Source organism: Phyllobates terribilis, unplaced genomic scaffold (genome assembly GCF_046119375.1).
Source record: "Phyllobates terribilis strain yellow unplaced genomic scaffold, ASM4611937v1 Scaffold_39__1_contigs__length_11870865, whole genome shotgun sequence".
NCBI classification, from domain to species: Eukaryota; Metazoa; Chordata; class Amphibia; order Anura; family Dendrobatidae; genus Phyllobates; species Phyllobates terribilis.
The window spans coordinates 6,759,460-6,831,548 of NW_027362799.1; the positions used below are offsets into that span (position 1 = coordinate 6,759,460).

Sequence of the window (72,089 nt, forward strand, 5' to 3'; positions counted from 1 at the left end):
TCAGCAATTTCTCTTGGTTGTTATCCCTTTGTTAGTCACTTTTTTATCTTCTTCCCCCTTCTACGAATGCTGTAGTCCGTTATTCTAGAACTGCTCTGAGAATGGTTCTCTCTGGAGTGTTGGGATTTGGGTTTAGGGTGGGTTATGGGAACTGAAGTTCAGATACTTTGTGCATGTTTTATACTATGGAATTACTATGTCATGTATGTTATTTGAAAGATGGAAAATTTGTATTTGGAGCTTTTCAATAAAAATTATTTGATTAAACAAAAATTATGAAATTAAAATTCCCCCCGTTCTTGAGAAAGAATAGGATTTTTACTAAGAGGTAAACTGCAAGTTGCTTGTTTTACTGGCACTTTACATTTTTGCTAGTTTTGTACGATTACACAATCCCTTGTAAAGGCCAGTGCCAGTTGTACATCTCTCCCTAACTCTTGTTCAGCACTATATTTTATGCCCGTTTTATTATATGGTTTCTAGATTTTGTCCAGCTTTGATAAATAATTAGTATTTATACTTTTGCTTTTAGATAGACTTGAAGAATGCAGATCCGGAGAGGGTGGAGAAACAAATTGAGAAGATGTTTGACATTCCCGCTAGTGACTGTATCCGGGTACAATGCGCTCCAGATCAAAATCATTCCTGTAGGCAAATTTAACTTCGCTGTCTGTACCTTGTCTTTTATTTTTTTTTCTACAAAATTTGGCTGGAAAAGGGGCAATGTAGCGAGGAATTTACATCAATTTTTGGTGTTAAAAAAAAAACGAAACTATTTTGTGACGCATCATTTTTGCGCAAAAATGTGCAGCTTCCTATTTTACAGCACTCTTGCAACTTTTAGAAATTGTTCTTGGTAAGCTACACAGGTCTAAGAATGACTGGTGACGTTAAAAGTGGATAAAGATACACGGTGGCTCAGTGGATAAAGATACACGGTGGCTCAGTGGATAAAGATACACGGTGGCAAAGTGGATAATGATACACGGTGGCTCAGTGGATAAAGATACACGGTGGCTCAGTGGATAAAGATACACGGTGGCAAAGTGGATAAAGATACACGGTGGCTCAGTGGATAAAGATACACGGTGGCACAGTGGATAAAGATACACGGTGGCACAGTGGATAAAGATACACGGTGGCTCAGTGGATAAAGATACACGGTGGCTCAGTGGATAAAGATACACGGTGGCTCAGTGGATAAACATACACGGTGGCACAGTGGATAAAGATACACGGTGGCACAGTGGATAAAGATACACGGTGGCTCAGTGGATAAAGATGCACGGTGGCACAGTGGATAAAGATACACGGTGGCAAAGTGGATAAAGATACACGGTGGCTCAGTGGATAAAGATACACGGTGGCACAGTGGATAAAGATACACGGTGGCACAGTGGATAAAGATACACGGTGGCTCAGTGGATAAAGATACACGGTGGCTCAGTGGATAAAGATACACGGTGGCTCAGTGGATAAAGATACACGGTGGCTCAGTGGTTAGCATTGTTGCTTTGCAGCACTGGGATCCTGGGTTCAAATCCCACCAAGGACGACATCTGCAAGAAGTTTGTATGTTCTCCCCGTGTTTGCGTGGGTTTCCTCCAGGTTCTCCAGTTTCCTCCCACACTCCAAAGACATACTGATAGGGAATGTAGATTGTGAGCCCCAATGGGGACAGTGATGATAATGTCTGTAAAGCGCAGCAGAATAGGATGGTGCTATATAAGTGAGTAAAATAAATAAAGATGGAAGTGCTACATAAACATTTATCAAACATCGTGCAACTCTTTGATACATTTGGCAGAAATAATGGTAACACAACCACAAGCAAAACTGACCTGAGGAAGTCCCTTTATGATACATTTTTCGGAAAGAATTTGAAAGATTTAAAGCGTTAGAAATGAAGAAGATTATCCAATATCACAGAAAAAGGAAAAGTCTCCAGATGTTTTTATGCCGGATGCCGGTATGTGTCCATACCTAAAGAAGAGCTGTCAAAAGAATTGGTAAGGAATCCTTTAGTAAACATAAATATCCATAGGGGTTTTGAGTGTTAAAAAAAAAAAGATCTTACGAAAGATTTTGTGATCTGCGTTTACATGAATGTAATAACATTACAGCCCCATTCAGACTTACAGGTTTTACCCATGAGAAACTGAGCAGAACGATATATAGGTTTGTGGGAGAAGATTGAGTATAAATTGTAATTCATTCATTAGATTTGAGAGTCCTCAGTGGTTGATACCTTTAATGGCTAACTGAAAAGATGGTAACAAATTGCAAGCTTTCCAAACTGCTCAGGCCTTTTCATCAGGCAGACCTGAGACCTGAGTAGTCTGGAAAGTTTGCAATTTGTTACCATCTTTTCCGTTAGCCATTAAAAGGTATCAACCAATGAGGACTCTCAAATCTAAATACTCTTCTATCTACTGGCTAACACAGTACAAAGATAGATATTTTTCCTGTATCAATTTATTCAGTGGAATCCTGCTGTTTGTATAGATGAGTCCAGTGGGCGGTCATGCTAGTGATTGACAGCTATCTTTGCCTGCATGGTCATACAGGGAACTGTCAATCACTTAGGACCGCCCACTGGACTAGTGTACATACGGCAGGACTTTCTCTGCATAAAATGCAAGTCTTACTGACTCTCTTCCCACAGATATGTCTATCAGTCTGATCAACTTCTCTGCTCTACAACATCCCCCTACAGATCTTATACCATTTCAACATGACAGGTTCCTTTAATCACCTGCAGACGACATAAGTAGCCATGTTCTGTGTGGCTTACGGAGGGGCTTGATTGCTTGTCAGCTTCAAACAGGTTTCATTTCTTGTGATTCATTGGAGCCGAGTTCTAAACTGTATTAAGAAATTAATTTCTCTGTTTATTTCTATTAGATCTCGGCGAAGCTTGGAACAAATGTGGAAAGTGTTCTTCAAGAAGTTGTCAGGAGGCTTCCACCGTGAGTATGCACTAATGCGGCTCTATCCATCTTCTCTTTATTAAAGGGAACCTGTCACCTTGAAAAATGCTATGTACCTGCAGGTATAGGGTTAATCTGCAGATAAATATTGTTACAATGTTGCCCGGCCGCCTTATTGATAGTGCAGGTACCGGGAGAAAATTAACTTCTTTCCTCCCTGCAGCTGCCGGCCTTCACTCATCGTTGTGCACGGAGGGGCTACAGTCTTGGATCACAGCACCGCTCACTATATGGGAGGTGACGGCTGTAAACCTGGCCCGTATTTTGATTGACAGCTTGCTCTGCACAGATGCGCTGCAGAACCACTTAGAATCTGAGTGAAGGAGAGTAGTATGTTCACAGATAGAGAATATGGCTCATCCACGTGCAGATCTGCTCCACATCCGATTACATATTTGTGGGAGAAACCCTAGTGGCAGCCTCATATTTCTGACATGGATCCTCTAGCACTATTTGTGAAACTGCGGCTCCCAGAATAACTTGATGAGAGACCGTCAGCCTGCTGGGATCTGTAGTTTCACTACAGCAGGAGTGTCATAAGCTGCGGACCTCTGCTCACTCCAGCACTGGTCGGCATTTTCAGCACGTGAACGTACGCTATGCTTTCCGGAGACACAAGGGTGTAGGTAACTTTATCAAACCCTTGACTGTAAGTTTGCTGAACCCTAAGTGGATTCGATTGTTCCCACAGTTTCAGTTTCGGACCATTTAAGGGGAATTTACAGGGTTCTGGCCACTGACCAGGGGGATCAGTATCCCTGTATGTCTTTGTATATACTTGATAGAGACCTAGAACAGGTCGAAACGTTATGTGATGGCAGAATAAACTTTGTCTTTTGGAATTCATCACCCCGGACTGAATGCGGTTTACTTACCTTTATACCTCTTAACAGGATGTCTTATTTTTGTGTTTTAGTCCCAAGATTGAAAAGGGCAGCCCTCTTAAAGCCCTGCTGTTTGACTCAACGTTTGATCACTACAGAGGCGTCGTAGCCAGAATCGCCCTGTGTGGAGGTGACGTGTGTAAAGGCAATAAATCGTGTCTGCCCACTCTGGCAAGTGCTATGAAGTCAATGAGGTTGGTATACTGACCCCAGAGGAAGTACCAGCTGAAAAACTAAGGTTTTTTTTAATAATCTTATTAGCCTTTCCCTCTGTCTTCACCAATCAGCCCTCTGTATTGATGATCAGATCAAAGATCTAGACAGGGATTGTCTCACGCTGCATCTCCTTCCTGATTGTATCACTGAGAAGACAGAAGCTGCCCCATCCCATTCTCAAAGAAATGCAGAACCCAATGCATCTGCTGTCCGTGATCCGCTTATTGTCAGAGGACATCATTAGGGACTGCATTTTCTCATTTCTTAAGAAATTGTTGGGGGATCCTGCTAATCGCTGAATAATAAAACTGCAGCACCGCTCCATTTAAGGCAGTGCTTCCGAAACTCCAGTCCTCATGGCCCCCAACAGGTCAGGTTTTCCCCCCAACAGGTCATGTTTTCAGGATTTCCTCAGTATTACACATGTGATGAAAGTATCATCAAGGAATCAGGAATTCTCTCACCTGTGCAATACTATAGAAATCCTGAAGACATGACCTGTGGGGGGCCGTGGGGACTGGAGTTTGGGAAACACTGATTTTAAAGGGACTGTCAGCAAAGAATGACTGTTGAAACCAAGTACAAGCGCTCCATGGATCACGGCGTGGGCCAATCATTTATATACACCTTCTCACCTGCTTGTTTTACCTCTGTCTCCTTCCTTCTATGGTTCTATGAAGCCAGAGCTGTCAATCAAGGAAGAGGAGGGTGTGGATAGAGGGAAAGCAAGCAGGTGGGAAGGTGTATATAAATGATTGACCCCGTCATTAAGCACCGAGAGTTGGGACTAAGTTTGAACAGTCATTCTGTGCTGACAGTCCCTTTAGGTGGACGAGATAAAGATGCAGCTCATTTCACCGCGTAAGGTTGTTTGCCCACTATGCGCTCTCCACGGCGTCTCCAGACTCTGTCACGTCTGTCGCATGAGCTCAGTTTGAACCTGCTTTCATCTATGAAGAGCACAGGGCGCCAGTGGCGACTTTGCCAATCCTGGTGTTCTGTGGAAAATGCCAAGTGTCCTGCACGGTGTTGGGCTGTGACCGCAACCCCCATCTGTGGACGTCGGGCCCTCATACCACCCTCATGGAGTCTCTTTCAAACATTTGTGGCCTGCTGGACGTCATTTTGAAGGGCTCTGGCAGTGCTCCTCCTGTTCCTCCTTGCACAAAGGCGGAGGTAGCGGTCCTGCTGCTGGGTTGTTGCCCTCCTACGGCCCCCTCCACGTCTCCTGGTGTACTGGCCTGTCTCCTGGTAGCGCCTCCAGCCTCTGGACTCTACGCTGACAGATGCAGCAAACCTTCTTGCCACTGCTTGCATTGATGTGCCATCCTGTATGAGCTGCACTACCTGAGCAACTTCTGTGGGTTGTAGAGTCCGTCTCATGCTACCACGAGTGTGAAAGCACAACCAACATTCAAAAGTGACCAAAACATCAGCCAGAAAGCATTGGTACTGAGATGTGGTCTGTGGTCCCCACCTGCAGAACCACTCCTTTATTGAGGGTGTCTTGATAATTACCAATAATTTCCATCTATTGTCTATTCCATTTGCACAACAGCATGTGAAATTGATTGTCAATCAGTGTTGCTTCCTAAGTGGACAGTTTGATTTCACAGAAGTTTGATTTACTTGGAGTAATATTCTGTTGGTTAAATGTTCCCTTTATTTTTTTTAGCAGTTTACTTTTTTCCCCACTGTATATAGACAAGATGCACAGCCCAAAAAGGGTGTTCTGTGTACCTATGTTCCCTGGAACTTGTAGGGTTTTATTTGTGGACCTAGGAAGGAGAAAATATTAAAAAATCCCCAAATCACCTCCAAATCACCTCCCAAACCAGTGCCCTCTTATACTCATTGTTGTGTATCCCGCCATTATTCTGACATCAACATCAGGCAGGGGTGTCATGTGAGTACTACTTCTTCTGGCTTAGATGAAATATGAATGCTGCAACCAAACAGAAGCTGCAACACTCTTGCGTTGCCCCCACCGGTTGTTAACCTCATGTAACCAGTGGGGTATGCAGCGCTGGTCTGGAGATATCAATTTCTTTTAGATTTCTCACCTCCCTTGGCCCATCAATAGTTGGTGTCTAGTAGTGGATAACCCAATTAAAGGGTTATTTCCCTCTCAGATATATCCACCGAATAAGCCATAAATGGCTAATAGATGTTGGCTCCACCTCTGTAGCCCCCCACAGCTATCGAGATAAGGCTGTATCTCTAGTTAATATGAACATAGAAGTGGCTGTGCATGATAGGCTTTCTCCATTCACTTCTATGGAGGTTCAGAATAATACAAAGGGTTGTAGATGTGTTAATAAAGACTACAATGGAAGTCTAATAACAATACATGGGCACTGATTCCCTGTGGGCACCTGAGATCAGCCACTGAAGCTGTAGGGGGGCAGTGTTAGCTTATATATGCACATTTATATGGAGGGTGTTTGTACATATCCCTATGGACCTGTCCCACATCTATGGATTATTTTACATAAATGAACACTGTCCCATTGTGCAGCAAAGGTCTATACAATAAACTGTGTACACCACTGTCTAATGAGGATAATAGAACTGTACTGGTTATTGTATCATTATGGGATGTAATTGATGGCTGTCGTAGCGCAGTGTTTTAATAATTAATTTACTACATCTTTTTACAGAAAACCACATTGGCAGCACGGCATATACAGTAAAATGTTACATGCATATCACATCAAGTGAAAAATCCCCATGGAAATGCCTCTACTAAAGCACGCTGCTATAAAAAACACTCTGTAAAGTAAGTCCACACTGCAGCATGAATATAACGTGCAAGCTAGAAAACAGGTTTGGCCAAAAAATGTATCCATCAGATAGATGTCAACTGTATACTTTTATAATATAGATCTGGACAAGGGTATATATAGCATAGACAGGATTGGGTTTATTAAGGATTGCATTCATACGACAACCCTACAAGGGAACCTGTCACGTGAAAGAATGGCTATTGACCTGCAGATATGCAGTTAATCTGCAGGTTATTTGTCAAATTTATATAGAGGTCTCAAAAAGTCAGAAATCATAAAGGGATCTAATAATAAAATGTAACCTTTATTTATACAATGCTAAAAAGTCATAAATATGATCTAGGACATAAACAAAAACTGCACCCAAAACGTGAAAATATATGAAAGAAAAATATTATTTCTAAAACCAATTCAAATTGCTGTATGTGAACCTCTCTGATGACCCTCAAATGCTCCCATGAAGGGAGGAAAAAAAGCCCCATGTTTAGGAAGTTGGTGAAATGACGTTGAAGGGAAAGGATCTAGGCTGAGATCCTGGATCCATGGATGAATGGCCTATGGAGTTTGAAGATCGGTTGATCACTGGGCTGGATAAATGTGCTACAGTTGTGGAATCTGTCGTCTGGATTTGATGAACTTTCTTAAGGACTGTTGCTACTGGATACCTGTGTTTCTATCGTTTTATCTTGTCGTCTGGAGGAGCGAGGAATGTGAATACAAACTATACTGGTTGACGATACGAAATCTGTGAGCCAACCAAAAGTTGGGAAACAGTGAGTATCGCCTGGTACAAAGGCAGTTGAACTACCGCCCCAGGAAGGGTATCTTGTGCACTGGGGACAATGTATTTTGGCCATTTACCTAGAGTCGTAGTAAAACCTTTGATGTAAGTGTAGCACCCCGAGGGTTCGGCCGCTACAGGGGTATTGCACCTCAAACCAGAGGTGTGATATTCCACTCCCGGGTAAGGATGGAGTGTGGACCAGGACTCAGTAAGCTGCATGCACCACACACACCCCATTTCCGAGGGACAGCTCAACGGTGCTCCCACTAGACAGAAGTGCAGGCACGACAGCATCTGTCCCTGGCTGGAGTGGGGAGGGGGAGGAAAACCCAGTGGTGTAGGAGCAGATAGGGGTGGGTCTCTGGGCATAGGAAGGAGCCCATTGGTTGCTGGTCACCTGGGCTCATGGTCAGAGGGAGGTATAAAAGGTGGGCACCATCTTAGGTCTTGGTTCAGTTCAGTCTGTGAGGAGAGGTTGAGAGGAGAGCTGACAGGGAGCAGCAGCTCAGGCTGAGTGCTGCTCCAGAGGCAGGCCTAGAGAAAAGGCCAGGGCCTGAGAGGAGAAGGAGAAGTGGGCCTGGAGAAGAGGCCAAGGGAAGGAGAAGACAGAACAGGAAGGAACAGAAAGGGAGAAGAAGAGACAGAGAAACAGAAGGGCTCAGGAACAAGAAGGTGGAAGGGACCCTAAGAACCCACGAGAATACAGGGTGAAGGGTCAGGCAGATTAAGGGTACCGGATCCCAAGTTGGTGGAGGAGAAACTACCCTCAGCCAAAGACCGGTCGTCGTGATGATTTATTGGTGCAACACCTCATCAAACCTGCTAGGAAGGCACCATATAGGACAGCGGAGGACGGGGCCCACGTTTAACCGCACAGGTCCGCGGCAGCTGGACAAAAGTGGGTCACTGGTGAGGCAGGCCAGAGAAAGGACAAAAGGGGGTCCTGAGCCATACTTCTGAACTGCCTGGGAGTTGACCGAGCCCCACACCTGGTGGACGCAGCACGGCTCGGGCGGTCACTACTGGTGCCGAAGTGACCCGGAGCACATGAACTGTGAGTAAAGACCCTGGACAGTAACTTGTTGTCTGTGTGCTCCTTTGCGCCTCCAGCACTACCGGTACTGGGACTCTCACCACCATCACTCCCACCATTCACTACACTGCCCTGGGGTCGCACTCTTCCCATGGGGAGTCACACCATCCCAGCTGCATATATCATCAGCCCCAGCGGACTGCCTTGCAGCGGCGGTTCCTAATAACCGCAATCCACGGGTGGCGTAGTCGGACATTATCTAAAGTACGGTAGAAGACTACCATTGGTCTGACCACCCTGAGCCGCGGGACCAGGCCGCCATTACTACTCCCAGCGTCTCCCTATTGCCCGGTTCCGCGTGCCCCACGGCCCAGGGGGCGAGTCATAAGAGATGAACTATTGTTGCATCGTTAACTTGTCTTAGTGATTATTGCAACCCACAACCTCAGATCTTCACATACAGGATTAGAAAAACATTATTGTTTTCTTTCAAAAGCAATATCACATCTGTCCATAGATTGTGACTGGCATTGGACTTCAGCTCTACTGAAATAAATGGAGCTGAGCTGCAATACCACACAGAACCTGTAGACAGGTTGTGGTGCTGTTTTTAGACAAAAAACACAAGTTTCAGATCATGGACAACACCTTTGAAGAGTTAGGCTGCGTGCTCACTATGTGTTTTTCAAGCGTTTTTGCCGCCAAATTTCCGCAGCGAAAACGCTTAAAAAAACGCTTGGTAATACCTGCCCCATGGTCCCCAATGATAATCCGCATGTGCTGTGCACATGCTGCGGAAATTTCCGCTGCGGATTATCATTGCGGAAAAATACGCAGCATGTCCATTAATTTTGCGGACACGCAGAGTAATTGCCGCCATTGACTTGCATTGAATCGCTTAATATCCGCATGACTACATGTGCACATGCGGATATTAAGCGATTCAATGTGCGGATGTTACCCGGGTCTGGAGAAGAGGGGACTCGGGTACCATAGAACGTCGCGTGACCTGTCACATGACTAAATGACGTCCTGAAAGGTCCTTTCACACCACCGCGAGCCGTACAAGAGACAGGACGCAGCGGAGAAATGACCGGGGGCCATCAGAAGGTGAGTATAATGTTTTTTTTATTTTTTACCATTGTTATTCTTTTTTTTAACTATTAACTTGGCCACACTATATAAATTCATGCCGGTTGCATGGATTTACATAGTGTGACCAAATTGTCAAGCACTTTTATAAGCAATGCTAATATCGCTTGGAAAAGCGCTTGATAACCCGCATGCAGAAATGCATGCAAAAACGCTTGACAAACGCTTCTACCTGGCAAGAAAAACGCATGTAAAATCCGCATCCTTTCTTCCTGCCAGGTAGATGCAGCATTTCTGTAGCATGGGCACTTAGCCTTATGCAGTACTTCTCTCTTTTGTCAGATATTCAGGTGTAAAGAAACACTGCTGTACTCCCAGGAATAGGATTCACATTTTTACAATAAGTTCCCAGGGTCCGCCCGTGGTGTAGAGCTCCAGAGACATTTTTTTCTCCATATTATTAATTAACGCTTACAATATTCTAAATCCAGATGTAGCAGCCACTAATAAGACAGCTGTAGTCCACTACTAGCGCACAGTGATGTGGTGCGCTCCACTATTAACATAGCACAGCATATGGCGGCTGCTATATCAGTACTCTAGAATATAAAAAATAATTTCCATATTCTAAATATACATGAGTGCAAATAATAATTATTTTATAGCACCAACATATTCCGCAGCAATTTACAATACTTGTAAAAACAATATCAGACATTACATCGTAACACATAATTCAACAAAAACTAAAAGGAGTGAGGGCCCTGCTCGCAAGAGCTTACAATCTATTAGAAAATAGCAGGATGAGCAAAAGGGGCTTGTATTGTATAGTCCAGTCGTCATTCTAATAAATAGGGGTATTCACATAACGCTTCATGAACCAGTCATCAGTCAGTACCTGTATAAGGACAGATACAAAGTGCTACTGAGTGCACGGATTGTTGAGAATAGATGACAGAAGGTACAAGATTCTAAGAATTTAAGAAGAGAGAACGGGCAATGATTAGATTAGTGAGGTACTGTGATAGGCTAGTCTAAAGAAATGTGGTTTTGGAGCACATTTAAAACTGTGGATACTGGGAATTAACCAGATTGTTTGGGGTAATGCATTTCAGAGAACTGGAGCAGCATGAGAGAAGATTTTGAGTGGGAGGTTTGGATTATAGAGCATGTCAGGATACAGTCATTAGCATAACAGAAAACGGAGATAGGGTGGTAGACAGAGGTGAGGGAGGAGATGCAGGGTGGTACAGAACTGTGGAGAGTGTTGTGGGTGATATTGATAAGTTTATATTGTACTCTTTAGCAGATGCAACCAGTGCAATGACTGAAACAGGGTGGAAGCATCGGTGTAACAGCTGGACAGAAATATGAGCCCCGCTGACGCATTTAGGATGGATTTGAGAGGAGAGTTTAGTAAAAGGGAGAATATTTAGTAGAGTTGCAGTAGTCCAGATGAGAATGAATCAGAGCAAGGGTTTGAGCATACGACCTATTATATCGGACGAGTGTTATCCTTGGTTTTCACGGATAGCCCTCGTATCCATGTTATTATATTGGGCTGTGCACTTGACCCAGTCATCCGAGGGAGAAAAAAAAATAAATTGGTGACATGTCATATTTTCATCCGAGTGTTGGATCAAAATTGGCAATGCAAGTCTATGGGTCCGTGGAAAACATCTAATCTCACTCGGTAGACATCCGAGTTCAGTCCGATGTCCACGGACTGCCATAAATCGAGAAGGGTGAACAATATATTTTTTCCCACCTCTTAATGTGACTGGAAAGCCTAAATGGCAGTGGATCAGGCCTTCCCTTGGCCTCCGGCAGCTTATCGGTACCCCACAATCGCTTTAGCAGTAACTTCTCCATTTAAATGCCGCTGTCAGAAATTGACAGCATAATCTAAATGGTTAACAGCTGCATTTGATGCTTAGCGCCGGCAATTGCTGTTTGAGACAGATGCCAGCTGTGTGACAGTCAGCGTTTACTGTGTGTGAACCAGGTACAGCTCCTGATCCCACTTCACACACTCGGTCCCATTCTAAGGCAGAATTTTTAGGCGGGCATCTCACAGGGCAATATTTTGCCACCCATTGAGATAAACTTCTGACCGTCACCTGAAACGAGATGCTAATCTGCAGTATATATATAGGACCAGCGACGGACAACTGATTGGTGCAACCTGTGCAGCTGCACAGGAGCCCAAATGATAAGGGGGCCATTACAACCTCCAAAGCAGCTTCTGTCAGGCACATTGAGCCATATACTTTTTTTGTGTTTGTGTGACAGTAATGGGGCATTGCCTCGCACCACTATCAGAGGAGAGATGGTCGCACATGTGCAACTCACTCTCTTGTCTGCTATGACCTATGGAATCTGATTGGGCAACTGCTAAACTTTTCCATGGCACTGGGTGTGACGAGTCACCCTAAGGGTGTGTGCACACATCATCATTTTCGGGTGGAAACTAGAATGTATTGGCTCCTTCCAGGTCCTGACTGCAGGACCTGGAAGGAGCCCATGCATTCTAGCGTCTTTACTAGTGAGCCAGCCAGAATGTATGGGCTGTAGTCAGGACCTGGAAGGAGCCCATACATTCTGGAAGATAGCAGAATCTATGGGGTCCTGTCAGATTTATATTATTGGAGGCAGCAGAATCTATGGGGTCCTGTCAGGTTTATATTATTGGAGGCAGTAGAATGCATGAGCTCCTGTCGGGTATATATTATTGGAGGCAGCAGAATGTATGGGCTCCTGTCAGGTATATATTATTGGAGGCAGCAGAATGTATGGGCTCCTGTCAGGTATATATTATTGGAGGCAGCAGAATGTATGGGCTCCTGTCAGGTATATATTATTGGAGACAGCAGGATGTATGGGCTCCTGTCGGGTATATATTATTGGAGGCAGCAGAATGTATGGGCTCCTGTTGGGTATATATTATTGGAGGCAGCAGAATGTATGGGCTTCTGTCAGGTATATATTATTGGAGGCCGCAGAATGTATGAGCTCCTGTCGGGTATATATTATTGGAGGCAGCAGAATGTATGGGCTCCTGTCACGTATATATTATTGGAGGCAGGAGAATGTATGGGCTCCTGTCAGGTATATATTATTGGAGGCAGCAGAATGTATGGGCTCCTGTCTGGTTTATATTATTGGAGGCAGCAGAATGTATGGGCTCCTGTTGGGTATATATTATTGGAGGCAGCAGAATGTATGGGCTTCTGTCAGGTATATATTATTGGAGGCAGCAGAATGTATGAGCTCCTGTCGGGTATATATTATTGGAGGCAGCAGAATGTATGGGCTCCTGTCACGCATATATTATTGGAGGCAGGAGAATGTATGGGCTCCTGTCAGGTATATATTATTGAAGGCAGCAGAATGTATGGGCTCCTGTCGGGTATGTATTATTGGAGGCAGCAGAATGAATGGGCTCCTGTTAGGTATATATTATTGGAGGCTGCAGAATGTATGGGCTCCTGTCGGGTATATATTATTGGAGGCAGCAGAATGTATGGGCTCCTGTCAGGTATATATTATTGGAGGCAGGAGAATCTGTAGGCTCCTACCAAGTATATATTCTTGGAGGCAGCAGAATGTATGGGCTCCTACCATGTCCTGACTACAGCCCATATGTGGCGTCCTGCTACGCCTAGGTGCCACACAACCCAGTTGGGTGCATGGATTGACTTCTCCACAAGAGGCCCTCACTACATTCATACACTTCCACCCTTCCACCTCACACCAGCTGAGGGAGCCCATTAGGGACATATACATAGGGAAGGTGAAGCCAGGAGCTGAGTTCGGAGTTGTGAGAGAGTGTGCTGGCACTTAGACCAGTGAAGAGGCAGCACGCTGGCTGCTGTGCTTAGGCGAGCCAAGGCCTACGGCACGAATGAGGAGTTAGGGCCCCGAGTGTGGCTGACGGCAAAGAGAAAAGTAGAGAGGAGTTGAGGGGGCAGAGGAGCGTACCAGGCTCACCCCGAAATATATACCGGACATCGGGTCCGCGCCTTCCAGGTTCCTTCATACCCAGTAGGGATCACCGGACACCTGGAGGACTACAAGTCCCAGGTCGATCAACGCTGACTACAGCACCAGGGCTAGGAGTCACGGAGGCCCCAGTGTCCAGGGAGAGTGATCTCCAAGAGAAGGCCCTACCACCAGGTCAGCAGGTGCAAGAGAGAGAGACAGTAATTAAGCCATGCCCTGCTCCAGGCAGGTCAGAAGCTTAGCAAGTGGAAGCGACGGATCAGGAGGCCCTATACCCGCTCACTGGGGAGAGTCCAGAAATGCACCCTGCCTACCGAGTACCCTGGACCATACCACACCGACACCAGTAAAGGTACCGAAGCGCACCCCCGTGTGAGTGTCTGTCATTTCTTCCTGAACCGCCCTGGCTGTCTCTCCCCTGCACTGCTAAACATTACCCCCCACGCTGCCCTGAGGCCCGCACCACCTGTGGGGAGCCGTTCCATCATAAGCTGCCCTAACATCTGCCTCAGAGGACTTCTCCGCAGCGGCGGCTCCCTTTAGCCGCAATCCACAGGTGGCGTCACAAACTCTTATAATCCCCTGTAAATATTTCCCCTTTTGTTGACCTCCCTGGGCCACGGACCGGGACAGCCACCATAATATCCCCCGCAAGCATCCATAGGCCCGGCTGCTGAGTACTCCACGGCTCTGGGGCCCTGAAACAGGTTAGTCCAGCCAGCATGCAAGATAAAAATAAAATGCTGACGGAACAGTTCATCCGGGGGTTGAGGTCCCAGGAGGAGAGCAGAACTGTACGGTGGTGGGCCTTAGATCATCCAGATGCCAACTTTGACACCCTTAAGGACATGGCTATAAAGGGTCTGCAGTCCGTGGAAACAACAGATACTGCTATCCAGCGCTACCAGGGTGGGGCCACCCCAGTGCCCACAGCGCCCACTGCTCCTTCATTAACGGCTGAAACAAAAATGCAAACAGTGCCTCGTAGCGAGCTGGACAGACTACGCTCTGAAGTGCGCCAGTTAAGTAAAACCCTGGCCACTGTCCTGAGCACCCTGCAGCTACAGACGGAGCCTGAGCCGGAAGGAAGGATCCTACTGGCCGACAGCCCTGAAGATGTCCCCTGGATGAGGAGAAGAAGGAGGACAAAGCCACCCCGTAGGAGAACAACGTCACCCCGGAGGAGGACAACACCACCCCGTGGGAGGACCAACGACCAACGTCGCCCTACAGGAGACTTCATCTGCTACCGCTGCCACAAGGCAGGTCGCAGAGCGCAGAACTGTCCTTTAAACGAGCAAACCCTGGGGCCGAGGGCCGACACCCAGGAGTAAATCAACCAGGCCTATGAAACTGGTACCATCGGTTCGTGTGAGGAAGACCTTTCCTGTCCATTGTGCTGGATGGCATTGCGACACCTGCCCTGCTGGACACCGGCTCGCAGGTAACCATCATACCTGATGTCCTCTACAAAAGGTACTGGTCTGTAGATGAACTCCAGCCACCAGCCCGAACCTCTCTGTGTATCCCTCTAACGGCCTTTCTCTTAACCTAGTAGGGTTTAAGGATGTGACAGTGAAGGTGGGGAGAGCGGAACTAAAAGACCAAGGACTGATTGTAGTGGAGTCTAATCCTGGTGATACAGACTTGTATATGATACTTGGTACAAATATTGTTGGTAACTGGGAGAAGTGTTGTTTTTGCTCCAACAGATTGCTGACACTGCCAAACCAGGGCAGAGGAAGGTGCTCCAGAGAGAGATACGAGCCCTCCTGTACCAGCAACAGGTAAAGCTAACAGGTGGTGAGATCGGTAATGTACGGGTGACAGACCCGATACCCATTGTGATTCCCCCGATGAGTGAAATGCTGATTTGGTGTAGGGCAGCAATAGGTCTCAAGGACAGAACTACCAGGCGGTAGTGGAGCCCATTGGCTCAGAGCACAAACCTACACTCTTAACTGCCAGAGGGGTGGTTGATGCACGCAATGGGAGGGTACCCGTACGTCTCCTAAATTGTGGGGAGGACGAAGTTAAATTACCAAGATACGCCACTGTTGCCCGGTTGTATACTGTGAATGATGATGCCATACACACAGTATAGTTCTTGACCTCATCAGACACTGTGGAGGACAATGACTCCGAAACCCAGGTGGATTGGTGTCAACAGCTCCATATTGGGACTGACGCCACTCCTGTCCATCAAAAACAAGGTGTACACAGGGTGGTCCAGGAATACGAACAGGTATTCAGCAAACACCCACTTGATTTTGGGAGGATTAAAGGGGTACAACACCATATACCCACAGGTGACCATCCACCCATCAAAGAACGTTACAGACCCATACCACCAGCACACTACCAAAAAGAGATGGAAATGTTGCATGATATGAAGAGAGCAGGGGTAATAAGAGATAGTTGTAGCCCTTGGGCAGCTCCCCTGGTCCTGGTCAGGAAAAAGGATGGAAGCATGAGGATGTGTGTAGATTACAGACAGGTAAATCGCATAACACATAAAGATGCATACCCTTTACCCCATATAGAGGAATCCCTGGCTGCACTAAAGTCTGCAAATTACTTTTCTACCCTTGACCTCACTAGTGGGTACTGGCAAGTAGCAGTTGCTGAGGAGGACCGGGAGAAGACGGCCTTCACTACCCCGATGGGACTCTGCGAGTTCAACAGCATGCCGTTCGGACTCTGCAATGCCCCTGGAACGTTCCAGAGATTGATGGAGTGCTGTTTGGGACACCGTAACTTCGAGACCGTGCTGCTATACCTGGATGACGTAATAGTTTACTCCAAGACTTATGAGGACCATTTGAAGCACCTGGCGGAGGTATTTGAAGCATTGTCCGGTATGGGATGAAATTGAAACCTTCCAAGTGCCACCTGCTTAAACAGAAGGTTCAGTAGCTGGGGCACATCGTCAGTCCAGAAGGCGTAGCACCAGACCCGGATAAGGTCACAGCCATCCAGAAATGGCCAGAACCGAAGAATCTCAAGGAGGTACATCAGTTACTGGGACTGGTCGGGTACTACCGGAGATTTGTAAAGGACTACACCAAGAAGGCAGTGCCTTTGCAAGATTTCCTGGTAGGACAGTCCAACAGAGGCAAAATCCCCCTTCCAGTGGGGTAAAGAACAGGCTGAGTCCTTTGCAGTGATGAAAGAGATCCTGACTGGCAAACAAATCCTGGCCTACCCTGACTACAGCCAACCTTTCCTGCTGTACACTGATGCCAGCAACGAGAGACTAGGAGCTGTGTTAAGCCAGAAGCAGTATGGCAAAAGGAAGGTGATAGCCTATGCCAGCAGGAAGCTTCGTCCTACCGAGAGGAATCCAGAAAACTATAGCTCCTTCAAGTTGGAGCTCCTGGCCTTGGTCTGGGCCATCACTGAACGATTCAAGCACTACCTGGCCTCCACTAAGTTCACGGCCTATACTGACAACAACCCCTTGACGCATCTAGAGACAGCCAATTTGGGAGCAATGGAACAGCGTTGGATGGCCAGACTGTCAAACTATCAGTTCACCATCAAATACCGGACAGGCCACAAGAACGCCAACGACAATGCCCTGTCCAGAATGCCTCACCAGTCGGACAATGAAGAAGAAGTGGATGACCTGGAGGAGATTGAGCTACCTGCCTTCCACAGAAATGGGATGGTACACGAGCAGCGCACCTCCAGGAGGTATCGCGGTAAGACACTAAACCCGTTACCTCATTACAGTTGGAAGGAGACCCAGGACAGCGACCCGGTTGTCAGCCGTATCAAAGAACTGATAACCCAGGAAGGTTACTCCCTGGAGAAGGACGCTCCTCCACAAGCCAAGCAACTGTGGAATGAGAGAAGCCGGCTGTTCATCTATAGAGAGAAGCTGTGCCGGAGGTATGTCAACCTTAGGACCCATGAGATGGTATGGCAGATCGTAGTGCCCAGGACAGACATCCAGATGGTGTTGGAGGCCTACCACGATCGAGCAGGGCACTTTGGCTGGAAGAAACTGGAAACCCTCCTGAAGAGTCGGTTTTATTGGGTTGGTATGCGGAGCTCCATAGAGAGATGGTGCCGGGATTGTGGACCTTGTAGCCTCAGAAGAAAAGACTACAGCAGCCAGAAAGCACCCTTGCAGTCCATCAAGACCACCCAGCCCCTGGAGATCTTTGCCCTGGATCATGTCAAGCTGTCACCCAGCAGGTCAGGATACTCCTATGCCCTGACCATGGTGGATCACTACTCCCGGTTCCTGGTGGTAGCCCCCATCAAGGATCTGATGGCAGAAACTGCAGCAAGGACGTTTCAAGCATACTTCTGCAGGCCCCATGGATACCCAGATAAGATGCTGACGGATCAAGGCCCTGCTTTTGAAGCCGAGCTGTTCAAAGAGTTTTACCATCTGTACGGGTGTAAGAAGATTCGGACTACGCCGTAACATCCTCAAACCAATGGTCTATGTGAAAAGATGAACAATATCGTCATAGACCGGCTGAAGACTTTACCTCTAGAAGAAAGGAATCAGTGGCCAGACAAACTACCTGACCGGGTAGATTTGTACAATCACATACCTGTGATTTCCACCAATTGTGCTCCAGCGTACCTCATGAGAGCAAGACGGGAAAGTTGCCCATGTGTATTGCCAAGTTTTTAGCAATAAGGTTCGGATATGGCTTTAAAGAAGGCAACCATTTGTAATATAACGCAATTTTATTTATAATAGATCATTTGAAAGATTAAATACAGAATCAAAGGAATAGTATGATATTATGATATTGCGTACACTTTTGTAGATTAAAGGTTACTAAGGTTAAATACTTATAAAGGTTACATACTTACTATTGGATAGAAGAAGAAAAAGATTTCCCTAGTACCATATACATCATCTGTCCGGAAACTTCAGCTGGAGAAGTGCTCAGCGATGGGCAGAGAATGCGTCCTAGGTCCTACACTTTGAAGAGCGTCTTCTTCAAAGGCCCACAATGCTTCTGCCATAACTGAATTCTTCAACAGCTTTATACTTTAGAAAAATGCTTACCCAACCTAATATTACGTAAGCATGAAAGTTCATAGGTTGTTGTCCAACATTCAAATCCCTCGACAGTGGCCAGCTATCACAGATGAGCAATACTGGACAAGACCTGTTCACGGACCATTCTACTTCTGTCATAATGTTTACATATGATAAGAGTAAATCCTACAGCGGGTTATAAATCAGAACAAGGTTTTCTTTCCAGACAGTATATTGTGCTAAGAAGCTATGTATCAGTGAGATACATTCACAGATAAAGTATACCTTAACACAGAATATATAATTAGAATATTGATTAAAGGTTGGATACATCATAATGGGTTTCAGATAGCCACTTATATTTTTGGTACTACAATAAGCTTCTCCATCTTAAGCCATATGTCTGTAGTTTTATTTACAATTTTGTGCAATCGTCTGTCTCTGGTTCTAGCAAACACAGCGTATACAAAGAGCTAATTCCCTTCAGTAATAAAGATTAAACCTCAAACTTAACCTAATGCTTTAGTATGTCTGGACTAATGACCCCTACTCTACTGAGGTAAGACACCTACAAATGCTGAGATGTCTGGTTTATATTTCAATATGGATTTGAAATATAAAATAGCCATTTTTCATGTTCATACTACAATCCACCCTCAGTTATCGGAAACCATATATTATTTATATCCAACGCCATATCCCAAAGGAATAACTTCAACAGATGAGCGACATAGAGATAACAAAGAAGGAATACATTGTATACAGCAACATAAAGCAATACATGCACAAATTATTGCAAAAATTACTCCTAAAATATAGCGTAAGTACCCAAAATCAGGCAGCTAGGAAAATAACCAGTCCCACCATTTACCATCACTTCGTGTGATGTGATTAACATCATCCTGTAACTGATCTATTTGAGACTGCAAATCTTGGCTGTGATCAGACAGATTAAAACAACACATCCCACCAAACTCTTGACATCCATGATTATGAATTAACAACAAATAATCTATGGTTGCCCTATTTTGTAAAATTGCTTTTTGGTAACTTTGTATATCCAATAATATATTCTCTAAAGCTCTACTAGTAATATTTATTGATCTAGCCACAAGAAAAGATAATCTACCTACAGTATGGGCAGCATATACCGCTATGACAGGGGATCCTACCATTGTCAAATATATTCCTAGAATTTCTGATTCAATTAGTAAGTTTACGTTATAATTACAATTTTCTGATAAGCGAAAAAAATCCCCTTTTTGAAGGCTTAATTTTACGAGATGGGAAAGTTATATTCCCACAAGAAAACATCCACCCCTTGGGCAATTTTGCATGTTGTATGTATGAGGGGGAAGTTACTGTATTATTACACTTCATATTTTCCCCGACATTATTTTCTTACAATCTTTACCTGTACGGGAACTACAAATAATATCAATCTCATTATTCCCTGTTTTTCTTTCTATTTTCATTTGCTGGCATTTACCTATTTTATTTTGGTCGCAAGTCATTTGATAACATAGCTCAGCAGATGCAATCTTTTGAGTCTTTATAGTGATCATATCTTCAGTAATAAAATCTTCTCCAGTACAGTTTATACAAGCGTAATACGGGTTGTATGTATAATTCTGAAGCACATCTCCTTCTTCTACCTTCTCAACTTGGATAAATCCCCCTATCAATTTGGTCCACAGTCGTAAGGGGGTTGGTATAGCTACCATACAAGTTTCCAACACATTTGTAGCTGTAGCAGTCTTTGCCATACAAAAATGGCTCATGTTTGTCAGTTGCGCCAAGTAACTCCATAAATTCTGCTTAATTTTCCATAAAACCTCATTCTCCTTCTCCGGCGTTTCTCTTTCCCTTCTGTATAACGGTTGGGTAGTGACAGAGACCAAAAGGACCGTGCCTGTAACACCGATCATCCACCATCTCCAATTTTGAGTCTAAAATGGAAATATATATACATTAGTCTCTGAGATAACACCTGTCTGCAGGAACATGTTCCCACTTCTCTTGTCCTGGCTTCTTCACTTTTAACACATTGTCTGCCCCTAGGGCGATCACCTCTGCAGGTTCTGGAGGACCTTAATCTCCAGGTTGCTTCACCAAGATTTTTGCACCATCATTCAGAAAATGAGTGGAGCCAAAACCTCTGTCTCCTCCAACTGTTATTATTGTAGGAGCTGTTCCCTTGATTATTTTCATTTTCTGAATAGACAAAATTAATAATTGAGCTATTCTGTCTCCTTTTTGGATCAACAAGTCACTATCCCCACTATTCAACAGGAGTACCTTGATTTCACCTTGATCATCCTGATCTATCACTCCTCCCATCACTTGAATTCCTCTCAGGGCCAAACCTGATCTTGGAGCTATAAGACCAAAATGCTCAGGAGGCATTTGTAATCCTATAGCAGTTGTGAAGGAGACCCAGGACAGCGACCCGGTTGTCAGCCGTATCAAAGAACTGATAACCCAGGAAGGTTACTCCCTGGAGAAGGACGCTCCTCCACAAGCCAAGCAACTGTGGAATGAGAGAAGCCGGCTGTTCATCTATAGAGAGAAGCTGTGCCGGAGGTATGTCAACCTTAGGACCCATGAGATGGTATGGCAGATCGTAGTGCCCAGGACAGACATCCAGATGGTGTTGGAGGCCTACCACGATCGAGCAGGGCACTTTGGCTGGAAGAAACTGGAAACCCTCCTGAAGAGTCGGTTTTATTGGGTTGGTATGCGGAGCTCCATAGAGAGATGGTGCCGGGATTGTGGACCCTGTAGCCTCAGAAGAAAAGACTACAGCAGCCAGAAAGCACCCTTGCAGTCCATCAAGACCACCCAGCCCCTGGAGATCTTTGCCCTGGATCATGTCAAGCTGTCACCCAGCAGGTCAGGATACTCCTATGCCCTGACCATGGTGGATCACTACTCCCGGTTCCTGGTGGTAGCCCCCATCAAGGATCTGATGGCAGAAACTGCAGCAAGGACGTTTCAAGCATACTTCTGCAGGCCCCATGGATACCCAGATAAGATGCTGACGGATCAAGGCCCTGCTTTTGAAGCCGAGCTGTTCAAAGAGTTTTACCATCTGTACGGGTGTAAGGGTGTAAAATTAATAATTGAGCTATCCTGTCTCCTTTTTGGATCAACAAGTCACTATCCCCACTATTCAACAGGAGTACCTTGATTTCACCTTGATAATCCTGATCTATCACTCCAGCCATCACTTGAATTCCTCTCAGGGCCAAACCTGATCTTGGAGCTATAAGACCAAAATGCTCAGGAGGCATTTGTAATCCTATAGCAGTTGTGATTGCCTTTACCACCCCTATTTCTAATCTAATTTCCTCATGAGAGTGTAAATCTAGTCCTGCTGCCTGTGGGGTGGCTCTATAAGATCCCAGAGCCCCTGGCTCTAGTTCCCAATAGAGAACTGTCTGTCCTGTGGTAGTAGCTTTTAAAGGCATGATCTGTAAATTGGGGGTAATCATTCTTATTAACGGTGTTTCCTGTTCTTGAAGTGACTACCATTGTCACTCTGAATTTGCAATGGAATACCGTAATATAATATTATGGTTTCCATGGTTTTAATGGTACTGTTAGCATTGGCCGTTTTACACGGACAAGCCATCATATACACTGAGTATGTATCCACAGCCGTGCATACATATACACACCCTCCATCTTGTGGAAGGGGGCCGATGTAATCTACCTGCCAAATTTGTCCAGGTAGTTTACCTCGGGCTATTTGACCCCTAACAACATGGGGGACAGGTCTTTGTTGTGAATGTTGGCATACTGGACATTTCATAATTGTTTCCTTGATTACATCTAACCTGATGGGCACCCTCTGGTCTGTGCCCATTGAGTCAGTCCGAGCAGCTCCTCAGTGGTGTCAGTCCGAGCAGCTCCTCAGTGGTGTCAGTCTTTACTGCATTCAGTGACTGATATTTTGGACTGTTCGTCTGCTACTGAGTTGAAGAATCTTTCCACGGGATCTGAAGCACAAATAGCATCAACATGAAACACAGTCACTTTAATTATTTGTACAATTGCCCAGATATCTTGCCACAACTCTTTTCCTCATACTTCTTTGTTATGTATACTTGTAGTCTGATAGCCCACTGCGTTCCACACACGGTTGTTACCTTGGTACCTAGCTGACCCTTCTGTAAACCACGCTTGTTTCCTCTGCTCAGGAATCAATTGTTCAAAGGGCATCTCCTGCTGCTGAAGTCCCATAGCGACTTTGCTTACCTTCTCATACAATGTGGAGATTCCACTAACTCCTGGTTTTGCTCTGTCCTGAATTGCCTCAATTTGCTTTCCTCCTAATTCTGTAGTTATAATCTTGCACTCACTGAATTGTTTTGGAGTTCCATTAATCAAATTGGCCTCCGCCCCTGTATCTACCAATATTTGTGGGGCGTGGCCAGCATGTCAATCACTTTTATCTGTCTCCCTCCATCGATCCCCCATTTCAGATGAAGACATCATATTAGAAGAAAATGATGCCCCCTTCTGTTGGGCTTTGAATTCCTGTATCAAGGATTTAACTTCAGCATAAAGATCCTCAAACCCCAGTGCTGTGGGCTTTGCTGGCGACGAGGAGGAAGTGGGCCCTTTCTCTCCCCGTGTCCCACCCGCCCCCTGCTGTGGGGATTCAGAATCTTTTACTGTAACCTTTCTATTATGTGAAACCTCTGACTTTTTATTAAGTCCTCTATTTTGATACAACTTCCACATCTCGTCAGTACCAATCCCATCTATTTTATCCCTGTGGACACCATCCCATTGATCAGGGCTACACTCTATTCCTGATTTGGCTATGGCCAAAGCAACTTTCTTTTTATTAACCTTCCCTCGTCTCCTTCTGTATTTATACTGCGCTACACATACCGCTGCCTTTTTTGCTAAATGCTGATATCCATCACATCTGTCCATTAATAACTTATTCTGACACTGTGCTATAACCAATGCATTCTGGGCCTCACACAACTGTCTTTCCAATTCCTGAACTTTTGTTAATATACATATTCTTTCCTCAAGCTGTTTTCTACATGCATGTAACAAAATCCATCCTCTCCTGCTCACAGCACCCAATTCCTGCTTTTTTTCCACTCTCACTTTTTGCAAGCATTCAATGACATCATCAGGTTCAGCATCATTCAAACATTTGTCCCATGATTCACTTAATCCAACACATTGCGACCACTCTTTGGCCAAAATATGGTAAGGAGCCTGCTCCCACCCTGGAATTTCTACAGAAACACTTACAATCTCTTTTTTCTTAAAGAGAGGCATGTTTTACGCAATATCACACTATCACACAGAGTCCCTTCTACTTTCCAATAAAAAGAACTTCTGTGCCTTCTGCGTATCCTGCTGACTACGCCAAATTATGTATTGCCAAGTTTTTAGCAATAAGGTTTGGATACGGCTTTAAAGAAGGCAACCACTTGCAATATAACGCAATTTTATTTATAATAGATAATTTGAAAGATAAAATACAGAATCAAAGGAATAGTATGATATTATGATATTGCGTACACTTTTGTAGATTAAAGGTTACTAATATTAAATACTTATAAAGGTTACATACTTACTATTGAATAGAAGAAGAAAAAGATTTCCCTAGTACCATATACATCATCTGTCCGGAAACTTCAGCTGGAGAAGCACTCAGCGATGGACAGAGAATGCGTCCTAGGTCCTACACTTTGAAGAGCGTCCTCTTCAAAGGTCCACAATGCTTCTGCCATAACTGAATTCTTCAACAGCTTTATACTTTAGAAAAACGCTTACCCAACTTAATATTATGTAAGCATGAAAGTTCATAGGTTGTTGTCCAACATTCCAATCTTGTGACAGTGGCCAGCTATCACAGATGAGCAATACTGGACAAGACCTGTTCACGGACAATTCTACTTCTGTCATAATGTTTACATAATAAGAGTAAGATAAGAGTAAATCCTACACTGGGTTATAAACCAGAACAAGGTTTTCTTCCCAGAGAGTATATTGTGTTAAGAAGCTATGTATCAGTGAGATACATTCACAGATAAAGTATACCTTAACACAGAATATATAATTAGAATATTAATTAAAGGTGGGATACATCATAATGGGTTTCAGATAGCCACTTATATTTTTAGTACTACAATAAGCTTCTCCATCTTAAATCATATGTCTGTAGTTTTATTTACAATTTTGTGCAATCGTCTGTCTCTGGTTCTACATCGGATGACAAACACAGAGTATACAAAAGGCTAATTCCCTTCAGTAATAAAGATTAAACCTCAGACTTCGCAAACTTAACCTAATGCTTTAGTATGTCTGGACTAATGACCCCTAGAGTCTACTGAGGTAAGACACCTACAAATGCTGAGATGTCTGGTTTATATTTCAATATGGATTTGAAATATAAAATAGCCATTTTTCATGTTCATGCTACACCGCCCCAGGAAAGGAAGACCAAGAGTCACCTCTGCTTCTGAGGATAAGTTTATCCGAGTCACCAGCCTCAGAAATCGCAGGTTAACAGCAGCTCAGATTAGAGACCAGGTCAATGCCACACAGAGTTCTAGCAGCAGACACATCTCTACAGCAACTGTTAAGAGGAGACTTTGTGCAGCAGGTCTTCATGGTAAAATAGCTGCTAGGAAACTACTGCTAAGGACAGTCAACAAGCAGAAGAGACTTGTTTGGGCTAAAGAACACAAGGAATGGACATTAGACCAGTGTAAATCTGTGCTTTGGTCTGATGAGTCCATATTTGAGATCTTTGGTTCCAACCACCGTGTCTTTGTGCGACGCAGAAAAGGTGAACGGATGGACTCTACATGCCTGGTTCCCACCGTGAAGCATGGAGGAGGAGGTGTGATGGTGTGGGGGTGCTTTGCTGGTGACACTGTTAGGGATTTATTCAAAATTGAAGGCATACTGAACCAGCATGGCTACCACAGCATCTTGCAGCGGCATGCTATTCCATCCGGTTTGCGTTCAGTTGGACCATCATTTATTTTTCAACAGGACAATGACCCCAAACACGCCTCCAGGATGTGTAAGGGCTATTTGACCAAGAAGGAGAGTGATGGGGTGCTACGCCAGATGACCTGGCCTCCACAGTCACCAGACCTGAACCCAATTGAGATGGTTTGGGGTGAGCTGGACCGCAGAGTGAAGGCAAAAGGGCCAACAAGTGCTAAGCATCTCTGGGAACTCCTTCAAGATTGTTGGAAGACCATTTCCGGTGACTACCTCTTGACGCTCATCAAGATAATGCCAAGACCGTGCAAAGCAGTTATCAAAGCAAAAGGTGGCTACTTTGAAGAACCTGGAATATAAGACATATTTTCAGTTGTTTCACACTTTTTTGTTAAGTATATAATTCCACATGTGTTAATTCATAGTTTTGATGCCTTCAGTGTGAATGTACAATTTTCATAGTCATGAAAATACAGAAAAATCTTTAAATGAGAAGGTGTATCCAAACTTTTGGCCTGTACTGTATATATATATATATATATATATATATATATATATATATATTTTTTTTTTTTTTTTATTTAGAATCATTTATTTTTACTTCAGACATGTAGTTCATACACAATCTAAAATATGTAGATCTATATTCTTTCCATTTGAACAAAGGAAATGTTTGACGCCTAAAAGGAATTTTCATAAGTGATCTCTTGAGCAGCTCAGAGCTGTGCAGTCTCCCTACTTCCTGATTTCTGGCAGGACGGGCTCTTCTCCCTGAGTGATAGCTCTGATGAGCAGCAGAGCTGTAGTATTATTAGAACTATAAAGCTCAGCACAAGAGCCAAAAGGGAGAAGGCAGGGAGCAGCTAACTGGCGTATAGAAATGAATGGGCTGGACAGAGATAACGCTATGTTAGGAGTTAACTTTTCTCCTGGAATGTGACTACTGCACACTCTCTACCAAGGTCTACTAGTGGCTGAACTCCATGGAAATGAGCTTTACACTATGTAAGATAAAAGCTCTCATTGAAGGAGAATGACAGCAGATAGAAAAAGCTAGTCAGTGGCAAACTTGCGTATGTTCATGCTGTTTAACTAATTAAAGCAACTTAGTAATTTGAGAATACCTGTTTATTGACGAAGGTGTTATGAGACTTAATGAGGTTGTCTGGTTTAGAAACCACTTGCACATACTTGGGGCACTATACAGGTTAATAGTGGGGATTCTCCGTTGTAAACCTGAACCCATTTTATGCAGACTAGAGAGCAGTTACATGGAGTAAGTCCCACTTTAAAGGTCCCAGTACTTCATTCATTACATACTCAGCTTATTGATTTCAATGGAAACTGTGCAGTACCTCCTGTTTCTTTTGGTGGCAGTGCAGGAGAATTAAATGCTTGTTGCCAGATTTTTCAACAAATTGCTTATCGCTGAGATTGCCAGCAACAGATCATACTTTAGTCAGCATATTGGGGCCCTTCTAACAAAAAGACATTAACTAATGCAGAGATTCCCTTTAAGTACAAAGCATATGTCAGTATACTATCTGCAAAGTAAAAAATAAATAAATTCTTAAGTGCTTAAAAGGAACGTGTCATCTGTTGTTTAACCCCTATCTGCCCTACATGTATAGTGCATGTTGGGTGCAAGTGTGTGGAGTGGACTCTGCAACTCAACCCGCAATATACCTGCAGATTCCAGCTGTGTTATACTGCCGGTATTTGTCTGTAAAAGCCGCTATTAGAGCAGCTCTGGTTGCTGCTGTTAAACACTTAGATGCTGCAGTAAATCCCAGACCGTGGTAGTTAAGGTGCGATGTCCCAGAGGTTCACCATTTTGGATGCCCATGGGATGTTGCCTTCCACTCCCCTTCACTAAGTGAAAGTGCTGCTTATGGATTTCAGTGGCAACCATGAGCCTGCTGACCGCCCCCATGGCTGCCATGTTGGTACATGAAAAAGTGGGATTGAAACATCGTATAGATCCCAAAAAATGTTATTAATGAAAACCTCAGCAAATAACAAGCCCTCATAAAGCTCTATCGACCGAATCGCTGAAATATTTTCACCATCAAAATAAAACTATACAAGTTTGATATCTGTTTTTTCAAGTTTGCTCGACGTGAAGAATCATGTTCACAGGTCATTTTCACTGCACAATGAAACCTTAGAAACAAAACCCAAATACGGCAGCAAAAACAATGAAAAACGCAATCCCATTTAACTTCACTTGGAATTTTTGTTCCAGTTTTCCAGTATATTGTAGGGTAAAATGAATGGTGTCATTCAAAACTACAGCTCTCCTCTAAAAAAACTCCCCCAGCCCTCATACAGCTATGTCACACGAAAAGGGAGAAAGAAGGAGAGGAAAAAAGAAAAATGATAATAAAACTGCTGAAAAATCTTCTGTATACAACAGGAAATATGAAACTAATTTTGGCCGGGGTGATAATTGCAAGATCTGTGGGTGTGTTTTTTTAGTTTAGATGGTTACTATAGTAAAAAAAAGTAAAAAGAAAAAAATAAATTTTATGTAAAAACGTAATTTAAACAATTGGTTATTTTTTGATAACACATTCTCTTTAACTGCTCTTCTCTAATAAGATGGCAATATTGCAGCGCTGCAAAAATAGGAAGAAGTAGTTTATCAATTTTAAAGCAGCTTCTTGGAAACTAATGACTTAGTCATTGATATAACATCCTGACAAAATGACTGTTCACTGTCTGTTTCTGAGAAATTAATTCAAAGATCACAACCGATATGGCTGCACTTCCTTTTGTCACTTTTGGAAAGACAGACAATGGATAATGTCACATGACTACATGACGTCATGGAAGGTCCTTTTACACCACCACGAGCCGCCGAAGACACCGGACGCACCATACAGGACACTGGGGGCCATCAGAAGGTGAGTATAATGTTGTTTTTTATTTTATTCTTTTTTAACTACAGGTACTATGGTACCCGGGTCTGGAGGAGAGTCTCCTCTTCTCCAGACCCGGGTACCATCCACACATTGAATCACTTAATATCCACATGTGTACATGTAGTCATTAAGATATTATGCAATTCAACGCAAGTCAATGGCGGCAATTACGCTGCGTTTCCGCAAAATTAATGGATATGCTTCAGATTTTTCCGCAATGCTAATCCGCAGCATAAATTTCCGCAGCATGTGCACAGTGTTGCACAGCTTCTGGATACCCACAGTTGCAGTATAAAACTTCACAGAGCAGATTACATGGGATAACAAGCTTTTACTTCTCAGAACATGAGGTAAAGGAAAAAACGCACAGTCACACAGTACTGCACCAGGAAGTAAGAACAAAATAGAAAATACAAGAGAGACTTTTTTTCTTTTACAATACAGTAAACAAGGAAACTTTACACAACGTCGCCATCTACTGTCAGATGAGCATAAAGTCCTCCTTCACGCAAACAAAGAAGTCCACAACTGTTGCATATACCAACACACAGCACATGCGGGTTATCATTGAGGACCATGGGGCACGCATTACCAAGCATTTAAGCGTTTTCGCTTTGAAAATTCCGCAGCAAAAACGCTTGAAAAATGCATAGTGGGCACGTAGCCTCAAAGTCACTTCAAAACTGAACAGGTCCCTATAAAAATAAGTTTTGTAAATTTCCTTGAAAAAAATGAAAAATAACTACTACAGTTTTAAATCTTCTAAAATGCTAACAAAATAAACAACATTTTACAAATGGTGCTGATGTAAAGCAGACATGAGGGAAATGTTATTTATTACTGTTTTTGTGTGGTATGACTATTGGGATCAAAGGCATAATCATTCAAAGTTTGAAAAGTGCAATTTTTAAAACTTTTTTGCCAAGTTTCTGATATTTTTATAAATAAACGCAAACCATATCAGCCTAAATTTATGATTATTATAAAGTATCATGTGTCACAAAAAACAGTCTCAAAAGCTATGGGATATGTTGAAGCATTCCAGAGTTATTACTACATAAAGTGACACTGGTCAGATTTAAAAAAATTGGTTTGGTCACGAACGTGTTAAGCCACTTTGTTACCATTTTGGCAGTTTGCTTCGGGTCATTGTCCATTTGGAGGACCCATTTCTGCTCAAGCTTTAACTTCCTGGCTGATGTCTTGAGATGTTGCTTCAGTATTGCCACATAATCTTCTTTTCTCATGAAGCCATCTATTTTGTGATGTGCACCAAGTCCCTCTTGCAGCAAAGCAACCTCACAACATGATGCTGCCACCCCCTTGTTTCACAGTTGGGATGGTGTTCTTAGGCTTCTAATCTTCTCCCTTTTTCCTCCAAACTTAACTATGGTCATTATGCACAAAAAGTTCAATTCTAGTTTTATAAGACCACAGGACATGTCTCCAAAAATTAAGGTCTTTGCTCCTGTGTGCATTTGCAAACATTAATCTGGCTTTTTTATCTTTCTTTTGGAGTAATGGCTTCTTCCTGGCAGAGTGGTCTTTCAGCCCATGTTGATACAGTACTCGTTTCACTGAATTGTCACTCTGACAATCTTACTAGCTTATGCCATCCTCTTCACAAGGTCTTTTGCTTTTGTCCTGCGGTTGATATGCACATTTCGGACCAAAGCACGTTCATCTCTGGGACACAGAACCCGTCTCCTCCCTGAGTGGTATGATGGCTGGACATTCCAATCTTGTTTGTACTTGCATATAATTGTTTGTACAGATGAACGAGGCACCTTCAGATATCTTGAAATTGTACCCAAGGATGAGCCAGACTTGTGCAAGTCTACAATTCTCTTCCTGATATCTTGGCTGATTTATTTACACTTTCCCATGATGCTACACAAAGAAGCAGTGTGTTTCAGGTGTGCATTAAAATACATCCACATGTGTGTCTCTAATTAACTCAGATGTTGCCCAAAAAACTATTAGAAGCTTCCAAACACATGGCATCATCATATGGGCAGTCGAGAATTGTTTAAATACATAGTAATCTTAGTATATGTAAACTTTTGACTTTGCAGTAAGTAATAAAAATGCCTTAAAACATTCTCTCTCTCATTATTCTGGCATTTGGCAAATATTAAAAATTATGGTAATCCTAATTGACCTACAACAGGAAAGGTTTATTCTTATTTCATGTCAGATATTGAGAAAAACATGCATATGTGTCTTTTTATATAGTGTATGTAAACTTATGGTTTCAACTGTATATATGTATATATGTGCACATCTCATTGCTATAGCAAATCAGTGGGAGTCATCAACAGTGATAAAGTAATAGAAAAAAAGGAAGAAAATTGAATCCTTAGAGGAAAAGTAAGATGATTTGTCTAAAAAATGCCAGTGTAAGGAGGCTCGTAAGCTCCCCGGGGAGCCATTGCATGGTTTATAAGCCTCCTTACTCTGGCATTTCACTCTCCTCACTGGGATCTAAGGGGTAAAGATTTTCCTTCTGAAGTCTCTCACACAGCCAAATCAGATCTCATGCTTTGCACTGCCGAGGGGCAACACCCCGGAACACCATGGCTGCAAATTGAGATTCTAGTTTGCCATTTATCCTAAATCATGTGGCAAGGCTTGTTAAAAGGTTGATATTGAGTTTTAGGATTGCTACTTCTAATAGGTGGCACTGGAAGAGGCAGTTTGCAAGTTTTGGGTGGAATTTCTCTTCAATAAAAATACTTTTTGATTACACCAGTGATTTTTTTCCTTTCTCTACAGACTGGACCAGTCATTGGGGAAGCCCTCACTGTTTCTTTCTGGATCAGGTAACTGATTTCCCTATGTAACATAGATTCCACTGCGTGTGTCATGGGTGTGTCAGAAGTGACAGACAGTCATCCTGCAGTTGGTTGCAGGAGATCTCTTCGTTTGGCCTTACAGACAACTTCTTAGAATATGTATCTCTAGGACCCAGTGGCTAGCTTCCTCTGGCTAATTAACACTCTGGCCTGGATGTATAAATACCTGTTGTGAGACAGAGGGAGGTGCCGGCGATATTCATTACCCCTTGTGAAGGCTTGAGCAAGAGCAGTGCTTCTTCTCTGGTGCTAGAGAACGTGTGCGGATTTGTCTGGAGTCGACTAAAGCTAAGCGATTTTCCCTTGTTTGTCCCCCCTTGTTGTCTTTAGTGTTTAGTGGGGATCAACTAGTGCTCATCCTTTCTGTTCCCTAGCCTGAGCCTAATGCCAGGGAAAGACAGGCCGAGGTACACGTGCGGCGATTGGTGAAGAACCAATAAAGGGACATTAGTGGAGTCAGGGTGACACTAGATCAGCCTAGGAGTTCTCCACTCCCCACTTTCCCTAGTCTGGGTTCCCTTTCCCTTTTCCCTTTGTGTTGCACTTAGTCTTTCCCACACCTTGCATGACAGCATGACATTATGTCTCATGATTCCTTAGGGCAATCAGCGCTGACTTTACTCTCTCCACCTTTGGCCAACTTGCATGCATCCAGAGAAAGTAAGAGCTGTTGCTGCTCTTACTTCCTCCGGATGTACAGGTATGTGATATAACTGGAGGCAAGGAGAGTGAAGCCAGCGCTGATTGGCAGCAGGGATCACTTGACATAACAATGTCACGTGATCCCAAGGAGAGCCAATGCCGAAACGGCTGAAACACTGGAGGGGAGTATAGGTGTTATTATTTTACTGAGGGCAAAAATATATATATGGAGAAGGAGATGTCCGAGTAGTAGAAAACCCCTTTAAGTGTTGGCTACTACTTTCATGGATGTGGACAGAAAGCTCTTTCTGAGTTCACTAAGTAGTTCAATCTGACAAAGGTTTCCAATAGGGTTGGTGCGAGTCAATTTGCAGGACCCAGTCCATCAGTCACATCCATAATCTGTGACCGCTGCATCGGAGCCCTGAGAACCACCTCCTACATGCCGGCATCCACAGCTGTTCTACTGATTAGCCGGCCTGATGCAATGTCACATATGCATCATTCTGTAACTATAAAGATGCATCTAATCAAAAGAGAAGCAGGGAATATTGGAAGGTAGAAGGCAGGTCTTGAGACTCCTGTCCAGCATCCAAAGATTACTGACGTGGCCGATGGACCGAGTGCTGCAAAACGAATCGCACCAACTCTAGTTTTCAATTAAAACAACAATGTCTAAATGGCTAACCAATATTGCATTAAGGGATCTATCTACTTTATTTCTCCCCAAAACTGTGCCTCTCTTGTCCATGTGGTGAGTCTGGTATTGCAACTCAGTGCCCCATTGATTTGGTTATGGATAAGCTACAATATCAGGCAGCGCTCACGGGTAGTGTGAAATGTGTATGGAGTGTGGTCTGTATCTATGCTATTCTCTTTGTTAGAATTTTTTTTTATACATTTGTAGGTAACTCAAATGGATCATAAACTCAATCTCATAACCGATATGATTCACCACCTGATAGCAAACCAACAAAGCGGTCAGTCTACAAACAGAACACCGCACCGGAGCAACTCTCTGAACGACGGGAGCAACCTCTCCAGTACTCTGCCTACAAGACGAAACCAAGATAATGCATCTTGATGAACAAACACAAACTAGTTCTTCTACTGTCCTCAATGCAGATATTCATTATTTTAATGAATGCATTTATAAGCAGAAAGTAAAATGAATGATGAAATTAGACTGAGTATCGAGTAAGTGTGTAACACTGTAAAGGACGTCTTGTCTATTCTCTGTAGATCCTATCAGGGTTCATTGAAGGTTTCTTAGAGGAAGGGACATGGAACATATGTGTATTGCTCCATGTAGAAACATGCAAGAAAGCATCTGATACATTGATGAATCCTTTCTCAGGAAGATTGTAGCTCATCGGCCTGTGGGATCGTAAATCGCTACGGGTCGTGCTATAAAACTGGCAATACAACTGAACAATTACCCTGATTTTTTTTATTCTAGTAAAATACACTTTTTACATTGATTTTCAATTTTTGGGGGGCCTAAAATGAAAATTCTTTTGAGAAAAATAGAAATAAATATTGTACTGTAGAAAATTACACTTCTTTTTTTTTACAATGTATTTTTGGTAAAAATGGTATTATAGAGATAATTTTTCTTTATGATTTCTGATCACAATTTATTTTTTATGGAATATTTTTTGACATCTGATCAAATGTATTGTATTTTCTCAAAAATGTTGATATTTGCACATTGATTGGTTTAAAGCAGTGATGGCGAATCTTTTAGAGACCGAGTGCCCAAACTACAATTCAAAACCCACTTATTTATCACCAAGTGTCAACACGGCAATTTAACCTAAAGATTGAGGTTTTACTGATACAAACAACTGATACAAAGAGCAGGCGAGGGCAGCATAGAGCAGCCACAGAGAGGAGCAGGGGTAAGAGACTGCAGAAATAAAGAATGTGCTCACCCACATCCTGGTATATATGCTGGCCCTCCCCTCAATCCTGGTATATATGCTGGCCCTTCCCTCAATCCTGGTATATATGCTGGCCCTCCCCTCAATCCTGGTATATATGCTGGCCCTCCCCTCAGTCCTGGTATATATGCTGGCCCTCCCCTCAATCCTGGTATATATGCTGGCCCTCCCCTCAATCCTGGAATATATGCTGGCCCTCCCTTCAATCCTGGTATATATGCTGGCCCTCCCCTCAATCCTGGTATATATGCTGGCCCTCCCTTCAATCCTGGTATGTATGCTGGCCCTCCCCTCAATCCTGGTATATACGCTAGCCCTCCCTTCAATCCTGGTATATATGCTGGCCCTCCCCTCAATCCTGGTATATATGCTGGCCCTCCCCTCAATCCTGGTATATATGCTGGCCCTCCCCTCAATCCTGGTATATATGCTGGCCCTCCCTTCAATCCTGGTATATATGCTGGCCCTTCCCTCAATCCTGGTATATATGCTGGCCCTCTCCTCAATCCTGGTATATATGCTGGCCCTTCCCTCAATACTGGTATATATGCTGGCCCTCCCCTCAATCCTGGTATATATGCTGGCCCTCCCCTCAGTCCTGGTATATATGCTGGCCCTCCCCTCAATCCTGGTATATATGCTGGCCATCTCCTCAATCCTGGAATATATGCTGGCCCTCCCTTCAATCCTGGTATATATGCTGGCCTTCCCCTCAATCCTGGTATATATGCTGGCCCTCCCTTCAATCCTGGTATATATGCTGGCCTTCCCCTCAATCCTGGTATATATGCTGGCCCTCTCCTCAATCCTGGAATATATGCTGGCCCTCCCTTCAATCCTGGTATATATGCTGGCCCTCCCCTCAATCCTGGTATATACGCTAGCCCTCCCTTCAATCCTGGTATATATGCTGGCCCTCCCCTCAATCCTGGTATATATGCTGGCCCTCCCCTCAATTCTGGTATATATGCTGGCCCTCCCCTCAATCCTGGTATATATGCTGGCCTTCCCTTCAATCCTGGTATATATGCTGGCCCTCCCCTCAATCCTGGTATATATGCTGGCCCTCCCCTCAATCCTGGTATATATGCTGGCCCTTCCCCTCAATCCTGGTATATATGCTGGCCCTCCCTTCAATCCTGGTATATATGCTGGCCCTCCCCTCAATCCTGGTATATATGCTGGCCCTTCCCTCAATCCTGGTATATATGCTGGCCCTCCCCTCAATCCTGGTATATATGCTGGCCCTCCCCTCAATCCTGGTATATATGCTGGCCCTCCCCTCAATCCTGGTATATATGCTGACCCTCCCCTCAATCCTGGAATATATGCTGGCCCTCCCTTCAATCCTGGTATATATGCTGGCCCTCCCCTCAATCCTGGTATATATGCTGGCCCTCCCTTCAATCCTGGTATATATGCTGGCCCTCCCCTCAATCCTGGTATATATGCTGGCCCTCTCCTCAATCCTGGAATATATGCTGGCCCTCCCTTCAATCCTGGTATATATGCTGGCCTCCCCTCAATCCTGGTATATATGCTGGCCCTCCCTTCAATCCTGGTATATATGCTGGCCCTCCCCTCAATCCAGGTATATATGCTGGCCCTTCCCCTCAATCCTGGTATATATGCTGGCCCTCCCTTCAATCCTGGTATATATGCTGGCATCCCCTCAATCCTGGTATATATGCTGGCCCTCCCTTCAATCCTGGTATATATGCTGGCTCTCCCCTCAATCCAGGTATATATGCTGGCCCTCCCCTCAATCCTGGTATATATGCTGGCCCTCCCATCAATCATGGTATGTATGCTGGCCCTCCCCTCAATCCTGGTATATATGCTGGCCCTCTCCTCAATCCTGGTATATATGCTGGCCCTCCCCTCAATCCTGGTATATTTGCTGGCCCTCCCCTCAATCCTGGTATATATGCTGGCCCTCCCCTCAATCCTGGTATATATGCTGGCCCTCCCCTCAATCCTGGTTTATATGCTGGCCCTACCCTCAATCCTGGTATATATGCTGGCCCTCCCCTCAATCCTGGTATATATGCTGGCCCTCCCCTTAATCATGGTATATTTGTTGGCCCTCCCTTCAATCTTGGTATATATGCTGGCCCTCCCCTCAATCCTGATATATATGCTGGCCCTCCCCTCAATCCTGGTATATATGCTACCCCCCCTCAATCCTGGTATATATGCTGCCCCCCCCTCAATCCTGGTATATATGCTGGCCCTCCCCTCAATCCTGGTATATATGCTGGCCCTCCCCTCAATTCTGGTATATATGCTGGCCCTCCCCTCAATCCTGGTATATATGCTGGCCCTCCCCTCAATCCTGGTATATATGCTGGCCCTCCCCTCAATCCTGGTATATATACTGACCCTCCCCTCAATCCTGTTATATATGCTGGCCCTCCCCTCAATCCTGGTATATATGCTGACCCTCCCCTCAATCCTGGTATATATGCTGGCCCTCCCCTCAATCTTGGTATATATGCTGGCCCTCCCCTCAATCCTGGTATATATGCTGGCCCTCCCCTCAATCCTTGTATATATGCTGGCCCTCCCCTCAATCCTGGTATATATGCTGGCCCTCCCCTCAATCCTGGTATATTTGCTGGCCCTCCCCTCAATCCTGGTATATATGCTGGCCCTCCGCTCAATCCTGGTATATATGCTGTCCCTCCCCTCAATCCTCGTATATATGCTGGCCCTCCCCTCAATCCTGGTATATATGCTGGCCCTCCCCTCAATTCTGGTATATATGCTGGCCCTTCCCTCAATCCTGGCATATATGCTGGCCCTTCCCTCAATCCTTGCATATATGACCCCCCCCTCAGTCCATGTATATATGCTGGCCCTCCCCCAGTCCATGCATGCATGCTCCCTCTCCCCCCCAGCCTGCTGGCGCCACTGTGCATCGCATATTAAAAAAAAAGAAAAAAACACATAATAAACACTTCTACTCACCTCCCTTCTTCTCCCCCGCAGCGTCCTCTCCTGTAGTCGGCACATCTAGCTGAAGTGTATTGTAGCGCACGTACTAGCCAGGCCCTTGCGCTGCAATACACGCTGCCGGCCAGTCAGAGGCCAGTGGCCGCTGGCCTCTGATTGGCCGGCCGACGTCATGCTGGCCTCTGATTGGCCGGCAGCCGCTGGCCTCTGATTGGCCGTCCGACGTCATGCTGGCCTCTGATTGGCCGCAAGCCGCTAGACTCTGATTGGCCGGCCAACGTCATGCTGGTCTCTGATTGGCCAGAAGTCGCAGGCCTCTGATTGGCCGGCCAACGTCATGCTGGCCTTTGATTGACCGGCAGCGTGTATTGCCACGCACGGGCCTGGCAAGTTCGTGCGTTGCAATACACTTCAGCTAGATGTGCGTCCCAGAGAGAACGCACATCTAGTTGCAGTAGCGAAGCTGGTGTCGGCACTCGGCGGGCTCAGAGTTCTCACCCGACGGGCCCGATCCAGTAGCGCTGCGGCAATGGCGCGCGTGCCCACCAGGAGGGCTCTGCGTGCCCCCTCTGGCACGCGTGCCATAGGTTCGCCAGCACTGGTTTAAAGCATTTCTTCTGGTACAGCTGACGACCCAAAATTGGTGATATTCTGAAAAAAAAAAAAAAATGGCCAGTATGCATTATATATGGTGGAACTGAAAATCTATCATCTGGATAAGGGGGTGGTCTTCACAGAGGCGGTCTATGGAGAGATTTCACTTTATAAGAAGCACATAGCATGGAATACCGGTGTGAATCCTTTTGGCTCCTTATGTTGCACCAATCCGGAATGATCCACTATAGTCTATCCTTCTATAGTTCTTCTTTTACAATTTCTGCTGGTCGGTATATGGACATATTAGTAGAGATGAGCGTTGTTCTACTCGAACTGTTCGCCAATCTCAAATTCGAGCTGTTTTGGGCGGTGTTCGAGCCGTTCGGCGAACACGAACAATTTGAGAAAAATTCGGCTGTTCGAGGTTATGTTCGATAACTGTTCGTGCACCAAAATCATAACTGGATTTTTTCTCAGTAATGATGAAAATTAATGTTAATACGCAGTTTCAGTGTACAGCGGGGTGGGGGGAGGGGCAGGGGATGGATCTCTGCAGGAACAATGAAGATCTCCATTTTTTTTTCTCTTTCCCACATTTGCAGTGGGGAGGTGCAATCTGTCAGCCTATCAGCAGCGCACACACGGAGCGAAGTGCTTTTTTTCAAACAAGCAAGGGCATGTGTCATTGGCAGTGTATGTCACATGTCCTTGCCCTATAAGACCAAGCCATTTTCCCCGTCGCCACCATTTTCTCACTGCTGCAGCTGCGTGTTAGACGGCACCGCTGTTGCTGTGTGCGCTATACCTTGTTAATTTCAAGCCAATTTTCGCACAAATATACAGATAGCTTGGGAGTAGGGAATAGTTGTGATTGCAGTCCTTTTAAGGACTAGGTTACAGCATTTCCTACGACTTTTATCAGGGAGGTCTGTGCTCTTAAATAGATAGATTGTGGGAGTAAAGACTAATTGTAATTGGAGTCCTTTTCAGGACTAGGTTACATCAGTTCCTATCAGTTTTTGCCAGGCAGGTCTGTGCCAGTGCTGTGCAAGTTTTTTTCACAGCATTTGGCTGAATCTAGCAAAGCTAATCCTTTTTGGCCTATTGCAGAGTGTGTTAGTCAGTGGAGTAGCCTATCTCTGTTGCAAGATATACCACCTGTGTATAGAATACCAATTTTTTTACTGCACCTAGTGAAGTAAAATCTTTTGGGCATAGCATCATTCTATTAGTCCATCTATACTGACCTCCATCAGGTTGCAAACTGAATATATTTTTTTCTGCATCAACCTCTGAAAAAATATTGGGCTTCTAGCTGTGTGTGGGACTTGTTGTATTAGTCCATCTATACTGACCTCCATCAGGTTGCAAACTGAATATATTTTTTTCTGCATCTACCTCTGAAAAAATATTGGGCTTCTAGCTGTGTGTGGGTCTTGTTCTATTAATCCATCTATTCAGACCTCCATCAGGTTGCAAACTGAATATAATTTTTTTCTGCATCTAGCTCTGAAAAAATATTTGGCCTTCTAGCAGTGTGTGGGACTTGTTCTATTAGTCCACCTATACTGACCTCCATCAGGTTGCAAATTCAAAATAATTTTTTGTATGCATCTAGCTCTGAAAAAATATTTGGCCTTCTAGTAGTGTGTGGGACTTTCTCTGTTAGTCCATCTATACTGACCTTCATCAGGTTGCAAACTGAATATAATTTTTTTCTGCATCTAGCTCTGAAAAAATATTTGGCCTTCTAGCAGTGTGTGGGACTTGTTCTATTAGTCCATCTATACTGACCTCCATCAGGTTGCAAACTGAATATAATTTTTTTCTGCATCTAGCTCTGAAAAAATATTTGGCCTTCTAGCAGTGTGTCGGACTTTCTCTATTAGTCCATCTATACTGACCTCCATCAGGTTGCAAATTAAAAATAATTTTTATCTGCATCTACAGTACCTCTGAAAAAATATTTGGGCTTCTAGCTGTGTGTGGGACTTGTTGTATTAGTCCATCTATACTGACCTCCATCAGGTTGCAAACTGAATATATTTTTTTCTGCATCTACCTCTGAAAAAATATTGGGCTTCTAGCTGTGTGTGGGACTTGTTGTATTAGTCCATCTATACTGACCTCCATCAGGTTGCAAATTGAATATAATTTTTTTCTCCATCTAACCCAGCCAATAGTTTTGGCCTAATACCACAGTTTGGCCACTCAGCTCTGCTCGGTTACCATCCATTGTTTTTTTGTGCAAACAACTCCAGAGTTGTGAATTAGTTAACCACCAAAATGAGTGGAAAAAGGCCTGCTGCTGATGGAAAGGGGAATAGGTGTGTTGGGAAGGGGAAAAAAGGTTGTGTCCGTGGGGTAGGTGTTAAAGCAACAGTAACATCTGCAGAAGAAAGACCATCTTCCAGCCAAACTAAAATGTCTACTTCTTTTAGCGGACAATGTGATAAGATCACTTTCTTACGGCCACGCCAATCGCTACAAATTCCAGATGAGGCACAAAAACAGCAGGTGCTTCAACGGATATCAAGTGCTCCTTTAAGTGGGCTCTCCTCCACATCAACTTCAACATCACAAATACTCCAGTCCTCAAAGGTGTCACCCCAATCGCACTTGCTTCCTCACAGCTCCCAAATCTCCAGCTGCCCGTCTGAGTATGAGGTAGAACAGATGGTTGAGTCTGCAGAGCTGTTTACTCATACTATAGCCTGGGAATCAGACGTCGACTCCAGCGCTTCTGTGAATCCAGACGAGGAAATGATCTGCACTGATGCCCAGAATCTTTATGAGTCGGATCCAGGACCAGACGCAGAAGGTTCTGACCATAATGTAGACCCTCATTCCCAAACTGTAACTCCTGTTGGTGGAGACAATGAGGAAGACGATGATAAGACTCAAATACCTGATTGGAGCGACAACTTTAGTTTTTTGTCAGGGCAGGAACAGGTTGGCTCTGAGGACGACAGGTGTGATAACGCACAGGGTGATGATGATGAGGTTGGAGATCCCACTTACTGTCAACCCACAGTCAGCCAAGAGATGAGGTCAGCAGAGGAGGTGGAGGAAGATGCTAGTGACGACGAGGTCAGGTTGCGCCTTCCTGGACAGAGACGTAGTACTGGAAGCACGTCAACAACTGCATCCTCAAACACAACTCTGCCTCTCACCACAAGTCGTGGTGGCTCTTCAGGTCGCATGGGTGCTAAGCCTTGCATAGCCTGGGCATTTTTTCAGATCTATAAAGTTGACCCAACTCGTGTTATCTGTAACATTTGTCAGCAAAAGCTAAGTAGAGGCCAAAAAATACATAGTTTGAGTACTTCATGCATGAACCGGCACATGGACATGAAGCATAAGTTGCAGTGGGAAGCTCAGTGTGCTACAATGCGGCCTAGCCGGCCGGGCCAACCACCGTCTGCCATATCTTGTGCATCCGCGGCCTCTTCATCCTCTGTGACTGGGGGGACAGCAGTCACACCTGTTTTGGGGCGCAGACCTGCCACCTCTTTACCCGCAACAGCCAGCGTGATTGGCAGGTCATCATTTTCTTTGGAGGTGGTAACACCAGCTGGTGTTGAGCGCTGTCCGACATCAATAGCACCACCTTTGGATCAAGGCAACCTAACATGTCCGCCTGCATCTTCCTCACAGACCGGCAGTTTGCCGGGGACACCCTTATCAACCCCGTCTAAGCACAATAGCCAGCCCTCGGTCCCTCAGATGTGGACAAGTAAAAGACCATTTCCTCCTAGCCATGAGAAAGCTAAGAGGTTGAATTTCACCATCTGCAAGCTCTTGGCTACAGAAATGCTGCCTTTCCGCCTGGTGGACACAGAGGATTTTCGAGACCTTTTGTCCGTCGCAGTGCCCCAGTACCAGATGCCCAGTCGGCACTACTTCTCAAAGAAAGGTGTGCCTGCGCTCCACCAGCATGTCGCACACAACATCACCGCTTCTTTGAGAAACTCTGTGTGTGACAGGGTGCATTTCACCACAGACACTTGGACGAGTAGGCATGGACAGGGGCGTTACATGTCGCTGACTGGGCACTGGGTAACTATGGTGACAGCAGGACAAGGGGCTGCTGTCCAAGTCTTGCCGTCCCCACGAGTTGTGCGTCAATCCTCTTTATGTCAAAGTTCCTCCACTGCTTCTGCCTCCTCAACCTCCTCTCGGTCTTCCACCTGCACCCAAAGCCTGTCTGGTCATGCCACAAGCTTTCTAACTGCGCAGAAGGGATCCTGCACACCTCCTTACTATGCTGGCAGTAGGGCTCAACGTCATCAGGCGGTTTTTACATTGAAATGTCTGGGAAATGTGAGCCACACAGCTGAGGAGTTGTGGTCAGCTCTGGAGAACCAATTTCATGAATGGTTGTCTCCACTGGACCTGAAACCAGGGAAGGCCGTGTGCGACAAGGCTGCAAACCTGGGTGCGGCCCTTCGCCGGGGCAATGTCACACACGTGCCTTGTATGGCTCACGTGTTGAACCTGGTTGTCCAGCAATTTTTAGCCCACTATCCCAGACTAGATGGCCTTCTGCAGAGGGCACGGTCGCTGTGTGCTCACTTCCGCCGTTTGCATCCTGCAGCTCAGCGACTTACATCTCTACAGAAGTCGTTGGGCCTGCCACTTCACCGGCTAAAATGCGATGTGCCTACCCGGTGGAATTCAACTCTGCACATGTTGCAGCGACTGTGGCAGCACCGACAAGCCCTGGTGCAATACGTTCTGACGTATAGCCTGGGCCAACGAGATTCAGAGGTGGGGCAAATCAGGCTGGAGGAGTGGTCTCAGATCAGGGACCTATGCACCCTTCTGCACAGTTTTGAAATGGCGACGAAGATGTTTAGTGCTGACGATGCCATTATCAGCATGACTATTCCGGTGATTTACATGCTGGAGCACATGTTAAACAGAATTCGGAGTCAGGTGGTGGCACAAGAGGAGGTGGAGGAAGTAGAGGAGGAGGAGTTGTATGCGGAAGGGCTAACATCTGCAAGGTCCAGACGGTCGGCAGCACCAAGGCGGCAGGCATGTGAGGGTGGGGGAGATGGTTTTACCAGGGCGCATGGTAGCAGCCAAATTAGTGAGGAAGGTGCAGGAGCCCAGGAAGAAGTGGAGGACGAACTGATGGAAGACTCATCAGATGAGGGAGACCTTGATCACATTTCTGTTGTGCGAGGTTGGGGGGAGAGGACAGAGGAAGGAAGCATGATTGTTACCTCGCCACCAACACAACAGGGACTTGGTGCTCCTGGATGCGCAACACACATGAGTGCCTTCTTGCTGCACTACCTGCTACATGACCCTCGAATTGTGAGAATTAGAAATAATCCTGACTACTGGGTTGCCACACTGATAGATCCCCGGTACAAAAGTAAATTTGCAGAAATTATTCCTGCCATAGAAAGGGATGCACATATGCAGGAGTATCAGCAGAGACTGTTGCAGAATCTTACATGTGCTTTTCCACAAAATACCAGTGGTGCACGTAGTGAATCTCACAGTTCCAACTTGCCAACCGTGGGACCGTCAAGTGTTCAGCACTCAAACCGTAACAGAACCACAGTATCTGCTGGTAACATCAATTTTGCGGAATCATTTCACCACTTTTTTAGCCCATCCTTTGCAAGGCCACAGGAGACAAGAAGTCTGACATATAGTCAACGCCTAGAGACGATGGCACAGGAGTATCTCCAAGTAAACATTGAAGCCACGACTGTGTCACTGGACCCTTGCTCTTTTTGGGCTTCCAATCTGGATAAATGGCCAGAGCTAGCCACTTACGCCTTGGAGATCTTGTCATGCCCCGCAGCCAGCGTTCTGTCTGAACGTGTGTTCAGCGCTGCTGGTGGTGTGCTGACAGATAAGCGCACGCGGCTCTCCACTGATAATGTAGACAGACTCACGTTCATAAAGATGAACAAATCATGGATCCGAAACGACTTTTCTACCCCTGTGTCATCCTGGGGAGAGTAAAAGCTTGATGATTGGTTAAAATCACCCTACCAACCGTTTTAAGCTTTCAAATTACTAATCATGTTTATCTGTATCTTGACTGGAAAATAATTTGGGCTTTGTAGCAGTGTGCAGCACTGATCCTATTAGGCCATCTATACTAAAGCTTCACCAGATTTAAAATTAAAAATAATTTTTAGCTGCATCTAGCCCGGAAAATAATTTTGGGGCTCCGAGATGCGCAAGACACATAAGTGCCTTCTTGCTGCACTACCTGCAGCATGACCCTCATATTGTCAGAATTCGAAGTAATCATGACTACTGGGTTGCCACACTCTTAGATCCCCCAAACTTTTCGATCAACCTTTTCATTTTAATAAAGACCAAAAAATGGTCATTTTTGAAATTATAAGCATTAGCAGGTTGTTAGAAACTGAAATCAAACAGTTTTCAACTCAAAACTTTATTCTAGGTGATGTTACATTTTCACATAGGACCCCTTGTTCGAAAGGAGCTTCTGAACTCTCTCGTCCATTGAATTTGTCAGGTTTTGGATGGTTTCTGCTTCAATTGTTTTGCATGAGGACAGAATACCCTCCCAGAGCTGTTGCTTAGATGTGAACTGCCTCCCGCCATCATAGACACTCCTTTTAATGATGCTCCAAAGGTTCTGAATGGGGTAGAGGTCAGGGGAGCATGGGGGTCACACCATAAGTTTGTCCCCTTTTATGCCCATATCAGCCAGAGATGCAGATGTTTTATGTGCAGCATGAGATGGTGCATTATCATGCAGAAAAATGATCTTGCTGTGAAATACACGGTTCTTCTTCTTGAACCATGGCAGGAAGTGCTGTTTGAGAAAATCCACATACATTATGGAGTTCATCTTTAGCGCCTTCAGGGATCCTAAAGGGGCCGACAATCTCTCTCCCCATGATTCCAGCCCAAAACATTACTCCACCTCCTCCTTGTTGGCGCTGTAGCCGTGTTTGCGTGGGGTGTCCATCAACCAGCCATCCTCCACTCCATCCATCTGGACCATCGAGCGCTGCACGGTACTCGTCCGTGAACAAAACAGTTTTGAAATCAGTCTTCATGTAATGTTTGGCCCACTGGAGCCGTTTCTGCTTGTGTGAAGTGGATAGAGGAGGTCGACAGGATGGCGTATGCACAGCTGCAAACCTCTGAAGGACCCTGCATCTTGTTGTTCGGGGGACGTTGGAGGCACAAGCAGCTTCAAAAACTTGTCTGCTGCTATGACAAGGCTTTTTTGCCGCTGCTCTTTCAACCTGACGTAATTGCCTGTAGGAAAGAGTCCTCAATTTGCCCTTATCAGCACGCACACGTGTGTACTGTGAATCAGCTACATACTTCTTGATTGCCAAGACACTTCATCCTGATCATCGCACAATGTTGATTGTAGTCATGCCTTGACCTAAACACTCCACAATTTGTTGCTTCTCAGCAGCCGACACATCCTTTTTCTTTCCCATTTTGGCAGAAAATGTAGGCTGCTTAATAATGTGAGAGAGCCTTCTTAAGTAGTCTTGCCTTTCATTGGACACACCTGCCAAACTAATTAGCACAGGTGTCTGCAATTGCTTACAGTGATATAAAGAGCCCTGACACACATCACCATCAATGAGTTTAACTGACAAACAAACAAATTCTTCCCTTATCACTCCTAAACACTTTTTGCATAATAATTTGGAACGCAGTGTACATGTGCTTTTCCACAAAACACCAGTGGTTCACGTAGTGAATCTTACAGTTCTAACTTGCCAACCGTGGTCTGTATGGAGTTGTTCAATAAAGGGCCCAAAATTAAGATAACATAGATGGGAGAGGTCTCTATGAATAGGAATTCCTAAGTATTTGATACCCTGTGAGGGCCAGGCAAAGGGAAAGTTGGACTGGATGGAATCCTATATGGATTTGGGGAGGGAGACATCGAGGGCCTCAGACTTCGCTGCATTGATTTTAAAATTTTACCATGTAACAAAGTGATCTATTTCAGCCATAACAGCATGGATGGATATATGTGATTGAGATATATATTCTAGGACATCATCAGCAAATAGAGAGCACTTGTACTCGGTGCCTCCCACCTCAATCCACCTAATATTGGGGTTATGGCGAATTGATGAGAGCAGGTGCTCCGTCACTAGGATGTATAAGAGAGGGGACAGAGGACATCCCTGCCTTGTCCCATTGGTGATTGTGAAAGGTGATGAAAATGTTCTGACGCACCCCCTGGGCCTTGGGACACCCGGAGCCGGACCCTTTTTGGTGGATGCTGGTGGTTGTAGTCTTCGTGGCGGCGACCCGGTTCCGTGGCTCAGGGCGGTCAAACAAGTGGCGGAACTATTTATGTGGTTTTGATGTTTAAATGTCCGACTACGCCACCCGTGGATTGCGGTCAGAGTGAACCGCCACTACTGGGCAGACCGCTGAGGCTGGTGTTGTGGGTGCAGCAGAGCGTAGCATAACTCCCCACGGGAGGAGTATAGCCTCAGGGCAGTGTATGCGGGGGATGGGGGTGATGGTGCAGGGCAGCAGCAGTAACGACACGGAGTCAGTGATGCAGTTCAGGGCCTTTACTCACAGTTCTTATTATCCAGACCACGTCTGCAGGTAACGGCTGCCCACGTCGTACTGTGCTCACCAGGTGAGGGGCTCAGACAACTCCCAGATAACTTTGGAGCACTTCACAGGACCCCCTTTGTGTGTCCTTTGTCTGGCCTTTCTTACCAACACTTCTGTCCGGCTGCCTCGGGCCTCCTCTTGGTAAACTTGGCGCCAGTTTCCCTGACCCTATGTGGTGCCTTCCTAGCAGGTGTAGCGAGGGGCTGCGCCACATAAAATGTCAGAGCCTCCGGTTTCTAGCTGAGGGTCGGTTCCTGCCTCCACTAGTTCGGGGACCGGTCTCCCCCTTTGGCCTGACCCCTCCACGCAGGTGGATTCGGGCGTGCGGTGGCGACTCGCCCGTCCGCACCCCTGGGATCCCTTCATTCCTCGTTCCTGGAGCCTTCTCCGCTCCTCTTCCTTCCTTCTCCCTCTTCCAGGCCTGGGCCTCTGTTACTAGGCCCGCCTCCGGAGCAGAGCTCATGCAGAGCCCCTGCTCCCTGCCACTTCTGCTCAGACTTCTCTGCACTGAACTAAGATGGTGCCCACCTTTTATACTCCCTTCTCAATGCACCCAGGAACTGCTTCCTCCCTGCTCCTGCACTACAGGGTTCCCCTTCCTCAGTGTTCCCTCCCCCCACTCCAGCCAGGGACAGGGACTGTCGTGCCCATCTCAGGGGCATATTGGTCGCCCTGCCCCACGGCAATGTGGTGTAATGCATGCAGGTGTCGGGTCCTGAACCACACTCCATCCTTACCTGAGAGTGAGATATCACACCTCTGGGTGAGGTGCAATACGTCTGTAGCAACGAGCCCTCAGGGTGCTACAGTTCCATTTATCTTCAGCCTAGGTGACGTATTATGATACAGGGCCGTGATTTTGGCTATAAAAGGGTCCCCTAGACCCCTACCCCAAGATTTTTAAGAGAATCATATATGGCGTGCCAGGAGACTCTATGGAATGCTTTCTCAGAATCCAACGAGAGTATCTAATTACAAATTTTTAACTGCATCTAGCCCAGGAAATACTTTGTGCCTAGTAGCAGTGTCTGCTAGTCAGCGGATTATCCCAGCTGTTAAGCAAGCTACACCACCTGTAGTTTAGACACTTAATCTTTTCAAAGGAAATGCTTCGGGACCATGGGATACTTAGTGAAGAGCATCAGGAGGCACCCCAAGGCATAGGGGCTGGGACTGGCAGTAGGATGCCTTGCGGTGGACAGCCGAGCTCGATCCTTATAAAAGCTTTTTAACTGCAGCAGCTTTAGTGGACGCTACTGGAGCTGGAATTACGCGGCTGCTGGCATGAGACTTGCAATCCAATAGATCCTTGTAAATGGATTTAAAGTGTATTCATTCAAATTAGAGAGACAATTTAAATTAAAAAGCTTAGAGCTGCCTCCACCACAGGGGGGCTCGCTCGACCCACCAGCGGACAGGCACCAGTATTGGGAGAGGGGGGCTGGCCATCAGGGTTCACCGCGGCTCTGGCACAAACCTGGCGACACGGAGGTGGCACGGGCAGGAGCGGACTGGCCGTGTCGGCTTCTCACTTTTTGGATTTTAGAAGGGCATGACATGCCTATATCTGTGTCTCCCCCTCCTTTTACTCCTCCACCTCTTTTCTTTTCGCATGACTATATGTACTTGTCACTTTTCCATGTGTTAGTTATGTCTTCTGAGCCGTTTGTCAGCTTTTGGACACCTTTGAAGGTGTTTTCTATGTGTTTCTATGTGTTTTTGTTTGCCTGCCATTGGTTTTAACGGTGTTCGAAGGTGTTCGACGAACAGTTCGACGAACAGTTCGGCGAACACACGGGTGTTCGACGAACCGAACCGAACTCGAACACTACGGGGGTGGCTCAACACTACATATTAGCTCTATGGTGACAGGCACTCCCTTAGTATAGCTCATGTAATGCACGGCACCACAATTTTGTAGGTTCTGACTACTGTGTAAAAAAACAACTACCCAGAGACAGGCCATAATCTTATAGTCTGGGTGTGAATACGCTGTAGGTATATCTACACTTTTTTGTGGAAATTTTGGTAATTTTATTTACCTTTTTGCATTTACCCGAATGAGGCTTGTGAGAAATCCTTAAGTATGCTGCAGATTTCTCCTGTATGATGCTGACCAATCATAAGCAAGCAGCAACACTCAAAGAAAAGAAGAACACGCCCCCACCATAGCTCAAAGCAGGTTTCTTAGGGTATAAAGCTACGTTCTCACAATGAGTTTTTAGTGAGTTTTTACGCTGCATATTTTAGAAATAATGCAAGTAACCTATCTTAATGGGTGCAGAAATTCTGCAACATCAAAAACTCACCAAAAGTTCATCGTGGGAACCTAGCCTAAGATGTATAATGATGGAGAGTCCTGATCTCCTGGTCTAACCTTCTGCATGATTAGAAAGCAGAGGTAACAGCTCTTAGACAAGGAAGGAGCCGCACAGCTGAGTTTCTCTGTGTCACATTACAAACCCTTTTATTGACTCTCCTGATTATGGAGTGTGCCAGTATCACACTTATGTCTTCTGTGCTCACTTGTATTCTCTCTGCAGTGATATTAGGCTGTTATTACACCTCACACAGGAGCAGTGTGAGCAGAAGCAGAACAGTCTGCTCTAATCTCACTGCAGAATGAGTACATGTTGAGCACAACGCATCTAAGTGTGATACTGACACTGTGCTCTCATTTCTGGACAGGCAGTATGGGATAGGCGCAGTACAGCAGAGGTGAGAGTGCCATAAGAGGAGGAGAGCTGTTAGAAAGGTTTGTAATGTTGCACAACTAAACTCCCTTGTGCTGCCCCTTCAACCACAGAGACCTTAACTGAAAGGCATTAGTCAGTTATGTGCTATAATTGACTCGCCCCCTGGGCTGTGTGGCACTCGGATCCGGGCAATTAGGGAAACGATGGGATTAGTAGTGGCAACCCGGTTCCGTGGCTCAGGGTGGTCAGGCCAGTGGTAGTCCGTTATGTGTTATTGATAATGTCCGACTACGCCACCCGTGGATTGCGGTTATTAGGAACCGCCGCTGCATGCAGACCGCTGGGGCTGATGAAGTGTGCAGCTAGGGTAGTGTGACTCCCCACGGGAAGAGTGCGGCCCCAGGGCAGTGTAGTGGATGGTGGGAGTGATGGTAGTGAGAGTCTCAGTGCTGATAGTGCTGGAGGAGCAAGGAGCACACAGACAACAGGTTGCAGTCCAGGGTCTTTACTGAAACAGGTAAACTGACCCATAAACAGTCCCAGCTAGGAGGGGACCTGGATGTCTGAGAGCAACGGGGAAATTGGCCCTGGTCAGGGTGAGGGTGTAGGCCTACCGTGCTTTCTACGCTCCTTCTGGCTATCTCCTCCTGATAGGGTAACAGCCCACGTTTCCGAGCTTTCCATGTATTCTCGCCTGTATGGCCTGCAACGTGGGTTCCTTTCTGCTCCCAGCCTTGTACGGCTTTACTGGTCCCTTCGGTTGTGGCAGGACCTCCAGGCTTCTTAGGCCAAGGAAAGTACAGTCCCTTGCAAACTGGTTCTCTGCTGGGGGATGTGGAATCCTTCCAGCCTCAGACACCAAAGTCTGGTAAAGTTAAGTCTTTTCTCTGCCAAGACAGGCTCTCTTCGCCTCTTGTCTCTGGCTTGTGGCTCTCCTCCTGCCACACTTCCTCTTAGGTGCAATCAACTTTCTGTCCCTGCTCCACTCTGGGACACGTCTCAGAGCTGAGACAGGCAATCCAGTTCTCCCTAACCCTGCCCTCAGCACCAGCTTTTATAGGGGCAGCCAGCTCCCCCTACTGGCCTGAGACAGGAGGCATTGCATGCTAATGTTCCCCTGACCAGAGAACCTCCCCCTTGCTCTCAGACACAGCTTTAATTACACTTGTGGCATCCAGGTAGGGTGACACATTCCCCCCTAGTGAAATTTAGTACTCCGGGACTAAACAATAAACAAAGACAATATGCACAACAATAAAACATTAATAGACAGACGACGCACAAATTGAGTTCTTTAGGTCACAGTGTGGTCTGTGACCGGGTGTCCATATCACCAATACAAAGGGGAGCCTTAACCAGGTGGGGGTCTGTCCTACCCCAAGTCCTTCACAGTCTTAGTTCATTCCTGGGTTAAGCTCCGAACGCAGTCCATACAAGGTCCCGGTTATAAAAAAGTCCATAACCTGTGAGTCCTTACGGTAGCTGCAAGAAACTGAAACACACTATTAATAAACATGCAGGTAACTTTGCAAACGATTCAACATTTGGCAACAGGGTTATTTACAATTTTAGTACACTCTATATTCTCCAGTGAGCGGGTATCTGTCCCTTTGTGCTCCTGGTTGACCTCCTTAACCCACTGTCTGGTGGTGGACTAACCTGGCTTTCCCCACTAGCGTTAGGGGTACAGCTACCAGCTGGGTGTACAGGTAGGGCAGGCAGCTGTCTGCGGGTCCTTTGGCTTAACGCAAGGCATGGCAGGCTCACTGTCAGCAGAGGGTTGACTCTCCTGGGCTGCTGGTACAGGCTCTTCTGCCTCTGGAACCGCTTGCTCCTCTTCACCTTCCGGCTCTGGTGTTGGTTGTTGCTGTGCAGGTTGCAGGAAATGCAGGACGGGTACCACTATAGCATCATTTATGCGAGTCCAGGACTGAGGGAACTCTCCGAGAACGGTGCTGATCATTTCTTCCTTGTCCTCTGCGGGTTCAAGGTCACTCTGATCCTCTTCTGCACTACGGAGTTGCTCGGGGCACCTTTTGAGGTGGTCTCTGGAAACGACACTAGTGGTTTCTCCTCCGTCCTTGGTGATTACGCACACCTTTGGGTTGTCGTGGTCAGACTGCAGTACGGTGTAGGGTTCCCTTTCCCACTGGTCGTCCAATTTATGTAGCCTTCTCTTCCGCTTCAGGACTTGCTCACCAGGTTCTAGGGGACCAGCAGGGGCGTGTTGATTGAAGAGTCTTTCTTGCTTCTCTCTCACCTGGGCCAGGCTCTTCTCCACACGTTCCTGTACCTTCTTGTACTGCAGTTGCCTTTCCGTATCCCAGTCTGCATCCAGGGAGGTGTCCTCAGGTATTAGGACTCCCATCTCCAGGTCTACGGGCAGCTTACCTGGTCTAGCTCGCATCAGGTAAGCCGGGGTGCAGTTTGTAGCATTCACCGGGATATTGTTGTACATGTCTACCAGGTCCGGCAGTTTTTCTGGCCACAGGCTGTGTTCCTCCAGGGGCAACGTCTTCAGGAGATCAATGACTATATTGTTCATCTTCTCACACATCCCGTTGGTTTGGGGGTGGTAAGGCGTTGTCCGAATCTTCTTACAGCCATAGAGGTTGCAGAACTCCTGGAAGATTTCAGCTTCAAACGCTGGACCCTGGTCTGTCAGGACCTGTTCCGGATACCCGTGTGGACGGCAGAAGTATTGCTGGAAGGCTCGGGCCGCTGTTTGGGCTGTCAAGTCCTTTACCGGGACCACCACTAGAAAACGGGAATAGTGGTCCACGATTGTCAGGGCATAGATGTATCCAGACCGGCTTGGAGCCAATTTGACGTGGTCCAGAGCTACCAGCTCAAGAGGCTGCGTGGTGACGATGGGCCTCAAGGGTGTCTTCTGGCTGGTACGGTCCTTCCTCCTTAGGTGACAAGGGCCACAGTCTCTGCACCATTTTTCTACAGCTCCTCTCATGCCGACCCAAAAGAATCTTCCTCTTAGCAGGAACTCCAGTTTCTTCCAGCCGAAGTGTCCCGCTCTGTCATGGTAAGTAAGCCCCCAGGACCATAGCTGCATCTCGCCTTGGGACCACGACTTGCCAGGTCAGCTCGTGCGTCCGGTGGTTAACAATCCTTCTGCACAACTTGCCTTCGTAGAGTAACAGCTTGCTCTTCTCCTTCCATAGCTGCTTTGCTTCCTCTGGGGCATCTGGATCTAGGCGGGCGTCTTCCCGGGTCAGCAGATCTTTCACCAGGCGGACTGCAGGGTCACTATCTTGGGTCTCGGCCCAGCTGTGGTGAGGTAGGGGATTCATCATCACAGTTGTTAGATCCTCCTCCTTCACGCGGTGAGAGTGTTGAGCGGCTCCATACCGGTGAAACGCGGGGAGTTCTACCTCTTCCAGCTCTTCTGGGTCTTCGTCACCTTCAGGTAAGTGAGGCATTCTTGATAGGGCGTCTGCGTTGGCGTTGGTTTTGCCTGCCCGGTACTTGATCACGAAGTCATAGTTGGAGAGACGGGCCATCCACCGCTGTTCCGGGGCACCCAGCATTGTCCAGGTGTGTCAACGGGTTGTTGTCCGTGTACACGGTGAACTTTGCAGAGGCCAGGTAATGCTTGAAGCGTTCCGTCACGGCCCACACCACCGCCAAGAATTCTAGCTTGAAGGAGCTGTAATTCTCCGGGTTCCTCTCGGTGGGCCTCAGCTTCCGGCTGGCGTATGTGATCACCCGTTCTCTGCCCTGTTGGTTTTGGGACAGTACGGCTCCCAGTCCCACATTACTGGCATCTGTGTGGAGAATGAAAGGCTGGCCATAATCAGGGTAGGCCAGGATCTCATCCCCAGTGAGGGCCAACTTTAGCTGGCGGAAGGACTCCTCTTCCGGTTTATCCCACTTGAAGGGTGGCTTTTGACTTCTGGACTTGGACTGTCCGATCAGGAGGTCCTGCATAGGAGCTGCCATCTTAGTGAACCCGGGGATGAACCTTCGGTAGTAGCCTACCAACCCGAGAAACTGTCTCACCTCTTTGATGTTCGAGGGGCTTGGCCAGCTCTTGATTGCCGTGACCTTGTCAGGGTCGGGGGCCACTCCTTCCGTGCTTACCACGTGCCCTAGGTACTGGACCTTTGGTTTCAGCAGGTGGCACTTCGATGGTTTCACCTTCAGGCCATAGCCTGCCAGGGCTTCGAACGCCTCAGCCAGGTGCTTGAGATGGTCCTCGTAGGTCTTCGAATAGACGATCACGTCGTCCAGGTAAAGGAGGACCGTCTCGAAGTTTCGGTGCCCTAGACAGCATTCCATCAGCCGCTGGAAGATCCCTGGTGCGTTGCAGAGCCCGAAAGGCATACAGTTAAATTCGCTCAGTCCCATCGGGGTGGTGAAGGCGGTCTTCTCCTTGTCTGCCTCTGCCACAGGAACCTGCCAGTACCCGCTAGTAAGGTCCAAAGTAGAAAAGAAGTTAGCAGATTTTAGTGCGGCTAAAGACTCTTCTATTCTAGGCAGCGGATATGCGTCTTTGTGGGTGATACGGTTGATCTGTCTATAGTCCACGCACATTCTCATGGTGCCGTCTTTCTTTTTGACCAGAACCAAGGGGGCTGCCCAGGGGCTACAGCTGTCTCTAATGACCCCAGCTTCTTTCATCTCCCTTAGCATACCCTTGGCGTTCTGATAATGTGCAGGGGGTACAGGCCTGTGTCTCTCTTTTATTGGTGGGTGGCTCCCTGTGGGGATGTGGTGTTCTATCCCTTTTACTCTGCCGAAGTCTAGCGGGTGCTTACTAAAGACTCTCTCGTACTCCCGTACCACCCGGTAGACTCCTTGTTTTTGGTGCAGGGGAGTGGAGTCAGCACCCACGTGGAGTTTCTGCCACCAGTCCTCCTTTTGTTTCTGGGAGCCATTACCCTCCGCCTGTGGAGATGGAGGCAAGGGTTCCACGGCCCTGATAGCTTGGTGTTCGACGACAAACAGTTTGGCGAGTGTAGCGTACCTGGGTAAGTGTACTTCCCTCTCCCCAATGTTGAGGATGCGGACGGGCACCCTCCCATGACGGACATCAACCACCCCCGGGCTGTCAAAATGGTGGGCCTGCTGTCTGAGTACACGGGTTCTACCATGGCTTGGTAGTCTCTACCTCTCAACCCGATTGCAGTCCGACACCAGATCATCATTTCACTTTTGGGAGGCATGGAAATGGGGAATGGATCACTGAGTCTTACGCTACCGATCTCACCACCAGACAGTTCTACCTGCTGCCGTCTCATCAGGGCTTTTATCTCCTTGTTGAGGACTCTCTGTTGGCTGGAACTAGCATTCACCGCCACCTGTTGTAGAATTACAATTACCTCTGAAAGACAATTTTCAATTATGTTAGTACCCACAGTTATTTTAGGGTGACTTTCATGACGGTCAATGTCCACAATAATCACTCCCTGTGCCGGCAGTTCAACTTTACCAATTTTAATGGTCATCTCCTTGAACCCCATCTGCGGCACGGGTAAGCCATTACTGGCGATGATGCTCAAGTTACTGTTTGGATACCGTGTGATATCAGCATCAGTCCAATACTGCTTAAAAAGTACATAAGGGATAGTGGTTACTTGTGACCCAGTATCCAGCAAGGCGCTCATGGGGATACCGTCCAGCACCACAGGTAAAACCGGGCGCCCCCCAACGTACTTATTACGCCAATTGTAAGGGCCTGGTGATCTTATGCCTGGGGGTTGGCCCTTTGCCCCAGGTTGGACCCGTTTAAATTACAGTACCTGGAAATGTGTCCGGGCTGGTTGCATCGACGGCAAATGGGCTGTCCATCCTCTGCGTAGCGGTCTGTGGGCCTCCCTCGGAACGACGGGATCCTCCTCTGTCGACGCCACGGGACATCCTCCGGACTTGAAGCCAGCTCGATGGGTCTTGACGGGTCCACTCGCAACGCCTGGACGGTCCTGGTCAACGCCGCGACGCTCCTGGTCAGCTCCTGGACTTGGTGGTGCAGGCCTTTCGACGGGGCTTGGTTCAGGGCCTGTGCATCAGCCTCCACGGAGTCCATAGAGGAGGGCGCCGCCTCCTGGTGGTAGGTGATAGCAGGGCGCCGGGGGTTTATAGCGCCACTGGTTGCAGATTCACGGAGCACCCTTATGGCCCTGTCCTTAAATTGGGCAAAGGTCAGGTCGGGGTTCTGAAAGAACATGAGGCGCAGCTGGGCCCTGTGGGCGCTGGACAGCAGACCCTCTATGAATTGTTCTGTTAGCAGCTTATCGGTTTCCTGCACACTGCCAGGGTCAGTTTGTTGAATAGCCCTCAAGGCTTCCTGTAAATTTAAGGCATAGTCTCTGATGCTGTCCTGTGCCCGCTGCTTACATCCATAGAACCTCATTTTAATCTCAGCGGAGGTACGTGTATCAAAGGTACCCCGCAGCCGGGCCAGAATACCCTTCACAGTCCCTTTCTCCTCAATGGGCCATGATTTTACCTCCCTTTGGGCTGCGCCAGTTAACTGCCCTGTCAATATGCTGACCTTCTGTTCCTCTGTCAGGGTGTAAACTTGGAACAAACTATACAGTCTTTCCTTGAAGTCAGTTAGGGCATGGGGCTCCCCTGAGTATTTGGGCAGCCAGGCCGCTCCAGGGATGTAGGGCAAGGAAAAGGGCATCACCGCTGCTGCGGCTGCGTTGGTGGTAGTGGGCGCCTCTGTGTCCGACATCTTCCTCCCCCCTAGTTAAACGTGGCCTACCTTCCGACGATCCTCTTCTGTAGGCCGCGGCTCCGCTGCTGCTGCTCTGGACGAGGACCTGGCGTCGCGTCCTGATGACGTCAGCGTCGCTCTCTCTCCCTTCCAGGACCTTGCGCAGCGTCGGTGCGTGGGGCGGAGCTTCGGATCTCGCGCGGTTTTGACGTCCACGCCCCTCTTCTTCCCGCGCGGCGTCCTGAAGATGGCGTCCGATGGCGGGAAGACGGCAGAAGACGGCGGGAAACGGTCCAAGATGGCGTCTGATGGCGGGAATCGGCTCCGGATGGCGGGAAACGACTCCGGACGGCGGGAAACGGTCCGAGATGGCGTCTGATGGCGGGAAACTTCTCCACAGGTAAGTTTACAACAGTCTTTTTCAGGCACGCAGTACCCGGTGGTTGCGGGCACGAAATCCTGCCGACTACGCCAAAGCTGACTCGCCCCCTGAGCCGTGGGGCACTCGGATCCGGGCAATTAGGGAAACGATGGGAGTAGTAGTGGCAACCCGGTTCCGTGGCTCAGGGTGGTCAGGCCAGTGGTAGTCTGTTATGTGTTATTGATAATGTCCGACTACGCCACCCGTGGATTGCGGTTATTAGGAACCGCCGCTGCATGCAGACCGCTGGGGCTGATGAGGTGTGCAGCTAGGGTAGTGTGACTCCCCACGGGAAGAGTGCGGCCCCAGGGCAGTGTAGTGGATGGTGGGAGTGATGGTAGTGAGAGTCCCAGTGCTGATAGTGCTGGAGGAGCAAGGAGCACACAGACAACAGGTTGCAGTCCAGGGTCTTTACTGAAACAGGTAAACTGACCCATAAACAGTCCCAGCTAGGAGGGGACCTGGATGTCTGAGAGCAACGGGGAAATTGGCCCTGGTCAGGGTGAGGGTGTAGGCCTACCGTGCTTTCTGCGCTCCTTCTGGCTATCTCCTCCTGATAGGGTAACAGCCCACGTTTCTGAGCTTTCCGTGTATTCTCGCCTGTATGGCCTGCGACGTGGGTTCCTTTCTGCTCCCAGCCTTGTACGGCTTTACTGGTCCCTTCGGTTGTGGCAGGGCCTCCAGGCTTCTTAGGCCAAGGAATGTACAGTCCCTTGCGGACTGGTTCTCTGCTGGGGGATGTGGAATCCTTCCAGCCTCAGACACCAAAGTCTGGTAAAGTTAAGTCTTTTCTCTGCCAAGACAGGCTCTCTTCGCCTCTTGTCTCTGGCTTGTGGCTCTCCTCCTGCCACACTTCCTCTTAGGTGCAATCAACTTTCTGTCCCTGCTCCACTCTGGGACACGTCTCAGAGCTGAGACAGGCAATCCAGTTCTCCCTAACCCTGCCCTCAGCACCAGCTTTTATAGGGGCAGCCAGCTCCCCCTACTGGCCTGAGACAGGAGGCATTGCATGCTAATGTTCCCCTGACCAGAGAACATCCCCCTTGCTCTCAGACACAGCTTTAATTACACTTGTGGCATCCAGGTAGGGTGACACATAATCATGCAGGAGGTTAGCCCAGGAGATCAGGTCTGTATCCTTACATCTCAGACACTGAGAAATCTGCTCTAAGCTATGGTGGGGATGTGATCATCTCTCTTTTCAGTGTTATCATCTGCTTATAATTGGTCAGCATCATGCAGGGAGAAGAATTTCGCACCCTCAGTGAAAACTCTGATAACATCTACTTGAACTTAATTTTTTTAACTCATTAGGCGCCAAATACTTTCATTGCTAATATCTCCGCAAATGAAAGATAAAATAGAAAAAAAAAACATGAAAAATTTGGTGACAGGTCCTCTTTAGGATAAGACAACCCTTTTAAATGTAAGAATTGAATTTTAGTCAAAAAAATGTATGCAACAAAAATGCCACATGTGATTTGATCCAAAAACATGCTGCATTTCAAGATGAGAGAAGCAAGTATTTGCAAAAAAAAAGTTAAAAGGGTCATTCACTGTTATGATATTGATCACTTATACTTAGGTTGGACCACCAAGATCAGATTGGTAGAGTTCCAACACTCTGCAACCCCTTTGATTCCATGCTGGAGCTGGTAACAGCTGATTGGTGGTGTTAGGATTTGGACACCTATCAATCTGATACTACTGACTTATATTGATGCCTTCTCCTAATTGATAAGTGGTAGCATACACCTTTAAAACAATACGTAGTTTTTATTTAGTTGTAAGATGAAAGTGACTCTACACATTAAGGCGTGTCATGGTCTGAGCACAAAATGATTCTAAGATTAGTTGCTGGCCTCTTGACCCGAACTTAAGAGCTTAAGGCCATGTTCATACATTCAGTAATTTGGTCAGTATTTTACTTCAGTATTAGGAAGCCAAAACCAGGAGTGGAACAATTAGAGGAAAAGTATAATAGAAACACGTCACTGATGAAACTTAGTGAACGTGTGAAGGTGGCCTAATAGAGACGCTGTGGAGAAGGACAGAAGCGCACACAAAATAGGGCAATAGCGTCTGATAAGGGGTAGGGATAACTGATGGTAGCGCTCACCTAGAGGTGTTGTGTGCAGTCACAACAGCTATAATGGTGTAGAAAGCCGCTGCTGCCCTGTGGCTGGAGGAAAGGTTCTTCAAGAGGTGGAATGGCAAAAATGGAAGCTTGCACATTTAGGTGGGCTGTGCTGCGGGAGTGAAGAGCTTGTTTTTTTTTTATACCTTGAGAAAGGCCCTGGTCCATTGCAGAAATGCATTGATATTAATAAAAAACGTTTGGGAATCCCAACGCTCTTCATTCCCACAGTGCAGCCCACCTAAACGTGCCAGCTTCCATTTCTGCCAATGTGGCCTAATAGACGTATATGAGGCTGTCAAAGTTCAGGACAGGAGACTCGCAAACAGCTTGTGCATCACGATCTATGACACACAGATGTGTGAATACGCCATTAGTCTCATATAAGATTACCTGCATCAAGTTTCAAAGGAGCAATTGTAACCCTCTTTCAATTATTTAAAGGGATTTTCCCACAAATAAAATTCATTTTAATCAATAGATCTTGGAATAATAATAAGTTCCACAATTGGATGTGTTTAAATAAAATGTTCCTGTGCTGAGATAATCTTATAAATGTTCCCCTGCTGTGTACTGTGTAATAGTAAACACTTTGGCCAGCATAATGAAGATCACGAGTATGGAGTGCGGAAGAACCACAACTCACACCCCATGGTCGCACAAGAAATTGCTTACTCAAAATAAGTGTAAAAACACAAGAGAGAACTGAGTGTACAGCATATAAAAAATACTTTATTAGTAGAAGTATAAATACACAATATTATAAATATAGTGAAATAATGCAAATAGGGAGACGATACAGAGCCACAGGGGCACGTGACAACTATCCACGGCTTACCAAAATGGTAGGATAGTGTAAAAGAGGGAAAAAGGGGGGGGGGGGGGGGACGACCCAAAGCAACATGTGCTAATAAATGGCGAGATAGGAGAGGTTCTATAGAAGGATATCAATACATTAAATAATGGTGAATACATATCCCATTTTTCCCCTAATGGGGCCAGAGTAGATAAAATCCATAATATAGGATACACTCACCGAAAAGGTCACCAGGGGACGCTCAAGGAAGGGGTCAGGGAACAAGGCAGGAGCAGACCAGTGTGGGACCTGCGGGCCTTTACGCGCGTTTCGCAGGTTTGCTTTGTCAAGAGGCGTGTGTACAGTGTAATGTCTGACCATACAGGAACATGGTCTGAACATACCACATCTCCTGGACAGGGAGGATGCAAAATAGTATACTGACATTACAGCCGGGGATCACAGCTGATTCTTTAAGTGAGGTAAAACAAGTTTTTAAACAGGCAGGGAAATGTTTTACCTCACAGAATCAGCTGCCATCCTGTGGTGTCCTGTCTGTATACTCTTTTGCTTCCTCCCATGGCCAGCTGTGTTATGTGCAGACCATGTTCGCTCCAGTGGGAGTCTGTTTATGACACGACACAGTAAAAGTGCAGTCATCAGTAATGATGTCAGCTACAAAGCTATTATAGTAAGGCCCAGCGTAGTGTGGAGGTCCAATGTGACACTGAAGATGTCCGCCTAGAGATAGATGCTGGTTATTGAGTTGCAGTTGTTGATCCATGTAACGCATAGGTTCACCTTTATACACCATTTCACCCATTTACCCAGATCATCAATCTTCAGAACGTCTTCAAATGTAGCATAAGTTTGTAAAAAATGATTCTGTATTTGTATCATAGCTCAAAGCTGCATTCACACTGAATTACTACTGAATGTAAAGGTGTGAGATAACACATGATTAGCTACAGCTTAGTTCTGCTGTACTGCTTTTTGTAGGGTCCTGTTCTGTGCTCCGGCCCTCCGTCTGTAGGTCCATTATGCATTCATTTGCTTTTCATGGCAAAAAAGGTGCAGCATGCAGCGCTATTCCTTACCATCCAAACAATGCAGACCTCGAAGACCACTCAGCGGCTTGCGTCAATGGGATCCAGGGGTGCCATATGGCAATGGATCCACAGGGATCCAGCATTGAATTTTTTTTCCCTAATAACTGACTTAATGCTGCCCCTTCTAACACATCAGATGACTGTATGATGCCAAGAATACAAATAAAGTAAAGAGCATAATTGCTGTCCAGACACTGAACAAGCAGGCTATGCAGTAAAATTAAGAATGATCGATGTAGATATGGAAGAGAATAAGGTATAACTCAGGGCCAGTGCAAGACAAGTAATTCTATCTAGTAACAAAGTTTCTCAATTTATTATGTAGATTATAAATGGATGTAATATAAAATTGTTTTGCGGATGAATCGCTGCTCTGAGTGTTAGATTTTCAAAGTGGTAAAAGGGTTTATCTGCCAGTAATGATATTTACCTGGGGACATCCACCTATTGGAGACAGGCCATTAAAACTGGCCAAACTTTCTCCTTACTTTCTTGGCCACTGTGGGTCTTTTTGGACTGCAAATGATTGATAAGTGTTGGTAAGAGTTTTTGAAGTATATATGTCATAAGTGTCTATGGTTGGAGAACCCCTTTAAAGAAAAACATTGGTCAACAATTTTAGGAATTGTAAGGAAGGTTAGAAGATGTTTGGCTACGGTCAAAGTCTGGTGGTTTCACATTTTATATAATTTAGGCTTTGCATGTGTTAGTTCACTATATCGCACCTCTGATCTCTCTATTGGACCATGTAAAACATAAAAAACCTATTGACATGAGAAAGGATCTGCAGGATCGGTGATGATAGTTACTGGGAACCCCACCAATCACTAGAGTGGGGATCCCTATCCTCTCTTATGGAGGAAATAGTATGGAGCCGTTGCCAGGCATGCGCACTGCCACACTCCATTCAGTGTCTATGGGACTGATGGGGACAGCCGAGAACATCAGCAGCCCCGTATATATATATATATATATATATATATATATATATATGATGCGCCCCCTGGGCCGTGGGGTACCCGGAGCCGGGCCTGTAGATGCTGGGGGTTGTAGTCACCGTGGCGGTGAAGCGGTCCGTGACCCAGGGCCGTCAAACCAGGGTAGTCTATGTGTGTCTGTTATGTATAGTCCGACTACGCCACCTGTGGAATGCGGTTATTGGGAACCGCTGCTGCGGAGCAGTCCGCTGAAGCTGGTGGTATGTGCAGCAGGTGATGTAACTCCCCACAGGAAGAGTGGAGCTTCAGGGCAGCGTGTATGGATGATGGTGGTGGCAGTGCAAGGTATCAGTAATGACAACACGGTGTCTTTGTAGTGCAGTCCCAGGGTCTTTACTGTTGGCAATTATATGGGCCCCAACGGGAGTACCGGCTAGTGATGAGGGCCTGATCAGTCTGAGAACAATCCTAGAGTCCTCCTAGCCAGGTGAAGTTGTAGGCCTGCCGTTGATGACTATACTCTTTGGCTATCCCGCTTATAGTCGTGCTGTAGCCCACGTCCCTGAGTGTAACGTGCTGCGCTCACCCGTATGGCTGGCGACTTGGACCTTGTGTATTCCTCACTCCTCTGTGGCGATACGGGTCCTTTCGTGTGGCTGAGCCTCCGAGCTTCTGTTGGGCCAGGAGACCTGCAATCCCCTGCCCTGCGGTATCTGCTGCTGGGTTTGCAATCCCCACAGCCTCGGACTCCGGTGTCCGGTCCTCTGTGGATACTATCCAGGACGAGCTAGCTCCAGCTCCAGTCCCTGGCTCTTTACTCCTTCATGTCCTACTTGACTCCATACACTAGACTGACTAATCCCGCCTCCAGATCCAGTTATATAGGGCAGGATCCTCCCCTTTCTGGTCTGGGTCAGGAGGTGTTGCATGTAATGTGTTCCTGACCAGGAAACTCCTGTTTTGCTCCCAGACATGGTATTACTACCACTGTGGCAACCAGACCCTCTGGGGTGCCACATTCCCCCTAGTAAATTTCAGTACTCCGGGACTGAGCATATTTTGCAGAAATATAACAGACAACAATAAATAATAGCAATAACAATACATGAACATATTTACAAGCATTACTGTCTTTTTAGGTCTCGGTATCATACGTAACCAGGTGTCCATTTCACCCAACAAGGTGCACTTCTTGAGGGACCCTTCCCAAATCCTCCACGGAGGCCCTGGGGTGGCTGCAGGGCATAGATGATCCAGGTGTTGGACCACGTCTTCGGCCACCTCCAACGGGTTTTTGTTCAGTGGTCTGGCACAAAAGGGGGCTCTTTATAGGTGCAACTATTTATAAGGGAAAGTTCTTGGTTATTCACTGTCCATAACCTAAAAGTCTTTGGACCCTTTCCAGGTAACGGGATGAACAGGTTAAATGCACTCATATAAAACATTTCAAAATAGCATTGTCTCTGGCATACCCTTACGGGTAACTATATACAGCATACATTTACTTTAAACTTTACATTTTTAAATTCTCCAACGGGCAGGGGGCTGACCTCTTGTACTTCTGGTGGATCTACGGAATACACTATCTGTCATTGCTCTACCCTGGTCCCTTGTGTCTACCCCTGGTGTGGTCGGTTCAATGTTCACCACACTACAGGTGTTTGGAGGTGTCTCTGGTAGGTTGGGCGGCTTCCTATGGATCCTTTGGCTTACCGTGGGTATGACAGGCTCGCTACTAGCAGAGAGTAGATTCTCCTCATGGTCTGCTGATGAGGAATCTCCGCGGCCAATGGTTCTTCCAACTCTACTGGAACTTCTACAGCTCCCTGAGGAGCTGGTTGGAGAAATGTAAGGACTGGCACAACAATGGAATTATTTACTTGCGTCCATGACCGGGGAAATTCTCCGAGTACTGTGCTGACCATAGACGCATCTCGCCTCGGGACTACCACCTGCCAGACCAGCTCATGTGTCCGGGAGTTGACAGTTCTTCGACACAGCTTCCCTTCATAGATGAACAGCTTGCTCTTTTCTTTCCACAGCTGTTTGGTCTCTTCTGGAGCATCTGAATCAGGGTATGAGTCAGCTTGTGTCAGCAACTCTTTGACTAGGCGAACAGCCGGGTCACTGTCTTGTGTTTCTGCCCATCCATGGTGGGGCAATGGATTGAACGTGGCTTCTCTGTTGGCCGAGCACCTGTTCTTCACACAATGGGAGCACTGCTTTATCCCATGGCGGTGGAACGCGGGGATTTCTATCTCTACCAGCTCCTCTGGGTCTTCTCCCCCGTCTGGCAAGTTAGGCATTCTGGACAGCGCATCTGCGTTTGCATTCTTGTGCCCAGCCCAGTACTTGATGGTGAATTCATAGTTAGACAGTCGGGCCATCCATCTTTGTTCCAGGACACCAAGTTTTGTAGTGTCCAGGTGTGTCAGCGGGTTATTATCCGTGTACACAGTGAATTTGGAAGAGGCGAGATAATGTTTGAAGCGCTCAGTCACAGCCCAGACGATGGCAAGGAACTCCAACTTCAAGGAGCTGTAGTTTTCTGGGTTTCTTTCGGTGGGCCGGAGCTTCCTGCTGGCATAGGCTATCACCCTTTCTCTGCCTTGCTGGATCTGGGACAGCACCGCTCCTAGTACCACGTTGCTCGCATCCGTGTGAAGGATGAGGGGTTGGCCATAATCAGGGTAGGCCAGGACCTCGTCTCCTGTTAGGGTCATCTTCAACTTGGTGAAGGACTCATCTTCCAGCTTGTCCCATTTGAATGGTGGTTTCTGGTTCTTGACCTTCCTGGACTGGCCTATCAGGAGGTCCTGCATGGGTGCCGCCATCTTGGTGAAGCCTGGTATAAACCTTCAGTAGTAGCCTACCAACCCGAGGAACTGCCGCAGTTCTTTGATGGTGGAAGGTCTTGGCCAGTCCTTGATTACGGTGATCTTATCGGGGTCTGGTGCTACACCGTCAGTGCTTACCACATGTCCTAAGTACTGTACTTTTGGCTTCAGCAGGTGGCACTTAGACGGCTTCACCTTCAGGCCAAAGTCAGCCAGGGCTTCAAACACTTCCACCAGGTACTTCAGATGATCCTTATATGTCTTGGAGTATACTATGACGTCATCCAGGTACAGCAGGACTGTCTTCGAAGTTCTTATGCCCTAGAAAGCACTCCATCAACCGCTGGAAGGTTCCTGGGGCGTTGCAGAGCCCGAATGGCATGCAGTTGAACTCGCTGAGGCCCATCGGGGTGGTGAATGCGGTCTTTTCCTTATCCGCCTCTGCTACAGGAACCTGCCAATACCCACTAGTAAGATCCAAAGTAGAGAAATAATTAGCAGATTTTAACGCAGCTAGTGACTCCTCTATCCTGGGTAGCGGGTACGCATCTTTATGTGTTATGCGGTTAATTTGCCTGTAGTCTACACACATTCTCATTGTGCCATCCTTTTTCTTTACAAGAACTAATGGAGCTGCCCAGGGGCTACAACTGTCTCTTATTACCCCAGCCTCCTTCATCTCTCGCAACATCCCTTTGGCATTTTGGTAGTGTGCTGGCGGTACAGGCCGGTACCTTTCTTTAATGGGTGGATGGTCTCCCGTGGGATATGGTGTTGAACCCCCTTTACCTGCCCAAAGCTGAGTGGGTGTTTACTGAAGACCCTTTCATACTCTTAGACCACCCGGTATACTCCTTGTTTTTGGTGTTGAGGGGTGCAGTCAGTGTCCACATGCAGCTTCTGACACCAGTCCTCCATCTGTCCCTCGGAGCCATTACCCTCCGACTGGTTGGATGGAGGTAAGGGTTCCACTGTTTTTATAGCATTTTAATTGACGGTAAATAGCTTGGCTAGGGTGGCATACTGGGGCAAATGGACTTCTTTTTCCCCAACGTTCAGGATGCGGACTGGCACTCTCCCATGGCGGACATCAACCACCCCCCTGGTTGTCAAAATGGTGGGCCTACTGTCAGAGTAGACGGGCTCTACCAGGGCCTGGTAATCTCTACCCCGGAGACCGATTGCTGCCCGGCACCATATCAGCATTTCACTTCTTGGGAGCATGGCAATAGGGAATGGGTCACTCATCCTAACACTGCCAATCTCACCACCAGACAGTTCTACATGTTGTCTTTTCATCAGGGCTCTGATCTCTCTTTGTAGAACCCGCTGCTGGCTGGCACTGGCGGTCTCCGCAACCTGCTGTAACAAGACAATTATTTCTGCAAGACAATTTTCAATGACATTAGTGCCTAAGGTTATCATGGGATGACTTTCTCAATGTCGATAATAATCAGTCCTTGTGCTGGCAGTTCGACTTTGCCAACCTTTATGGTCACTTCTTTGTACCCCACCTGAGGTACGGGTTGACCATAACTAGCATAAATACTCAAATGTTCGTCTGGACGGCGGGTAATGTACGAATCAGTCCAGTACCATTTGAAAAAAATGTAGGGGATGGTGGTCACCTGGGACCCAGTGTCCAGCAACGTGCTCATTGGAAAGCCGTCCAGCACGATAGGTAGGACTGGTCGTCCTCCCATATATTTGTCTCGCCAGCTTGATGGGCCTGGTGGTCTTACGCCTCGGGGTTGGCCCTCTGCCCCAGGTTTTGCTCGTTTAAATGACAGTACCTTGCATAATGTCCTGGCTGGTTGCAGCGGCGGCAGATGGGTTGTCCGTCCTGGTCGTAGCGGTCGCTGTTCCTCTGGATGGTGGAATCCTCTTCTGTCGGCGCCACAGGAACGTCCTCCGGACTGGAAGCCAGCGGGATCTTTCCTTTGGGATACACCTGCAAGGACTGCACAGTTTTGGTTAGCGCAGCTACACTTTTAGTTAACTCTTGGACCTGATGGTGCAGGTCTGTAGACGGGGCATTGTCCAAAGTCTGTGCATCAGCTCCTACAGGCTCCGGGGAAATGGGTGTCACCTCCTGGTTGTAGGTGATAGCGGGGCGCCGGTGAGCTGTAGCACCACCTGGTGCTGGTTCCCTTAGCACCCGGATGGCCCTGTCCTTAAATTGAGCAAATTCCAAGTCAGGGTTTTGCAGAGCCATTATGCGCAGCTGGGTTTGGTGGGCGCTGGACAGTAAACCCTCAATAACAGTCTGTTTTCATAATGCACACTGTCAGGGTCTACCTGTTTGATGGCCCTCAGCGCCTCCTGCAGGTTTAAAGCATAATCTCGTACACTGTCCTGTGCCCGTTGTTTGCACCCATAAAACTTCATCTTTATCTCTGCTGTAGTACAGGTGTCAAAAGTGTCCTTTAGGCGGGCCAGTATCTCTTTTACAGTCCCTTTTTCTCTGGCTGACCAGGATTTTACTTCTCTCTGGGCTGCACCAATCAACTGGCCTACGAGGATGCTCACTTTCTGCTCCTCGGACAGGGGGTATATTTTAAATAAACTGCTTAGTCTCTCCTTGAAGTCACTCAGGGTGTGTGACTCTCCTGAGTACTGGGGCAACCACGCCGCCCCCGGTATATATGGCATGGAGAATGGCATTACAGCGGCAGCGGCCGCGCCGGTGGTTGAAGCTCCCTCCATATCGGGCGTCTTCCTCCCCCCTAGTGAACCGTGGCCTACCTTCCTTCTCCTTTCTTCCGTAGGCCGCAGTTCCGAAGGCGATGGTCTCTGTCGAGGACCTGGCGTCGCACGCGTCTGACATCAGCGTTCGATGTGGCTCCTTCCAGGACCTGGCGCTGCATCCGTGCGTGGGGCGGGGCTTTGGACTTCGCGCATTTCCAGCGATCACGCCCCTCTTCTTCCCGCGCGGCGACTCGAAAATGGCGGACAATGGCGGGAAAACGGCGACAAATGGCGGGAAATCTTCACCACGGTATGCGACACAGTCTGAGAAGGCGCGCAGTACCCAGTGGTAGTGGGCACGCAATCCTGCCGACTACGCCAAAGTTGACGCGCCCCCTGGGCCGTGGGGTACCCGGAGCCGGGCCTGTAGATGCTGGGGGTTGTAGTCACCGTGGCGGTGACCCGGTCCGTGACCCAGGGCGGTCAAACCAGGGTAGTCTATGTGTGTCTGTTATGTATAGTCCGACTACGCCACCTGTGGAATGCGGTTATTGGGAACCGCCGCTGCGGAGCAGTCCGCTGAAGCTGGTGGTATGTGCAGCAAGATGATGTAACTCCCCACAGGAATAGTGGAGCTTCAGGGCAGCGTGTATGGATGATGGTGGTGGTAGTTCAAGGTATCAGTAATGACAACACGGAGTCTTTGCAGTGCAGTCCCAGGGTCTTTACTGTTGGCATTTATATGGGCCCCAACGGGAGTACCAGCTAGTGATGAGGGCCTGATCAGTCTGAGAACAATTGACGCGCCCCCTGGGCCATGTTTCAGGGGATACCCGGAGCCGGATCTGGATGGGGGTAGTAGTCCTTGTGGCGGTGACCCGGTCCGTACCCAGGGTGTCAAACTAAGTGGCAGTCTATGGCAGTAGATGTTAACTTGATTGTCGACTACGCCACCCGTTGAGTGCGGCTTTGAAGCCGCCGCTGCAGAACAGTCCGCTGAGGCCGGTGATATGGGTGCAGCGATGATGGTATAACCCCCAACGGGAGGGGTATGGCCTCAGGGCAGCAGGTGTGGATGATGGGTGCAGTAATGTTGTAGTAAGCAGACTCAGAGGCGGGAGGTGCAGTTCAGGGTTTTTACTTACTGATGTTCTTCTGGTCACTCTGGCCTTGAGTGACCACCCGAGCCGTGCTGCGTCCACCAGGTCCTGGACTCGGCCAACCCCCAGGCAATTCCGGAGCGTGGTCCTGAGCTCCCTTCTGACCCTCTCTCTCTGGCCGTCCCCACCAGGGATCCACCTGTGTCCGGCTCCCTCGGGTCTCTTGTTGGTTGAACCTTCTCTGGCTTCCCTAACCCTATGCTCGGTGTGCCATTCTGGTGGATTTGGTGAGGGTCGTGGTAAAGCTTACCCACGACCTCCGGTTTCTGGCTGAGGATAAGTGGCCTCCACCAGTTCGGGTTCCGGTACCCGTGTCCGCCAACCCTTCACCCTTCTGTCTTAATTCTGGGATCTTGGGGTTCCTTCTTCTTTCCCCTCTGGGCCTTCCTTTCTCCTCTCTCTCTGCAGACTTGGCCTTGGAGCTGGGCCCAGACGGAGCCACAGCTCCCTGTTAGCCCTCCTGGCTGAGCTTCTCTGCTCTGCTCCTCTGGCTCTACAAAGACCCTGTCCTAAGATGGTGCCCACCTTATATACTCCCTCTATGTGTGAGCTCAAGTGACCAGCACCCAATGAGCTCCTAGCCTTACCCAGACTGCTCCCCCTATCTGCCCCTACACTACTGGGATGTTCCACCCCCCTCCCACTCCAGCCAGGGACAGACGCTGTCGTACCTGCACATATATCTGGTGGGAGTACCGTAGTTCTGTCCCCCGGAAATGGGATGTATGTAGTGCATGCAGCTTTCTAAGCTCAGTTCCACACTCCATCCTTACCCGGGAGTGGAATACCACACCTCTGGGTTGAGGTGCAATACCCCTGTAGCAGCCGAGTCCTCAGGGTGCTACACAATCCTAGAGTCCTCCTGGCCAGGTGAAGTTGTAGGCCTGCCGTTGATGACTATACTCTTTGGCTATCCCGCTTATAGTCATGTTGTAGCCCACGTCCCTGAGTGTAAGGTGCTGCGCTCACCCGTATGGCTGGCAACTCGGACCTTGTGTATTCCTCGCTCCTCTGTGGCGGTACGGGTCCTTTCGTGTGGCTGAACCTCCGAGCTTCTGTTGGGCCAGGAGACCTGCAATCCCCTGCCCTGCGGTATCTGCTGCTGGGTTTGCAATCCCCACAGCCTCGGACTCCGGTGTCCGGTCCTCTGTGGATACTATCCAGGACGAGCTCTGTACAGCTCCAGTCCCTGGCTCTTTACTCCTTTGTGTCCTACTTGACTCCATACACTAGACTGACTAACCCCGCCTCCAGATCCAGTTATATAGGGCAGGATCCTCCCCTTTCTGGTCTGGGGCAGGAGGTGTTGCTTGTAATGTGTTCCTGACCAGGAAACTCCTGTTTTGCTCCCAGACATGGTATTACTACCACTGTGGCAACCAGACCCTCTGGGGTGCCACATATACAGTACAGATCAAGAGTTTGGACACACCTTCTCATTTAAAGATTTTTCTGTATTTTCATGACTATGAAAATTGTACATTCACACTGAAGGCATCAAAACTATGAATTAACACATGTGGAATTATATACTTAACAAAAAAGTGTGAAACAACTGAAAATATGTCTTATATTCTAGGTTCTTCAAAGTAACCACCTTTTGCTTTGATGACTGCTTTGCACACTCTTGGCATTCTCTTGATGAGCTTCAAGAGGTAGTCACCGGAAATGGTTTTCACTTCACAGGTGTGCCCTGTCAGGTTTAATAAGTGGGATTTCTTGCCTTATAAATGGGGTCGGGAGCATCAGTTGTGTTGTGCAGAAGTCTGGTGGATACATAGATGATAGTCCTACTGAATAGACTGTTAGAATTTGTATTATGGCAAGAAAAAAGCAGCTAAGTAAAGAAAAACGAGTGGCCATCATTACTTTAAGAAATGAAGGTCAGTCATTCCGAAAAATTGGGAAAACTTTGAAAGTGTCCCCAAGTGCAGTTGGAAAAACCATCAAGCGCTACAAAGAAACTGGCTCACATGAGGACTGCCCCAGGAAAGGAAGACCAAGAGTCACCTCTGCTTCTGAGAATAAGTTTATCCGAGTCACCAGCCTCAGAAATCGCAGGTTAACAGCAGCTCAGATTAGAGACCAGGTCAATGCCACACAGAGTTCTAGCAGCAGACACATCTCTACAACAACTGTTAAGAGGAGACTTTGTGCAGCAGGCCTTCATGGTAAAATAGCTGCTAGGAAACCACTGCTAAGGACAGGCAACAAGCAGAAGAGACTTGTTTGGGCTAAAGAACACGAGGAATGGACATTAGACCAGTGGAAATCTGTGCTTTGGTCTGATGAGTCCAAATTTGAGATCTTTGGTTCCAACCACCGTGTCTTTATGCAGCGCAGAAAAGGTGAACGGAAGGACTCTACATGCCTGGTTCCCACCGTGAAGCATGGAGGAGGAGGTGTGATGGTGTGGGGGTGCTTTGCTGGTGACACTGTTGGGGATTTATTCAAAATTGAAGGCATACTGAACCAGCATGGCGGCATTTTCTCTGTACTGGGTAAACTGGAGATAAACAGCTCTTGTCAGCAGATAGAATATTTCAGACTTTTGCCATATTGATTAATTTGCACATAATTTTCCTGTTTACAGTTTAGGCACCTGGATGGAGGAGGCCTCCATTACACATGTGGACATCTCCGAATTCCAGGACTTGAACACATCATATATATCTTGTTTTTTCACTTCAAAGTCCGTTATTATCCGTAAATAAGCCGGAGCCTTCACAATTTTACTTACTTAATAATAATCTATTAATCTTGAATAAATGCTCCAGATCCTGGATTTTACAATTTGGCCATTAGGTTCCATTATGTAAAATCAGGAGCTGACCTTCTTTATTGGTAAATCACGATGTAATTCAGGTTAATGATTCTTATGATTTTGCTAATAAAAACACTATTGCATTGTATACGTGTCGTTGTGTGATTGATCTAGATCCCAGCAGCCTCAATTGTCCGCTATTATTGAGAAGTCTTGGCTGCTAGATATGGCAGTGTCATCAATCTCAAGAAGCCTTTTATTCTCACATACATGATAGAATCCAATAGTAAACATCAGCATATCCCTTCCAGGAGCGGAACGACATCGGTCACAGCAGGTGTGATCGGGCCCGTGCAGGAGGGGGGTCAGCCGCCACCAGCACCTATTTCAGTTAGAGGTGCATGCAAGGACACACATTCAGCTGAAATGTATTGAGACGCAGAGACCATCTGTGTCCCTGCACCACAATACACTCTGCCAGCCTATCAGAGGCCAGCTGTTGACGTTGGTGTGCCAGTCACAGGCGGCACATGACCGTGACGTCATGCACCATGCCAGCAAGACGAAGTTAGATGCCAGTTCCTTCAAGTGCTATAGAATACGCTGAGAGTTGTGGGAGTGGAGGAAGGGAAGAAGAATAACTTATTTATTTTTAAATGTATTGGAGAAGAACAGCAAACATTATTAATGGAAGGGGCACAGGATGGGGGACATTATACCAGGAAGGGTACAATAAGAAAGCACAGCAACACACTACAAGGGCCAATACATATGCAGACACTGAGAACATAAGAGCTAAACTGCATTATTGCTAAATAAAATGTACTTACAAAAAATGAAGGCTCTTAACACACAAATTGGCCAATTCATGTATGCCCATCAACCACGACAAGGTAGCCTCTGCATGATGGGTAACTAACCTCTTAAACATGCCTCTCTTGGGCTATAAGCCTACAATATAAATGGGCAAACATGCCTCTCTTGGGATAGAAACCTAAAAATTTAAGTGGGCAGGTAGAAACCAACACTAATTAAAAACACCCTTGGGCTGATGGGTGCTTATACCAGGAAGGGTCCCAGGATGGAGTGCATTATACAAGGAAGGGTCCCAGGATGGGGAACATTATACCAGGAAAGGGCTCAGGATGGGGGACATTATACCAGGAATGTGCTCAGGATGGGGGACATTATACCAGGAATGTGCTCAGAATGGGGTACATTATACCAGGAATGTGCTCAGAATGGGGTACATTATACCAGGAAGATGCCCAGGATGGAGTGCATTATACCAGGAAGGTGCTCAGGAAGGGTAACATTATACAAGGAAGGTGCCAAGGATGTAGTGCATTATACCAGGAAGGTGCTCAGGATGTAGTGCATTATACCAAGAAGGTGCTCAGGATCGGGAACATTATACCAGGAAAGGGTGCAGAATAGAGCACATTATACAAGGAAGAGGCCCAAGATGTACAGTTGAAACCAGAAGTTTACATACACTATATAAAAAGACACATATGCATGTTTTTCTCAATATCTGACATGAAATCACA

General features: G+C 46.7%; 2 long non-coding RNA genes across 2 annotated transcripts; one reads left to right on the forward strand and one right to left on the reverse strand.

Annotated features, from left to right (window-relative positions):
- Window positions 1-6,801: 6,801 nt before the first annotated feature.
- On the forward strand, window positions 6,802-33,703 carry LOC141184076 (uncharacterized). The gene is made up of 3 exons (XR_012258867.1): window positions 6,802-6,869; window positions 31,488-31,534; window positions 33,117-33,703. It is a non-coding gene; the product is annotated as an uncharacterized lncRNA (long non-coding RNA).
- LOC141184075 (uncharacterized) lies at window positions 19,911-24,584 on the reverse strand. The gene is made up of 3 exons (XR_012258866.1): window positions 24,408-24,584; window positions 22,638-22,799; window positions 19,911-20,747 (listed from the first exon to the last, which is right to left on the reverse strand). It is a non-coding gene; the product is annotated as an uncharacterized lncRNA (long non-coding RNA).
- Window positions 33,704-72,089: the final 38,386 nt, after the last annotated feature.